This window comes from Chiloscyllium punctatum, chromosome 24 (assembly GCF_047496795.1).
Source record: "Chiloscyllium punctatum isolate Juve2018m chromosome 24, sChiPun1.3, whole genome shotgun sequence".
Lineage (NCBI taxonomy): Eukaryota > Metazoa > Chordata > Chondrichthyes > Orectolobiformes > Hemiscylliidae > Chiloscyllium > Chiloscyllium punctatum.
This window is the reverse complement of record NC_092762.1, coordinates 25,347,969-25,418,423: the sequence shown is the minus strand read 5'-3', so window position 1 is coordinate 25,418,423 and position 70,455 is coordinate 25,347,969.

Genomic DNA, 70,455 nt, shown 5'->3' with positions numbered 1-70,455 from the left:
CCCTCTATCTCCCCACACTCTGTGCCCCTCTCTCTGTAGCCCTTTCTCAGTCACCCCCTCTCTCTGTCCCCCACACTCTGTCCCCCTCTATCTCCCCACACTCTGTGCCCCTCTCTCTGTAGCCCTTTCTCAGTCACCCCCTCTCTCTGTCCCCCACTCTCTGTCCCCCTCTATCTCCCCACACTCTGTGCCCCTCTCTCTGTAGCCCTTTCTCAGTCACCCCCTCTCTCTGTCCCCCACTCTCTGTCCCCCTCTATCTCCCCACACTCTGTGCCCCTCTCTCTGTAGCCCTTTCTCAGTCACCCCCTCTCTCTGTCCCCCACTCTCTGTCCCCCTCTATCTCCCCACACTCTGTGCCCCTCTCTCTGTAGCCCTTTCTCAGTCACCCCCTCTCTCTGTCCCCCTCTGTCTGTCCCTAATCTCTCTGTCCCTCTCTATCTCCCCACTCTCTGTCCCCCTCTCTCTCTGTACCCCAGTCTATCTGCCCCCTCTGTCTCTGTCCACCTCTCTCTGTCTTCCTCTCTCTCCCTCGCTCTCTGACCCCTCTCTCTGTCGCCATTTCTCTGCCCCCTCACTCACTGCCCCCCTCTCTGTCCGCCTCTCTCTGTACACCTCTCTGTGACCCCACTCTCTCCCACCCGCCTCTCTCTGTACCCCCTCACAGCACCCCCCCTCTGCCGCCCCTCTCTCTGTCCCACTCTCTCTGCCCCCCTCTGTGTTTCCCCTCTCTCTGAATCCCTCTATCTCCCCCACTCTCTGTCCCGCTCTCTCTCTGTCCGCCCCTCTCTCTGTCTTCCTCTCTCTCTGAACCCTCTCTCCCACGCGCCTCTCTCAGATCCCCTCTCTCTCCAACCCGCCTCTCTCTCTGTCCCCCTCTCTCTGCTCCCTCTCTCGGCCGATATCTCTGCCCCAGTCTTTATCTGTCTACCTCTTTCTCTCTCCCCCTCTTTCTCTGCCCCTCTCTTTCTCTGCCCCCTCTTTCTCTGCCGCCCTCTCTCTCTGACCCCCTCTCTCTCTGACCCCCCCTCCCTCTGTCCCCCTCTCTCTCTGTCCCCCTTCTCTCTGAACCCCCTCTCTCTGTCCCCCTCTCTCTCTGACCCCCTATCTCTCTGACCACCTCTCTCTCTGTCCCTCATCTCTCTGACCCCCGTCTCTCTGACCACCTCTCTCTTTGTCCCTCATTTCTCTGTCCCCCCTCTCTCTGTCCCCGTCTGTCTCTATACCCACCTCTCTCTGCCCCCTCTCTCTGTCGCCCTCTCTCTGCCCCCTCACTCTCTGCCCCTCGCTCTCTCTGTACTCTCCTTCTCCTCCCCTGCAGCCCCTCTGTCACTCACTCCATCTCCCCTCCCTCTGTCCCCCTCTCTCCGTACCCCTCTCACAGTCCTACTTTCTCTGACCCCTTCTCTCTGTGCACCCTTATCTGACCCCCTCTTTGTCACTTCCTATTCTGCCCCTCCCCTCTGTCTCCCCTCTGTCCCACCTCTCGCTGTTCCTCCTCTCTTTCTGACCCCCTCTCTGTGCCTCCTCTCTCTGTCCTCTCCCTCCCGTCCCCCGTGCCCCCCTCTGTCCCCCATTCTCTGCATCCCCCCATTCTCTGACCCACTTCTCTCTGACTTCTTCTCTCTCCCCCACTGTGTAACCCTCTCTCTGTCCCCCACACTCTGTCCCCCTCTAGCTCCCCACTCTCTGTGCCCCTCTCTCTGTAGCCCTCTCTCTGTCCCCCTCTCTCTCTGTCCACCTCTCTCTGTCGCCCTCTCTCTCCCCCGCTCTCTGACCCCTCTCTCTGTCGCCATTTCTCTGCCACCTCACTCTCTGCCCCCCCGGTCCACTCTCTCTCTGCCCCCTCTCCCACTGCCCCCCTCTCTGTCCGCCTCTCTCTGTCCGCCCCTCTCTCTGCCCCCACTCACTCACACCCGCCTCTCTCTGTACCCCCTCACAGCACCCCCCTCTGCCGCCCCTCACTCTGCCCCACTCTCTCTGCCCCCCCTCTGTGTTCCCCCTCTCTATGACTCCCTTCTATCTCCCCCACTCTCTGTCCCCCTCTCTCTCTGTCCCCCTCTCTCTCTGACCCCTCTCTCCTACCCGCCTCTCTCGGACCCCCTCTCTCTCCAACCCGCCTCTCTCTCTGTCCCCCTCTCTCTGTCCCCTCACTCTCTGCCCCCTCTCTCTGCCCCCTCTCTCGCCCCCCTATCTCTGTTCCCCTCTTTATCTGTCTCCCTCTTTCTCTGTCCCCCGCTTTCTCTGTCCCACTCTTTCTCTGCCCCCTCTTTCTCTGCCACCCTCTCTCTCAGACCCCCTCTCTCTGTGACGCCCCTCTCTCTGTCCCCCTCTATCGCTGCCCTTCTCTCTCTGCCCCCTCTCTCTGTCCCCCTCTTTCTCTGACCCCTTCTTTCTCTGCCCCCCTCTCTCCCTGCCCACCTCTCTCTCTGTCCCGCCCTTTCTCTGTCCCCCTCTCTCTGTCCCTCCTCTCTCTGTCCCCCTCTCTATCCCATTCGCCTCTCCATATCTCTCTCTCTCCCACCCGCCTCTCTCTGTCCCTCCCTCTCTCTGTCCCCCTCGCTCTGTCGCCCTCTCTCTGCCCACTCTCTGTCACCTCTCACTGTGTCCCCGTCTCTCTGACCCACTCTCTCTGTTTTCACACTCTCTTTGTCCCTGTGCTCTCTCTGTCCCCCTCTCTCTGTTCCCGTCTGTCTCTATACCCCAATCTCTCTGCCCCCTCTCTCTGCCGACCTCTCTCTGCGCCCCTCACTGTCTGCCCCTCCCTCTCTGTCCACTCTCTCTGCTCCCTCTCTCTCTGTCCACTCTCTCTCTGTCCACTCTCTCTCTGTCCCCCTCTCTCAGTCTCCCTCAATATGTCCCCCCTCTCTCAGTCCCCCCTCTCTCTGTCCCGCTGTCTCTCTGTCCCCCTCTCTATCTGTCCCCCTCCCTCTCTGTCCTCCTCTCTCTCTTTCCCCCCTCTCTCTGTCACCCTCTCTCTGTCCCTCCTCTCTCTGTCCCCCTCTCTATCCCACCCGCCTCTCCATATCTCTCTATCTCCCACCCGTCTCTCTCTGTCCCTCCCTCTCTCTGTCCCACTCTCTCTGTCGCCCTCTCTCTGCCCACTCTCTGTCACCTCTCACTATGTCCCCGTCTCTCTGACCCACTCACTCTGTTCCCAAACTCTCTTTGTCCCTGTGCTCACCCTGTCCCGATCCCTTTGTGTCCCCCCCTCTATCCCTCCTCTCTCTGTACTCTCCTTCTCCTTCTCCCCTGCAGCCCCTCTGTCACCGACTCACTCCATTCCCCCTCTCTCTGTCCTCTCTCTCTCTCAACCTCCCTCTGTCCCCCTCTCTCTGTACTCCTTTCTCTGTACCTCTCTCTCTGACCCCTTCTCTCTGTGCCCCTTCTCTGACCCCCTCTTCGTCCCTTCCTATTCTGCCCCTCCCCTCTGTCTCCCCTCTGTCCCACCTCTCGCTGTTCCTCCTCACTTTCTGCCCCCTCTCTGTGACTCCTCTCTCTGTCTTCTCCCTCCTGTCCCCCCGCCCCCCTCTGTCCCCCATTCTCTGCATCCCCATTCTCTGACCATCCTCTCTCTGACCCCTTCTCTCTCCCCCACTCTGTAACCCTCTCTCTGTCCCCCACTCTCTGTCCCCCTCTATCTCCCCACTCTCTGTGCCCCTCTCTCTGTAGCCCTCTCTCAGTCCCCACCTCTCTCTGTCCCCCTCTCTCTGTCCCCCCTCTCTCTGTCCCCCTCTATCTCCCCACTCTCTGTGCCCCACTCTCTGTAGCCCTCTCTCTGTCCCCCTCTCTCTCTTTACCCCTGTCTCTCTGCCCCCTCTGTCTGTGTCCACGTCTGTCTGTCTTCCTCTCTCTCCCTTCGCTCTCTGTCCCCTCTCTCTGTCGCCATTTCTCTGCCCCCTCACTCACTTCCCCCCTCTCTGTCCGCCTCTCTCTGTACCTCTCTCTCTCTGCCCCCACTCTCTCCCACCCGCCTCTCTCTGTACCCCCTCACAGCACCACCCCCTTCTGCCCCTCTCTCTGTCCCACTCTCTCTTCCCCCCCTCTGTGTTTCCCCTCTATCTGAATCCCTCTATCTCCCCCACTCTCTGTCCCCCTCTCTCTCTGTCCCCCCCTCTCTCTGTCCCCCACTCTCTCTGTCCCCGTCTGTCTCCATACCCAACTCTCTCTGCCCAACTCTCTCTGCCCCCTCTCTCTGCCCCCTCCCTTTCTGCCCCTCGCTCTCTCTGTACTCTCCTTCTCCTTCTCCCCTGCAGCCCCTCTGTCACCGACTCACTCCATCTCCCCTCTCTCTGTCCCCCTCTCTCTGTCAACCTCCCTCTGTCCCACCTCTCTCTGTACCCCTCTCTCTGTGCCCCCTTCTCTGACCCCCTTTTTGTCCCTTCCTATTCTGCCCCTCCCCTCTGTCTCCCCTCTGTCCCACCTCTCGCTGTTCCTCCTCTCTTTCTGAACCCCTCTCTGTGCCTCCTCTCTCTGTCCTCTCCCTCCCGTCCCCCCTTTCCCATCTGTCCCCCATTCTGTGCATCCCCCCATTCTCTGACCCTCTTCTCTCTGACTCCCTCTCTCTCCCACATTCTGTAACCCTCTCTCTGTCCATCACACTATGTCCGCCTCTATCTCCCCACTCTCTGTGCCCCTCTCTCTGTAGCCCTCTCTCTGTCCTCCTCTCTCTCTGTCCACCTCTCTCTGTTGCCCTCTCTCTCCCCCGCTCTCTGACCCCTCTCTCTGTCGCCATTTCTCTGCCCCCTCACTCTCTGCCCCCCCCCCGGTCCACTCTCTCTCTGCCCCCTCTCTCACTGCACCCCCCTGCCGCCCCTCTCTCTGCCCCACTCTCTCTGCCCCCCCTCTCTGTTCCCCCTCTCTATGACTCCCTCTATCTCCCCCACTGTCTGTCCCCCCTCTCTCTCTGTCCCCCTCTCTCTCTGACCCCTCTCTTTCTCTGCCCCCTCTTTCTCTGCCAGCCTCTCTCTCCGACCCCCTCTCTCTCCAACCCGCCTCTCTCTCTGTCCCCCTCTCCCTGTCCCCTCTCTCTCTGCCCCGTCTCTCTGCCCCCTCTCTCGGCCCCCTATCTCTGTTCCCCTCTTTATCTGTCTCCCTCTTTCTCTGTCCCCCTCTTTCTCTGTCCCTCTCTTTCTCTGCCCCCTCTTTCTCTGCCAGCCTCTCTCTCTGACCCCCTCTCTCTCTGACGCCCCTCTCTCTGCCCCCTCTCCCTCTGTCCCCCTTCTCTCAGACCCCCCTCTCTCTGTCCCCCACTCTCTCTGACCCCCTATCTCTCTGACCTTCTCTCTCTCTGTCCCTCTCTCTCTGTCCCCCCTCTCTCTGTCACCCTCTCTCTGTCCCTCCTCTCTCTGTCCCCCTCTCTATCCCATTCGCCTCTCCATATCTCTCTCTCCCACCCGCCTCTCTCTGTCCCTCCCTCTCTCTGTCCCCCTCGCTCTGTCGCCCTCTCTCTGCCCACTCTCTTTCACCTCTCTCTATGTCCCCGTCTTTCTGACCCACTCTCTCTGTTCTCATACTCTCTTTGTCCCTGTGCTCACTCTGTCCCGATCCCTTTGTGTCCCCCCCTCTATCCCTCCTCTCTCTGTACTCTCCTTCTCCTTCTCCCCTCCAGCCCCTCTGTCACCGACTCACTCCATCTTCTCTCTCTCTGTCCAGCTCTCTCTGTCCCCCACCCTCTTTCCCCCTCTCTCTGTACCCCTCTCTCTGTCCCTCTCTCTCTGACCCCTTCTCTCTGTCCCCCTCTCTCTGTCCCCCTCCCTCTGTCCCCCTCTCTCTGTACCGCTCTCTCTGTCCCTCTCTCCCTGACCCCTTCTCTCTGTCCGGCTCTCTCTGTGTCCTCCCCTCTCTCTGTCCCGCTCTCTCTCTTTCCCCCTCTCTCTCTGTCGCCCTCTCTCTCTGTCCCCCTCTATCACCCCCACACACTGTTTCCCCTCTCTCTGTCCCCCTCTATCGCTGCCCTTCTCTCTCTGCCCCCTCTCTCTGTCCCCCTCTTTCTCTGTCACCCTCTTTCTCTGACCCCCTCTCTCCCTGCCCACCTCTCTCTCTGTCCCGCCCTCTCTCTGTCCCCCTCTCTCTGTCCCCCTCTCACTGTCGCACTTTCTCTGCCCTCCTCTCTCTCTCTGTCCTCCTCTCTCTCTGTCCCCCCTCTGTCGCCAACTCTCTGCCCACCTCTCTCACTGGTCCCTCTCTCTTTGACACCCTCACTCGCGTCCCCCTCTATGTCGCCCTCTCTCTGCCTCCCTCTCTCTTTCCCCTATCTCTCTGCCCCCTGTCTCTCTGTCCCCTCTTTCTCTGTCACCCTCTCTCTCTGCCCCCCTCTCTCTCTGCCCCGCCCTCTCTGTGTCCCCCTCTCTCTGTCCCCCTTTCTCTGTCGCCCTCTCTCTGCCTCCCCTATCTCTGTCCTCCTCTTTCTCTGTCCCCCTCTCTCTGTCCCCCTCTCTCTCTGCTCCCTCTCTCTTTCCCCTCTCTTTATGCTCCCCTCTCTCTCTGTCCCCCTCTCTCTGTCCCACTGTCTCTCTACCACTCTCTATCCCCCTCTCTCTGTCCCCCTCTATATCCCCCTGTCTCTGTGTCCCTCTCTCTGTCGCCCTCTCTCTGCCCCCCTCTCCCTTCCACCCGCCTCTCTCTTCCCCCCTCTCTATGTCCCCCTCTCTTTCTGTTCCCCTCTCTCTGTCCCCCCTCTCTGTCTGCCTCTCTCTCTGTCCCCCTCTATCTCCCCCACACTCTGTCCACCCTCTCTCTTTCCCCACTCTTTCTGTCCCCCTCTCTCTGTCCCCCTCTCTCTCTGTCCCCCTCTCTCTCTGCTGCCCACTCGCTGTCCCCCTCTCTCTCTGTCCCCCACTCTCTCTGCCCTCTCTCTCAGACTCCCTCTCTCTCTCCCCCACTCTGAACCCCTCTCTCTGCCCCCTCTCTCTGTCCCCCACTCTCTATCCCCCTCTCTCTTTCCCCCTCTATATCCCAGGGTCTCTGTCTCCCTCTCTGACCCCGTCTCTCTGCGGCCTCACTCTGTCCCCCTCTGTCTGCCTCCATCTCTCTCTGCCCCTCTCTCTCTGTCCCCCCTCTCTCTGCCCCCTTCTCTCTCTGTCCCCTTCTCTCTGTCGACCTCTCTCTGCCCCCCTCACTCTGTCCCCCTCTGTCTGCCCCCATCTCTCTCTGCCCCTCTCTGTCTGCCCAACTCTCTCTGCCTCACTCTCTCTCTGTCCCACTCTCTCTCTGCCTCTCTCTCTGCCCCCTCTCTCTCTGTTCTCCTCTGTCTCTGTCCCCCTCTCTCTTTGTCCCCCTCTCTCACTGTTCCCCCGCTCTCTCTGTCGCCATCTCTCTGTCCCCTCTCTCACTGCCCCACTCTCTGTCTGTCCCCCTCTCTCTCTGTCCCCCTCTCTCTCTGTCCCCCTGTCTCTCTGATCCCGTCTCTCTCTCTCTCTGACCCCCTCTATCTCCCCCTCTCTCTGCCCCCCCCCCGTCCCCCCTCTCTGTCCCCACACTCTCTCTGTCCCCCTCTCTCTCTGTCCCCTTCTCTCTCTGTCTCCCTCTTTCTCTGACACCCCCTCTCTCTCTGTCCCCCCTCTCTCTTTCCCCCCTCTCTGTCCCCCCCTCTCTCTGCCCCTCTCTGCCTATGCCCCTCTCTTTCTGCCCCCATCACTCGGTCCCCCACTCCCTGTCCCCCACTTTCTGTCCCCCTCTCTCTGTCCCCCTCTTTTTTGTCCCCCACTCTCTGTCCCACAATCTCCCCCACTCTCTGTACCCTTCTCTCTGTCCCCTTCTCTCTGACCCCCTCCATCGCACCCACTGTCTGTGCCCCTCTCTCTGCCCCCCTCCCTTTGACCACCTCTATCTCCCCATCTCTCTGTCCCCCTCTCACCCTCCCCCTCTCTCTCCCACCCGCCTCTCTATCCCCCCCCTTTGTCCCCCTCTCTCTCTGTCCCCTTCGCTCTCAGTCTGTCTCGCTCTGTTCACCCTATCTCTGTCCCCGTCTCTCCCACCCGCCTCTCTCTCTCTGTCCCCCTCTCTCTGTACCCCATCTCTGTCGCCCTGTCTCTGCTCCGACTCTCTCTGCCTCTCTCTCTGACCCCCTCTCTCTCACTGTCCCCCACTCTCTCAATCCCCCACTCTCTGTCTCCCTCTCTTTGACCCCCCTCTCTACCCCACTCTGTACCGCTCTCTCTGTCCCCCACTCTCTTTCCCCCTCTCTCTGTCCCTCTCTATATCCCCCTTCTCTGTCCCCCTATTTCTGACCCCCACTATCTCCCCCAATCTCTATGCGCCTCTCTCTGTCACCCTGTCTCTGACCCAATCTCCCTTCAACCTGCCTCTCTCTCTTCCCCCTCTCTCTGCCCCCTCTCTCTTTGTCCCCCACTCTCTCTGTCCCCTTCTCTCTGTTTCCCACTCTCTGTCCCCCGTCTCTATCCCCCTCTCTCTCTGTCCCCCTCTCTCTCTGTCCTCCTCTCTCTCTGTTCCCCTCTGTCCCCTCCAACCTCTGTCGCCCTCCCACTGCCCCTTCTCTCTCTGTCCCCCTCTATCTCTGTCCCCTTCTATCTCCGTCCCCCTCTGTCTCTGACTCCCTCTCTTGACCCAACTCTCTACCGCTCTCTCTGTCCTCCTCTCTCTGTCCCCCTTTCTCTCTGCCCCCCGCTCTCTCTGCTGCCCTCTCTCTCTGTCCCCTACTCTCTCTGTCCCGATAACACTCTGTCCCCCTCTGTCTGCCCCCATGTCTCTCTGCCCCTCTCTCTGTCCCCCCTCTCTGTCCTCCCCTCTCTCTTGCCCTCTCTCTGCCCCCTCTCTCTCTGTTCTCCTCTGTCTCTGTAACCCTATCTCTGACGCCTCTTTCTGTCCCCCTCTTTCTTTGCCCCCCTCTCTCACTGTTCCCCCCTCTATCTTTCGCCATCTCTCTTTCCCCTCTCTCACTGTCCCCTCTCTCTCTGTCACCCTCTGTCTGCCCCCCTTTCTCTGTCCCCTCTATCCCTCACCCGCTCTCTGTATCCCCGTCACCATCTCTCTACTCCATCTGTCTCTGACCCCCTCTCTCTCTGTCCCCCACCCTTTCCACCCCCCACTCTCTCCACCCCCCCACTCTCTGTCCCAGTCCCTCTGTTCCCCTCTTTTTCCTCCTGCCTCTGTACCCCTCTCTCTGACCCCATCTATGTCCCCCATTCTCTGTGTCACTCTCTCTGTTCCACTCTCTCTGCTACCTCTCTCCCTTCCACCCGTCTCTCTCGTCCCCACTCTCTCTGTCCCCCCCTCTCTCTGTCCTCCTCTCTCTCTGACTATCTCTCTCTCTCTGACCCCCACTCTCTCTGTCCCTCTCTCTCTGTCCCCCTCTCTCTGTGTCTTCCACTCTCTGTCCCCCTCTCTCTCTGACTCCCTCTCTTACGCCCCACTCTCTACCCCTCTCTCGGTCCCTCACTCTCTGTCCCCCTCTATATCCCCCACTCTCTGTGCCTCTCTCTCTGTCTCCCCGTCCCCCTCTCTCTCTGTCCCCCTCTCTCTCTGACCCCCTTCTCTCTGCCCCCTCTCTCCTACCCCTTCTCTCTCTGTCCCTCTCTCTCTGTCGCCCTCTCTCTTGTCTTCCTCTCTCTGTCCCCCCCCTTCTCTCTGACTCCCTCTCTTACCCCCCACTCTGTACCCCTCTCTCGGTCCCTCACTCTCTGTCCCCCTCTCTCTGTCCCCCTCTATATCCCCCACTCTCTTTGCCTCTCTCTCTGTCTCCCCCTGTCCCCCTCTCTCTCTGCCCCCTCTCTCTCTGGTCCCTCTCTCTCTGTCCCCCTCTCACTGTCCCCCTCTCTGTCTGAACCACCCCCTCGCTGCCCCCTCTATATCCCCCTCTCTCTGTCCCCTGTCTCTGACCCCATCTATCTCCATCACTCTCTGTGCCCCTCTCTCTGTCTCCCTCTCTCTGCCCTTTCTCTCTTTCCCCTCTCTCTCTGGTCCTCTCACTCAGGCCCCTCTCTGTCTGCCCCCATCTCTCTCTCTCTGTCCCCCCCTCTCTCTCCCCCTCTATATACCCCTCTCTCTATCACCCTTTCTCTGACCCCCACTATCTCCCCCATTCTCTGTGCCACTCTCTCTGACCCCCTCTCCCTTCCACCCGCCTCTCTCTCTTTCCCCCCTCTCTCTGTCTCCCTCTCTCTGTCCCCCTCTCTCTCTGTCCCCCTCTATCTCTCCCACACTCTGTACCCCTTCTCTCTCTCCCCTTCTCTCTGTCCCCACTCTGTCTGCCCCATGTTTCTCTGCCCCTTCTCTCTCTGTCCCCCTCTCTCTCTGTCCCCATCTCTCTGTCCCCCTCTATCTCTGTCCTCCTCTCTCTGTCTCCCTCTCTCTGACTCCCTCTCTTTCCCCCACTCTGTACCCCTCTCTCTGTCCCGCACTCTGTGTCCCCCTCTCTCTCTGCCCGACTCACTCTGTCCCCCTCTGTCTGCTCCTATGTCTCTCTGTCTCCCTCTCACTGCCCCCTCTCTGTCTGACCCCCTCTCTCGCCATCCCCTTCTATATCCCCTTCTCTCATTCCCCTCTCTCTGACCCCATCGATCTCCACCACTCTCTGTGCCCTCTCTCTGTCGCTCTCTCTGCTCCCCTCTCTCTCTCCCCTCTCTCTCTGCCCCCCTCTCTCTATGCTCCCCTCATTCCGTCCCCCTCTGTCTGCCCCCATCTCTCTCTGTCTCCCTCTCTCTCTGTCCCCCCTCTCTCAGTCCCCCTATCTCTGACCCCCTCTAACTCCCCCTCTTGGGGTCCCGCTCTCTCTGACCCTCTCTGTCTCCCTCACTCTCTGTGCCCATCTCTCTGTCCCCCTCCCACTGACCGACTACACCTCCCCCTCTTTTTGTCCCCCTCTCTCTGTCCCCCTCTATCTCCCCCTCTCTCTATATCCCTCTCTCTGTCCCCCCCTCTCTGTCCCACGTCCCCCCCTTTCTCTGTCCCCCCCTCTCTGTCCCCCCTTTCTCTGTCCCCTTCTGTCTGACACCCTCTATCTCCCCCTGTCTCTGTCCCCCTCTCACTGTCCCACTCTCTCTCACACCCGCCTCTCTATCCCTCCTTTTGTCCCCCTCTCTCTCTGTCCCTCTCTCTCTGTCCGGCTCTCTCTGTTCGCCCTATCTCTGTCCCCCTCTCTCTCCCACCCGCCTCTCTCTGTCCCCCTCTCTCTCTGTCGCCCTATCTCTGCCCCCCTCTCTGTCGCCCTGTCTCTGCTCCGACTCTCTCTGCCACTCTCTCTGACCTCCTATCTCTCTGTCCTCCACTCTCACCATCCCCCACTCTCTGTCTCCCTCTCTCTGTTCCCCTCTATACCCCCCTCTCTGTGTCCCCATTTCTCTGACCCCCGCTAACTCCCTCAGTCTCTCTGCCCCTCTCTCTGTCGCCCTCTCTCTGACCCCCTTTCCCTTCCACCTGCCTCTCTCTCTTTCCCCCTCTCTCTGTCCCCCCTCTCTCTGACCCCCTCTCCCTTCCACCTGCCTCTCTCTCTTTCCCCCCTCTCTCTGTCCCCCCTCTCTCTGAACCCCTATCTCTCTGACCCCTCTCTCTCTGTCCTCCACTCTCTGTCCCACACTCTCTGACTCACTCTCTTCCCCCCCTCTGTACCCCTCTCTCTGTCCCCCACTCTCTGTCCCCCTCTATATCCCCCACTCTCTGTGCCCCTCTCTCTGCCACCCTCTCTCTGCCCCCCGTCTCTCTCTGCCCTGCTCACTCTGTCCCCCGCTGTCTGTCCCTATGTCTCTCTGCTCCTCTCTCTCTGTCCCCATTTCTCTCTCTGCCCCCTTCTCTCTCTGTCCCCCTCTCACTGTCCCCCTCTCTGTCTGACCCCCTCTCTCGCGGTCCCCCTCTATATTCCCCTCTCTCTGACCCCCTCTCTCGCGGTCCCCCTCTATATTCCCCTCTCTCTGTCACCTCTCTGACCCCATCTATCTCCAGTACTCTCTGTGCCCCTCTGTCTGTCGCCCTCTCTCTGCCCCCCTCTCTCTCTGCTCCCCTCATTCTGTCACCCTCTGTCTGCCCCATCTCTTTGTCCCCCCTCTCTCTGTCCCACCCTCTCTCTCTGTCTCCCCCCTCTCCCTGTCCCCCCTCTCTCTCGGGCCCCCTTTCACTGACCCCCTCTACCTCCCCCTCTTTCTGTCCCTTCTCTCTCACCCTCTCTATCTCCCTCACTCTCTGTGCCCCTCTCTCTGTCTCCCTCCCTCTGACCGACTATACCTCCCCCTCTTTTTGTCCCCCTCTTTCTCTGTCCTCCTCCCCCTCTGTCCCCCTCTCTCTCTGGCCCCCTCTTTCACCCCCACACTCCGCCCCCCTCTCTCTGTCCCCCCTCTCTCTATCCCCCCGCTTTTTGTCCCCCTCTTTCTCTTTCACCCTCTCTCTCTGTCCCCCTCTCTCTCTTCCCCCCACTCTCTGTCCTCCACTCTCTGTTCCCCCTCTCTCTCTGTCCCTCTCTCTCTGTCGCCCTCTCTCTCTGTTCCCTCTCTCTGACTCCCTCTCTCTCCCCCACTCTGTACCCCTCTCTCTGCCTCCCACTCTCTGTCCCCTCTTTCTGTCCCCCTCTATAACACCCTCTCGCTGTCCCCCTTTCTGCCCCATACTCTCTCTTCCCCCTCACTCTGTCCCCCTCTCTCTCTGCCCGCTACTCTCTCTGTCGCCCTCTCTCTGCCCCCCCTCTCTCTTTCCACCTCTCTCTATCCCCCTCTCTCTGACGCCTCTTTCTGCCACCCTCTTTCACTCTTTCTAACTCTCTCTCTGTCACCCTCTCTCTGTCCCCCTCTCTCTCTGACCCCCTCTCTCTGACTCCCTCTCTTTCCCCCACTCTGTACCCCTCTCTCTGTCCCCTCTCTCTGACCCCATCTATCTCCACCACTCTCTGTGCCCCTCTCTCAGTCGCCCTCCCTCTGCCCCCCCCCCTGCTCCCCTTACTCTGTCACCCTCTGCCTGCCCCATCTCTCTGTCCCCCCTCTCTCTGTCCCACCCTCTCTCTGTTCCCCCTCTCTCTCTGCCCCCCTCTCTCTCTCTGTCCCCATTTCTCTGACCCCCTCTACCTCCCCCTCTTTCTGTCCCCCTCTCTCTCACCCTCTCTATCTCCCCCCACTCTCTGTGCCTCTCTCTCTGTCCCCCTCCCTCTGACCGACTCTACCTCCCCCTCTTTTTGTCCCCCTCTTTCTCTGTCCTCCTCTCTCTCTGTTCCCCTCTCTCTCTGGCCCCCTCTATCCCCCGCACACTCTATCCCCCCTCTCTCTGTCCCCCCTCTCTCTATCCCCCCTCTCTCTGTCCCCCTCTCTCTCTGCTCCCCACTCTCTGTCCTCTCTCTCTCTGTCCCTCTCGCTCTCTCGCCCTCTCTCTCTGTTCCCTCTCTCTGACTCTCTCTCTCCCCCCCAGTCTGTACCCCTCTCTCTGTCTCCCACTCTCTGTCCCCCCTTTCTGTCCCCCTGTATATCCCCCTCTCTCTGTCCCCCTTTCTGACCCCTTCTCTCTCTGACCCCCTCACTCAGTCCCCCTCTGTCTCCCCATCACTCTCTCCCCGTCTCTCTCGGTCCCCCTCTCTCTCTCTGCCCCCTTCTCTCAGTCGCCGTCTCTCTGCCCCCTTCTCTCTCTTTCCCCCTCTCACTGTCGCACTCTCTCTGCCCCCTCTCTCTGTCCACCTCTCTCTGTAACCCTCTCTCTGACGCCTCTTTCTACCACCCTCTTTCACTCTTTCCAACTCTCTCTCTGTCCCCCCTCTCTCTGTCCCACCCTCTCTCTTCCCCCTCTCTCTCTGCCCCCTCTCTCTCTCTGCCCCCTTCTCTCAGTCGCCGTCTCTCTGCCCCCTTCTCTCTCTTTCCCCCTCTCACTGTCGCACTCTCTCTGCCCCCTCTCTCTGTCCACCTCTCTCTGTCACCCTCTCTCTGTCGCCCTCCCACTGCCCCCCTGTCTCTCTGCTCCCTTCACTCTGTCACCCTCTGCCTGCCCCATCCCTCTGTCCCCCCTCTTTCTGTCCCACCCTCTCTCTGTCCCCCCTCTCTCTCTGTCCCCCCTCACTCTGTCCCCGCTCTCTCTCTGTCCCCCTTTCTCTGACCCCCTCTACCTCCCCCTCTTTCTGTCCCCCTCTGTCTCACCCTCTCTATCTCTCCCACTCTCTGTGCCACTCTCTCTGTCCCCCTCCCTCTGACCGACTATACCTCCTCCCGCTTTTTGTCCCCCTCTTTCTCTGTCCTCCTCTCTCTCTGTCCCCCTCTCTCTCTGGCCCCCTCGTTCCCCCCCCACACTCTGTCCCCCCTCTCTCTGCTCCCCCTCTCTCTATCCCCCCACACTCTGTCCCCTCTCTCTCTGTTCCTCTCTCTCTGTCGCCCTCTCTCTCTGTTCCCTCTCTCTGACTCCCTCTCTTTGCCCCACTCTGTACCCCTCTCTCTGTCTCCCACTCTCTGTCCCCTCTTTCTGTCCCCCTCTATATCCCCCTCTCTCTGTCCCCTTTCTGACCCCTTCTCTCCCTGACCCCTCACTCTGTCCCTCTCTGTCTGCCCCCACCTCTCTCTGCCCCTCTCTCTCTCTGTCCCCCTCTCTCTCTGGCACCATCTCTCTCTGTCCTCCTCTCTCTGTCGCCCTCTCTCTGTCCCCCTCGCTCTGACTCCCTCTCTTTACCCCACTCTGTACCCCTCTCCCTGTCCCCCTCTCTCTCTGCACCCCCACTCTGTCCACCTCTTTCTCTGACCCCCTCTCTCTCCGTCCGTCCCCCCTCTCTGTCCCCCTCTCTCTGTCTTCCTCTCTCTGTCCCCTCACTCTGACTCCCTCTCTTTCCCCCACTATGTACCCCACTCTCTGTCCCCCACTCTCTGTCCCCCTCCCTCTGTCACCCTCTCTCTGCCCCCTCTCTCTCTGCCCGACTCACTCTGTCCCCCTCTGTCTGCCCCTATGCCTCTCTGCCCCTCTCTCACTATCCCCTTCTCTCTCTGCCCCCTTCTCCCTCCGTCACCCTCTCACTGTCCCTCTCTCTGTCTGACCCCCTCTATATCCCCTTTCTCTGTCCCCTCTCTCTGACCCCATCTATCCCCACCACTCTCTGTGCCCCCTCTCTGTCGCCCTCTCTCTGCCCCATCTCTCTTTCCCCTCTCTCTCTGCCCCTCTCTCTCTGCTCCCCTCACTCTGCCCGCCTCTGTCTGCCCCCATCTCTCTCTGTCTCCCTCTCTCTCTGTCCCCCCCCTCTCTCCCACAATCTCTCTGTCCCCCCTCTCTCTTTCCCCCCCTCTCTCTGTTCCTCTTTCTCTGACCACATCTAACTACCCCTTTTTCTGTCCCTCTCTCTCTGACCCTCTCCCTCTGACCAAAAATACCTCGCCCTCTTTTTGTCCCCAACTTTTTGTCCCCCTCTCCCTGTCCCTCTCTATCTCCCCCCTCCCTCTCTGTACCCCCTCTCTCTGTACCCCCTCTCTCTGTCCCCCTCTCTCTGTCGCCCTCTTTCCCCCACCGGCCTCTCTGTCGGACCTCCTCTCTCCCACCCGCCTCTCTCTCTGTCACCCTCTCTCTGTCGCCATCTCTCTGCCCCCCATCTCACTGTCCCCCTCTCTCTCTGACCCCCTCTCTCGCTCTCTCCCTCTATATCACCCTCTCTCTGTCCCCCCCTCTCTGACACCCTCTATCTACCCCATTCACTGTGCCCCTCTCTCTCTGTCGCCCTCTCTCTGTCCCCCTCTCTCTCTGACCCCCTCTCTCTGACTCCCTCTCTTTCCCCCACTCTGTACCCCTCTCTCTGTCCCCTCTCTCTGACCCCATCTATCTCCACCACTCTCTGTGCCCCTCTCTCAGTCGCCCTCCCTCTGCCCCCCCCCTCTGCTCCCCTTACTCTGTCACCCTCTGTCTGCCCCATCTCTCTGTCCCCCCTCTCTCTGTCCCACCCTCTCTCTGTTCCCCCTCTCTCTCTGCCCCCCTCTCTCTCTCTGCCCCCTTCTCTCAGTCGCCGTCTCTCTGCCCCCTTCTCTCTCTTTCCCCCTCTCACTGTCGCACTCTCTCTGTCCCCTCTCTCTGTCCACCTCTCTCTGTAACCCTCTCTCTGACGCCTCTTTCTACCACCCTCTTTCACTCTTTCCAACTCTCTCTCTGTCACCCTCTCTCTGTCGCCCTCCCACTGCCCCCCTGTCTCTCTGCTCCCTTCACTCTGTCACCCTCTGCCTGCCCCATCCCTCTGTCCCCCCTCTTTCTGTCCCACCCTCTCTCTGTCCCCCCTCTCTCTCTGTCCCCCCTCACTCTGTCCCCGCTCTCTCTCTGTCCCCCTTTCTCTGACCCCCTCTACCTCCCCCTCTTTCTGTCCCCCTCTGTCTCACCCTCTCTATCTCTCCCACTCTCTGTGCCACTCTCTCTGTCCCCCTCCCTCTGACCGACTATACCTCCTCCCGCTTTTTGTCCCCCTCTTTCTCTGTCCTCCTCTCTCTCTGTCCCCCTCTCTCTCTGGCCCCCTCGTTCCCCCCCCCACACTCTGTCCCCCCTCTCTCTGCTCCCCGTCTCTCTATCCCCCCACACTCTGTCCCCTCTCTCTCTGTTCCTCTCTCTCTGTCGCCCTCTCTCTCTGTTCCCTCTCTCTGACTCCCTCTCTTTGCCCCACTCTGTACCCCTCTCTCTGTCTCCCACTCTCTGTCCCCTCTTTCTGTCCCCCTCTATATCCCCCTCTCTCTGTCCCCTTTCTGACCCCTTCTCTCCCTGACCCCTCACTCTGTCCCTCTCTGTCTGCCCCCACCTCTCTCTGCCCCTCTCTCTCTCTGTCCCCCTCTCTCTCTGGCACCATCTCTCTCTGTCCTCCTCTCTCTGTCGCCCTCTCTCTGTCCCCCTCGCTCTGACTCCCTCTCTTTACCCCACTCTGTACCCCTCTCCCTGTCCCCCTCTCTCTCTGCACCCCCTCTCTGTCCACCTCTTTCTCTGACCCCCTCTCTCTCCGTCCGTCCCCCCTCTCTGCCCCCCTCTCTCTGTCTTCCTCTCTCTGTCCCCTCACTCTGACTCCCTCTCTTTCCCCCACTATGTACCCCACTCTCTGTCACCCACTCTCTGTCCCCCTCCCTCTGTCACCCTCTCTCTGCCCCCTCTCTCTCTGCCCGACTCACTCTGTCCCCCTCTGTCTGCCCCTATGTCTCTCTGCCCCTCTCTCACTATCCCCTTCTCTCTCTGCCCCCTTCTCCCTCCGTCACCCTCTCACTGTCCCTCTCTCTGTCTGACCCCCTCTATATCCCCTTTCTCTGTCCCCTCTCTCTGACCCCATCTATCCCCACCACTCTCTGTGCCCCCTCTCTGTCGCCCTCTCTCTGCCCCATCTCTCTTTCCCCTCTCTCTCTGCCCCTCTCTCTCTGCTCCCCTCACTCTGCCCGCCTCTGTCTGCCCCCATCTCTCTCTGTCTCCCTCTCTCTCTGTCCCCCCCTCTCTCTCCCACAATCTCTCTGTCCCCCCTCTCTCTTTCCCCCCTTTCTCTGTCCCCCTCTCTCTCTGTTCCTCTTTCTCTGACCTCATCTAACTACCCCTTTTTCTGTCCCTCTCTCTCTGACCCTCTCCCTCTGACCAAAAATACCTCGCCCTCTTTTTGTCCCCAACTTTTTGTCCCCCTCTCCCTGTCCCTCTCTATCTCCCCCCTCCCTCTCTGTACCCCCTCTCTCTGTACCCCCTCTCTCTTTCCCCCTCTCTCTGTCGCCCTCTTTCCCCCACCGGCCTCTCTGTCGGACCTCCTCTCTCCCACCCGCCTCTCTCTCTGTCCCCCTCTCTCTGTCGCCCTCTCTCTCTGCCCCCTCTGTCTGTCTACGTCTCTCTGTCCCCTCTATCTCTCACCCGCTCTCTGCCCCCCCCCCCCTCTGTCGCCGTCTCTCTGCTCCGTCTCTCTCTGCTCCTCTCTCTGAACCCCTTTCTCTCTGTCCCCACTCTCTACATCCCCTCCTCTCTGTCCCCCTCTCTCTGACATCCTCTCTCTGTCCCCCTCTCTCTCTGCCCCCTCTCTCGCTTTCCCACTCTCTCTATCGCCCTCTCTCTGCCCCCTCTTTGTGCCCTCTCTCTGTGTCCCCGTCTCTCTGCCCCCCTCTCTGTCGCCCTCTCTTTGCCCCCTCTCTGTCACCTCTCTTTGTGTCCCCGTCTCTCTGTCCCCACTCTCTCTGTTTCCTCTCTCTCTGTCCCCATGCTCTCTCTGTCCCCATCTCTTTCTGCCCCCCTCTCTATCCCTCCTCTCTCCGTCCACTCCCTCTACATCCATCCCCCTCTCTTGTCCCATCTCTCTATCCCCCTCTCACTCTGTCTCCCTTTGACTACCTCTATCTCCCGCTCTCTCTGTCCCCCTCTCACTGTCCCCCTCTCTCTGTGCCCCTCTCACTGTCCTCCTCTCTCTGTCCCTCTCTCTCTCTGTCCCCCTCGATCTCCCCCAAGCACTATCGACCCTGGCTCTGTCCCCCTCTCTCTGTCCCCCCTCTCTCTCTGTCCCTCCTCTCTCTGTCCCTCTCTCTCTCTGTCCCTCTCTCTCTCTCAGTCCATCTCTCTCTGTCCCCCTCTCTCTCTGACACCCGCTCTCTCTGACTCACTCTCTATCTGTCCCTCTTTCTCTGACCCTTCTCTCTGTCCTCCTCTCTCTGTCCCCCTCTCTCTGACTCCCGCTCTTTACCACACTCTGTACCCCTCTCTCTGTCCCCCTCTCTCTGTTCCCCCTCTCTCTGTCCCCCCTCTTCCCCTCTCTCTCTGTCTTTCTCTCTCTGCCCCCCGCTCTCTCTGCCGCGCCTCTCTCTGCCCCCTCCCTCTCTGTCACGCTCACTCTCTGTCAACCTTTTTCTGTCGCCATCTCTCTGTCCCCCCCTCTCTCTGTCTCCCCCTCTCTGTCCCCCTCTCTCGCTGAACCCCTCTCTCTCTGACCCCCTTCTCTCTCTGCCCGCTCTCTCTCTGTCCTCCTCTCTCTTTCCCCCTCTCTCTGACTCGCTCTGTTTCCCCCACTCTGTATCCCTCTCTCTGTCCCCCACCCTCTGTCCACCACTCTCTGTCCCCCTCTCTCTGTCCCCCTCTATATCCCCCTCGCTTTGTCCCCCTCTCTCTGACAAACTCTATATCCGCAACTCTCTGTGCCCCTCTCTCTGTCGCCCTCTTTCTGCCACCCTCTCTCTCTGCCCCCATGTCTGTCTGCCCCTCTCTCTCTGTCGCCCTCTCTCTCTGTCCCCTCTCTCGGACCCGATCTATCTTCCCCACTGTCTGTCCCCCTCTCTCTGTAGCCCTCTCTCTGACCCCCACTCTCTCCCACCCGCTTCTCTCTGTACCCCCTCACTGCCCCCACTCTCTGACCCCCCTCTCTGACTCCTCTCTCTCTGTCCTCCTCTCTCTTTCCCCCTCTCTCTGACTCGCTCTGTTTCCCCCACTCTGTATCCCTCTCTCTGTCCCCCACCCTCTGTCCACCACTCTCTGTCCCCCTCTCTCTGTCCCCCTCTATATCCCCCTCGCTTTGTCCCCCTCTCTCTGACAAACTCTATATCCGCAACTCTCTGTGCCCCTCTCTCTGTCGCCCTCTTTCTGCCACCCTCTCTCTCTGACCCCATGTCTGCCTGCCCCTCTCTCTCTGTCGCCCTCTCTCTCTGTCCCCTCTCTCTGACCCCATCTATCTTCCCGACTGTCTGTCCCCCTCTCTCTGTGGCCCTCTCTCTGACCCCCACTCTCTCCCACCCGCCTCTCTCTGTACCCCCTCACTGCCCCCACTCTCTGACCAACTCTCTCTGACCCCTCTCTCCGGCCCCTCTCTCTGTCCCCGTCTCACTGACTCCCTCTATCTCCCCCACTCTCTGTCCCCTCTCTCTCTGTCCCCTCTCTCTCTGTCCTTCTCTCTCTGCCACCTGTCTCTCTGTCCTCCTCTCTCTCTGTCCCTCTCTCTCTGACGCCTCTCTCTGACCCCTCTCTCCGGCCCCTCCCTCTGTCCCCCCCTCACTGACTCTCTCTATCTCCCCCACTCTCTGTCCCCTCTCTCTCTGTCACCCCTCTCTCTGTCCATCTCTCTCTGCCCCCTGTCTCTCTGTCCTCCTCTCTCCTTGTCCCTCTCTCTCTGACGCCTATCTCTGTCCCCCCCCCCCTCTGTCGCCATCTGTCTGCCCCCTCTCTCACTGTCCCCCTCTCTCTCTGACCCCCTCTCTCGCTGTCCCCCTCTATATCCCCCTCTCCATGTCCCTTCTCTCTGAACCCCTCGAGCTCCCACTCTCTCGTTCCCCTCTCTCTCTGCCCACTCTCTCTCTGCATCCCCCCTCTCTCTGCCCGTCTCACTCTGTCCCCCTCTGTCTGCCCCCATCTCTCTCTGCCCCCCCTCTCTCTGTCCCCCCTTCTCTGTCCTCCTCTCGCTCTGCGTCCCCTCTCTCTGACCCCATCCATCTCCCCCACTGTCTGACCCCCTCTCTCTGTAGCCCTCTCTCTGACCCCCACTCTCTCCCACCCGCCTTTCTCTGTACCCCCTCACTGTCCCCACTCTCTGACCCCCTCCCTCTGTCCCCCTCTCACTGGCCCCTGTCTCTGTCCCCCTCTCACTGACTCCCTCTATCTCCCCCACTCTCTGACCCCTCTCTCTCTGTCCCCTCTCTCTATCCCCTCTCTCTCTGTCACCCCTCTCTCTGTCCATCCCTCTCTCTGTCCCCCCTCTCTCTGTCCCCCTCTCTATCTGTCCCCCATCTCCATGTCTCCCTCTCTCTCTGTTCCCCTGTCTCTGTCCCCCTCTCTCTCTGACACCCTCCCTCTGTTAGCCCCTCTCTCTCTGTCCCTCTCTCTCTCTTTCCCCCTCTTTCTGTCCTCCTCTCCCTGTCTCCCTCTCTCTGTCGCCATCTCTCTGTCCCCCCCTCTCTGTCTCCCCCTCTCTCTGTCCCCCGCCCTCTCTGACCCCCTCTCTCTCTGACCCCCTCTCTCTCTGCCCCCTCTCTCTCTGTCCTCCACTCTCTTTCCCCCTCTCGCTGACTCCCTCTCTTTCCCCCTCTATATACCCCTCGCTCTGTCCCCCTCTCTCTGACAAACTCTATCACACCCACTCTCTGTGCCCCTCTCTCTGTCGCCCTCTTTCTGCCCCCCTCTCTCTGTCCCCCTCTATATACCCCTCGCTCTGTCGCCCCTCTCTCTGACAAACTCTATCACACCCACTCTCTGTGCCCCTCTCTCTGTCGCCCTCTTTCTGCCCCCCTCTCTCTCTGCCCCCATGTTTCTCTACTCCTCTCTCTCTGTCGCCCTATCTCTGCCCCCCTCTCTCCCATTCCTCCTCTGTCTCTGTCTCCCTCTCTCTGACGCCACTCTCTGTCCACCTCTCTCTCTCTGCCCCCCTCTCTGCCTGTCCCCCTCTCTCTCTCTCTGTCGCCATCTCTCTGCCCCCTCTCTCAATCTCTCCCTCCCACTCTCACCTCCTCATTCTCTGTCCCCCTCTATATCCCCCTCTCTCTGTCCCCTCTCTCTGACCCCCTCGATCTCTCCCACTCTCTGTGCCCCTGTCTCTGTCGCCCTCTCTGCTCCCCCTCTCTCTTTCCCCTCTCTCTCTGCCCCCTCTCTCTCTGTGTCCCTCACTATCCCCCTCTGTCTGCCCCCATCTCTCTGTGTCACCCCTCTCTCTGTCCCCCCCCCGACCCCCCTCTCTCTGTCCCTCCCCTCTCTGTCCCCCTCTCTCTCTGTGTCCCCTCTCTCTGACCCTATCTATCTCGCCCACTGTCTGTCCCCCTTCCCTGTAGCCCTCTCTCTGACCCCCACTCTCTCCCACCCGCCTCTCTCTCTGTCCCCCTCTCTCTGACCCCATCTATCTCCCCAACTGTCTGTCCCCCTCTCTCTGTAGCCCTCTCTCTAACCCCCATTCTCTCCCACCCGCCACTCTCTGTACCCCCTCACTGCCCCCACTCTCTGTCCCCCCTCTCTCTGTCCCCCTCTCTCTCTGGCCTTTCTCTCTGTCCCCCTCTCACTGACTCCCTCTATCTCCCCCACTCCCTGTCCCCCCTCACTCTCTGTCCCCTCTCTCGCTGTCACCCCTCTCTCTGTCCACCCCTCTCTCTGTCCATCCCCTCTCTATGTCCCCCTCTCTCTCTGCACCCCCCTCTCTGTTTGCCCCCTTTCTCTGTCCCCTCCTCTCTTGCCCTCTCTCTGCTCCCTCTCTGTTGCCCTCTCTCTGCCACCTCTCTGTCACCGTCTCTCTGTCCCTTCTCCTCTCTTACGCACTCTGTCTGCCCCTCTCTCTGTCCTCCCCGTCCCACTCTCTCTGTCCTGCATCTCTCTTACCCCTCTCTGTCCCCTGTCTCTCTGTCCACCCTCTCTCTCCCCTCTCTCTATCCGCCCTCTCTGTACCCCTCTCTCTCTGTCCACCCTCTCTCTGTTCCCCCTCTGTCTGACCCCAACTATCTCCCCCACTGTCTGTCCCCTTTCTCTCTGTCCCATCTATCTCTGTCCCCCCACTCTCTGACCCCATCTATCTCACCCACTTTCTGTCCCCTCTCTCTGTCCTCCTCTCTCTCTGTCCCCTCTCTCTGTCCCCCCTCTCTCTGTTCCCCCCTAGTCCCACTCTATCTGTCCTGCCTCCCTCTGACCCCTCTCTGTCGCCGTATCTCTGTACCCCCTCTCCCTGTCCCCCTCTCTCTCTGTCCCCCTCTCTCTCTGTCCCCCCTGTCTCTCTCTGTCCCCCACTCTCTGTCGCCCTCTCTCTGCCCCCTCTCTGTCACCTCTCTCTGTGTCCCCGTCTCTCTGTCCCCATTCTCTCTGTTTCCTCTCTCTCTGTCCCCATGCTCTCTCTGTCCTCATCTCTTTCTGTCCCCCTCTCTATCCCTCCTCTCTCCGTCCACTCCCTCTCCGTCCATCCCTCTCTCTCTGCCCCCTCTCTCTATCGCTCTCTCTCTATCCCTCTCTCTGACCTTCTCTCTCTGACCGTCTCTCTCTGACCCATTCTCTGTCCCCCTCTCTTTCTGTCACCTCCTCCCTCTGTCCCCCCTCTCTGTCGCACTCTTTCTGCCCCATCTCTGTCACCACTCTCTGTCCCCACCTCTCTGTCCCCGTGCTCTCTCTGTCCCCAACTCTTAATGTCTCCCCTCTGTCCCTCCTCTCTCTGTCCTCTCCCTCTCCGTCCCCCGACCCCCGTCCCCCATTCTCTCCATCCCCCCACTCTCTGTCCCCTACTCTCTGTCCCCCACTCTCTAACCCCCTCTGTCTGACCCCCTCCTCTCTGCCACCCTCTCTTTCCCCCACTCTGTACGCATCTCTCTGTCCCACACTCGCTGTCCCCACTCTCTGTCCCCACTCCATCTGACCTTCTCTCTCTGTCCCACTCTCTCTGTCTCCCTCTATCTCCCCCTCTCTCTGTCCCCCTCTCTCTGTCCCCCTTTCTCTGTTTCACTCTCTGTCTCCCTCAATCTCCCCCTCTCTCTGTCCCCCTCTCTCGTCCCCCTTTCTCTGTCCCACTCTCTCTGTCCACCCCCTCTCTGTCCCCTGTCTCTGACGCCCTCTGAACCCCTCTCTCTGTCCCCCCCCGTCCCACTCTCTCTGTCCTGCCTCTCTCTGACCCCTCTCTGTCCCCCTGTCTCTCTGTCCCCCTCTCACTGTCCCCTCTCTCTGTCCCACCTCTATCTGTCCACCCTCTCTGTCCCCTCGCTCGATCCGCCCTCTCTGTCCCCCCACTATTTGTCCACCCTCTCTGTCGCCCTCTCTCAGTCGCCCTCTCTCTGTCCACCCTCTCTCTGTCCCCCTCTGCCTGACCCCAACTATCTCCCCCACTGTCTTCCCCTTTCTCCTTCTCCCATCTATCTCTGTCCCCCCTCTCTCTGACCCCATCTATCTCACACACTGTCTGTCCCCTCTCTCTGTCTCTCTCTATCTCTGTCCCCTCTCTCTGTCCCCCCTGTCTCTGTCCCCCTTGTCTCTGTCCCCGCGCTCTCTGTCCCCCCAAGTCCCACTCTATCTGTCCTGCCTCTCTCTGACCCCTCTCTGTTATCGTATCTCTGTATCCCCTCTCTATGTCCCCCTCTCTCTCTGTCCCCCCCTCTCTCTGTCCCCCCTCTCTGTCCACCTCTCTCTCTGTCCCCTCTCTCTCTGTCCCCCCTCTCTCTATCTCCCTCTCTCTGTGTCCCCGTCTCTCTGTCCCCACACTCTCTGTTTCCTTTCTCTCTCAGTCCCCATACTCTCTCTGTCCCCATCTCTTTCTGTCCCCCCTCTCTATCCCTCCTCTCTCCCACCACTCCCTCTCCGTCCATCCCTCTCTCTCTGTCCCCTATCTCTATCCCCCTCTCTCTGTCCCCCACTCTCTGTCACCCCCTCCCTCTGTCCCCCTCTCTCTGTCGCACTCTTTCTGCCCCATCTCTGTCACCTCTCTCTCTGTCCCCGTGCTCTCTCTGTCCCCATATCTTACTGCCACCCCTCTGTCCCTCCTCTCTCTGTCCTCTCCCTCTCCGTCCCACCGCCCGTCCCCGGCCCCCACTCTCTCCATCCCCCCACTCTCTATCCCCCACTCTCTGTCCCCATCTCTCTGACCCGCTCTCTCTGCCAACCTCTCTTTCCCCCACTCTGCACCCCTCTCTCTGTCCTCCACTCACTGTCCCCACTCTCTGTCCCCACTCCCTCTGACTACCTCTCTCTGTCCCCCTCTCTCTGTCCCCCTCTATCTCCCCCTCTCTCGGTCCCCTCTCTCTGTCTCCCCTCTCTGTCCCTCTCTCTCTGTCCACCTCGCTTTGTAGCTCTCTCTCTGCCCCCTCTCTCCCCCACTCTGTACCCCTCTCTCTGTCCCGCACTCTCTGTTTCCTTTCTCTCTCAGTCCCCATACTCTCTCTGTCCCCATCTCTTTCTGTCCCCCCTCTCTATCCCTCCTCTCTCCGTCCACTCCCTCTCCGTCCATCCCTCTCTCTCTGTCCCCTATCTCTATCCCCCTCTCTCTGTCCCCCACTCTCTGTCACCCCCTCCCTCTGTCCCCCTCTCTCTGTCGCACTCTTTCTGCCCCATCTCTGTCACCTCTCTCTCTGTCCCCGTGCTCTCTCTGTCCCCATATCTTACTGCCACCCCTCTGTCCCTCCTCTCTCTGTCCTCTCCCTCTCCGTCCCACCGCCCGTCCCCGGCCCCCACTCTCTCCATCCCCCCACTCTCTATCCCCCACTCTCTGTCCCCATCTCTCTGACCCGCTCTCTCTGCCAACCTCTCTTTCCCCCACTCTGCACCCCTCTCTCTGTCCCCCACTCACTGTCCCCACTCTCTGTCCCCACTCCCTCTGACTACCTCTCTCTGTCCCCCTCTCTCTGTCCCCCTCTATCTCCCCCTCTCTCGGTCCCCTCTCTCTGTCTCCCCTCTCTGTCCCTCTCTCTCTGTCCACCTCGCTTTGTAGCTCTCTCTCTGCCCCCTCTCTCCCCCACTCTGTACCCCTCTCTCTGTCCCGCACTCTCTGTCCCCCCTCCCTCTGACTCCCTCTCTGTCCTTCTCTCTCTGTCCCACTCTCTCTGTCCCCCTCTCTCTGTCGCCCTCTCCCTGTCCTCTCTCTCTTTATCCTCCTCTCTCTGTCCCCCTCTCTCTGTACCACTCTCTCTGCCCCCCTCTTTCTGTACGTCCCCGTCCCCGTCTCTCTGTCCCGTCTCTCTGTCCCCCGTCTCTCTGTCCCCCACTCTCTCTGTCCCCTCTTTCTGTCTCCCCTCTCTCTGAGCCCCTCTCTCTCTCTGCCCCCTCTCTGTCGCCCTCCCTCTGCGCCCTCCCTCTATGTCTGCCTCTCTCTCTCTCTGTTCCCCCACTCTCTGTCCCCCTCTCTCTCCCACCCCGCTCTCTCTACCCTGCTCTCTGCCCCTCTCTCTCTGCCGCCCTCTCCCTGTCCTCTCTCTCTTTACCCCCCCTCTCTCTGTCCCACTCTCTCTGTCCCCCTCTCTCTGTCCCCCCTCTGTCCCCCCTCTCTCTGTCCACCTCTATCTGCCCAACTCTCTGCCCCCCCCTCTCTGTCCACCTCTATCTGCCCAACTCTCTGCCCCCCTCTCTCTCTGTCCCCCGCTCTCTCTATCCCTCTCTCTCTGTCCTCCTCTCTCTGACCACCTCTATCTCCCCCACTCTCTCTCCTCTCTCTCTGTCACCCTCTCTCTGCCCTGCTCTCTCTGTCCCCCCTCTCTGTCCCACCTCTATCTGTCCCCTCTCTCTGCCCCCTCTCTCTGCCCCCTCTATGTCACCGTCTCTCTGCCCCCCTCTCTCTGTCCCCCTCTCTTTCTTTCCCACTCTCTCTCTGTCCCGCTCTCTCTCTGACCCCGTCTATCTCCCTCACTCGCTGTCCCTTCTCTTTGCCCCCTCTCTCTGCCCCCTCTCTGGCACAGTCTCTCTGCCCCCTCTCTCTGTCCTCCTCTCTCTCTCTGACCACCTCTCTCTGACCCCCTCTCTCTGTCCCCCTCTCTCTGTCCCTCCTGTCTCTGTCCGCCTCTCTCTCCCACCCGTCTCTCTCTTTCCCCTCTCTCTACCTACCCGCCTCTCTCTGTCCCTCCCTCTCTCTGTCCCCGCCTCTCTGTCACCCTCTCTCTGCCCCCACTCTGTCACCTCTCTCTGTGTCCCCGTCTCTCCGTCCCCACTCTCTCTGTTCCTTCTCTCTCTGTCCCCATGCTCTCTCTGTCCCCATCTCTTTCTGTCCCCTCTCTCTGTCCCTCCTCTCTCTCTGTCCACTCCCTCTCCGTCCATCCCCCTCTCTCGGTCACCCTCTCTCTGTCCCCCTCTCTCTGACCCTCTCTCTCTGGCCCCCTCTCTCTGACCCCCTCTCTGTACCCCTCTCTCTGTCCCCCACTCTCTGTCCTCCCTCCCTCTGTCCCCCGCTCTGTGTCGCACTCTTTCTGTTCCCCCCTCTGTCCCACCTCGCTCTGTCCTCTCCCTCTCCGTCCACCCCGCCTCCCGTCCCCCACTCTCTCCATTCCCCCAATCTCTGTCCCCGACTCTCTGTACACCTCTATCTGTCCCCCACTCTCTGACCGTATTCTCTGTCCCCACCCTCTCTGTCCCCCTTTCTCTGTCCCCCATCTCTGTCCCCCTCTCTCTGTCCCCCTCTCTTTGTCCCCGTCTCTCTGTAGCCCTCTCTCTCCCCCTCTCTCTCCCCCACTTTGTACCCCTCTCTCTGTCCCACACTCACTTCCCCCTCCCTCTGACCCCCTCTATCTCCCCCTCTCTCTGTCCCCCTCACTCTGTCACTCTCTCTCTGTCCCCCTCTGTCTGCCCCTCTCTCTGTCACCTGCTCTCTGTGTCCCACCTCTCTCTGTCCCCCGTCTCTCTGTTCCACCCGTTCGTGTCTCTCTGTCCCCGTCTCTCTGTCCCCCCTCCCTCTGTCCTCTCTCTCTGTCCCCCTCTCCCTGATACTCTCTCTCTGTGCTCTCTCTCTCTGTCCCCCTCTCTCTGCCCTCTCTCTCTGTCCACTTCTCTCTGCCCCTCTCTCTCTGTCCCACTCTCTCTGCCCCCCTCTCTGTCACCATCTCTCTGTCCCCCTCCCTCTGTCCCCTCTCTCTGTTCCCCCTCTCTCTGTCCCCTCTCTCTGTCCCATCTGTCTGTCTCCTCACTTTGACCCCCTCTCTCTGTCCCCCTCTCTGTCCCCCTTCTCTCTGTCCCCCTTCTCTCTGTTCCCTCTCTTTGTCCCCCCTCTCTCTGTCCCTAATCTCTCTGTTGCCCTCTCTCTGCCCCCATCTCTGTCCCCCATCTCCGTCACTCCCCTCTCTCTGTCCCCTCTCTCTGTCCCCCCTCTCTCTGTCCCCCTCTCTCTGTCCCCTCTCTCTTTCCCCCTTCTCTCTGTCCCCTCTCTCTGTTCCCTCTCTTTGTCCCCCCTCTCTCTGTCCCCACTCTCTCTGTTCCCCCCTCTCTGCCCCCCATCTCTGTCCCCCATCTCCGTCACTCCCCTCTCTCTCTTCCTCTCTCTCTGTCCCCCCCTCTCTCTGTCCCCCCTCTCTCTGTCCACTCTCTCTGTCCCCCCTCTCTCTGTCCCCCTCTCTCTGTCCCCCTCTCTCTGTCCCCCTCTCTCTGTTCCCCCTCTCTCTGTCCCCTCTCTCTGTCCCCTCTCTCTGTTCCCTCTCTTTGTCCCCCCTCTCTCTGTCCCCCCTCTCTCTGTCCCCTCTCTCTGTCCCCCTCTCTCTGTCCCCCTCTCTCTGTCCCACTTCTCTCAGTCCCCCTCTGTCTGCCCCCTCTCCTCTGTCCCACTCTCTTTCACCCTCTCTCTCTGTCCCCCTCTCTCTGCCCCCTCTCTGTCCCCCTTTCTCTGTGGGCCTCTTTCTGCCCCCTCTCTGCCCCCCTCTCTGTCCCCCTCCCTCTGTCCCCCTCTCTCTATCTCCTCTCTCTCTGTCCCTCTCTCTCTCTCTCTCTCTCTGACCCCCCTCTCTGTTAACCTTCTCTATGCCCCCTCTCTCTATTCCTCCTCTCTCTTTGCCCCCTCTCTCTCTGCCCCCACTCTTTCTGCCCTCTCTCTGCCACCGTCTCTCTGTCCTCCCTCCCTCAGTCCCCCTCTCTCTGTTCCCCTTCTCTCTCCCCTGCTCTCTGTCCCCACTCTCTCTGTCGCCCTCTCTCTGCCCCTCTCTGCAACCGTCTCTCTGTCCCCCCTCCCTCTGTCCTCTCTCTCTGTCCCCCTCTCCCTGATACTCTCTCTCTGTGCCCCCTCTCTCTGTCCCCCCTCTCTCTGCCCCCTCTCTCTGTCCACTTCTCTCTGCCCCCCTCTCTCTGTCCCCCTCTCTCTGCCCCCATCTCTGTCCCCCATCTCCATCACTCCCCTCTCTCTGTCCCCTCTCTCTGTCCCCCCTCTCACTGTCCCACTCTCTCTGTCCCCTCTCTCTGTCCCCCCTCTCTCTGTCCCCCTCTCTCTGTCCCCACCTCTCTCTGTCCCACTTCTCTCTGTTCCCCTCTTTCTCCCCCACTCTCTCTCCCCTCTCTCTCTCTCCCCTCTCTCTTTGTCCCCCTTCTCTCTATTCCCCACCCCCTCTCTGGGCCCTCCAGTCTCTGTCCCCCACCTCTCTGACCTCCTCTCTCTGACACCCTCTCTTTCCCCCACTCTGTACCCCTCTCTGTGTCCCCCTCTCTCTGTTCCCCCTCTCTCTGTCCCCTCTCTCTGTCCCGTCTCTCTGTCCCCTTACTTTGACCCCCTCTCTCGGTCCCCCTCTCTGCCCCCCTTCTCTCTGTCCCCCTTCTCTCAGTCCCACTTCTCTCTGTCCCCCTCTCTCTGTTCCCCCTCTCTCTGTCCCCTCTCTCTGTCCCCTCTCTCTGTTCCCTCTCTTTGTCCCCCCTCTCTCTGTCCCCACTCTCTCTGTTCCCCTCCTCTCTGCCCCCATCTCTGTCCCCCATCTCCGTCACTCCCCTCTCTCTGTCCCCTCTCTCTGTCCCCCCTCTCACTGTCCCACTCTCTCTGTCCCCTCTCTCTGTCCCCCCTCTCTCTGTCCCCCTCTCTCTGTCCCCACCTCTCTCTGTCCCACTTCTCTCTGTTCCCCTCTTTCTCCCCCACTCTCTCTCCCCGCTCTCTCTCTCCCCTCTCTCTCTGTCCCCCTTCTCTCTATTCCCCACCCCCTCTCTGGGCCCTCCAGTCTCTGTCCCCCACCTCTCTGACCTTCTCTCTCTGACACCCTCTCTTTCCCCCACTCTGTACCCCTCTCTGTGTCCCCCTCTCTCTGTCCCACTCTCTCTGTTCCCCTCTATCTACCCCTCTCTCTATCCCCTCTCTCTGACTCCCTTTCCCTGTCCCCACTCTCTGTGTCCCCCCTCTCCCTGTCACCTCTCTCTCTGTCCCCTCTCAATCTGTCCTCCTCTCTCTGCCCCGCTCTATCTGCCCCACTCTCTGCCCCCCTCTCTGTTCCACACTCTCTGTCCTCTCTCTCTGTCACCCTCTCTCTGCCCTCCTCTCTCTGTCCCCCCTCTATGTTTCCATCCTCTCTGTCCCTTCTCTTTCTGTCCCTCTTTCCCTGATCCCCTCTATCTCCCCCTCTCCCTGTCCCCCCTCTCCCTGTCCTTCCTCTCTCTGTCCCCCCTCTCTCTGTGCCCCCTCTCTCTGTGCCCCCTCTCTCTACCCCCTCTCTGTCCCCACTCGATCTCTCCACTTCTCTCTGTCCACCCTCTCTCTCACCCATCTCTCTGTTCCCCCATTCTCTGTCCCCTCTCTCTGTCACCCTCTCTCTGCCCCCGCTCTGTCGCCCTCACTCTGCCCCCCCACTCTCTGTCCCCCTCTCTCTGTCACCCTCTCTCTGCCCCCTCTCTGTCACCCTCTCTCGGTCACCCTCTCTCTGCCCCCATTCTGTCGCCCTCTCTCTGCCCCCTCTCAGTCACCGTCTCTCTGTCCCCCTCTCTCTCTCTGTACCCCCTCTATCTGTTCCCCCTCTTCTGTCCCCCTCTCTGTTCTGCCTCTATCTGTCCATCCTCTCTGCCCCCCCTGTCTCTGACCCCCCTCCTCTCTCTGTCCACATCTCCCTCTGTCCCTCTCTCCCTCTGTCCCCCTCTCTTTATGTCCCCCCTCTCTCTGTCCGCCTCTCTCTGTCCCCTCCTCTCTCTCTCCCTGTTCCCCTCTCTCTCTGTCCCCCTCTCTCTATAGCCCTCTCTCTGCCCCCTCTCTCTCTCTCTGTCCCCCTCTCTGTCCCCCTCTCTCTCTGTTCCCCTCTTTCTCCCCCACTCTCTCTCCCCTCTCTCTCTCTCCCCTCTCTCTCTGTCCCCCTTCTCTCTATTCCCCACCCCCTCTCTGGGCCCTCCAGTCTCTGTCCCCCACCTCTCTGACCTCCTCTCTCTGACACCCTCTCTTTCCCCCACTCTGTACCCCTCTCTGTGTCCCCCTCTCTCTGTCCCACTCTCTCTGTTCCCCTCTATCTACCCCTCTCTCTATCCCCTCTCTCTGACTCCCTTTCCCTGTCCCCACTCTCTCTGCCCCCCTCTCTCTGTCCCCCTCTCTCTCTCCCCCTCTCTCTCCCCCACTCTGTACCCCTCTATCTGTCCCCCACTCTCTGTCACCCCTCCATCGCCCCATCTCTCTGTCCCCCTCTGTCTGCCCCCTCTGTCACCTTCTCTCTGTCCCCCCTCCCTCTGTCCCCCTCTCTCTGATCGCGCTCTCTCTGTCCCTGCTCTCTCTCTCTCTCCCTCTCTCTCTGTCCCCTTCTCTCTGTCCCCTTGTATCTGTCCCCTTACCTCTGTCCCCCTTCTCTTTGTCCCCCTCTCTCTGTCCCCTTCTCTCTGTCGCACTTCACTCTGTCCCCCTGTCACTGCCCCCCTCTGTCACCATCTCTCTGTCCCCTCTCTCTCTGTCCCCCTCTCTCTGCCCCCTCTCTCTGTCGCCCTCTCTCTGTCGCCCTGTCTCTGACCCCCACTCTCTGTACCCCTCTGTCTGTCACCCTCTTTTTAACTCCTCTCTCGGTCCCCCTCTCTCTCTCTCAACCGCCTCTCTCAACTCCACCTCTTTATCCCCCTCTCTCTATTCCCCCTCTCTCTGACCCCCTCTCTCTCCCACCCGCCTCTCCCTGACCCCCTCGCTCCCACCCGCGTCTCTCTCTCTGTCCCCCTCTCTCTCTATCCCCGTCTCTCTCTGCCCCCTCTCTCTGTCCCGCTCTCTCTGTTTCCCCTTTCTCTGTCCTCCTCTCTCTGACCCCCTCTCTCTCGTCACCCTCTCTCTCTCTCCCTCTCTCTGTCGTCCTCTCTCTCTGTCCACCTCTCTCTCTGTCCCCTTCTCTCTTTGTACCCCTCTCTTCCTGACCCACTCTCTCTTTGTCCCCCTTTCTCTCCCCCTCTCTCTGTCCCCTCCTCTCTCTGTCGCACCCCTCTCTCTGTCCGCCTCTCTCTGTAACCCTCTCTCTCTGTCCCCTTCTCTCTCTCTGTCCCACTCTCTCTCTGTCCCCCACTCTCTGTCCCCAATCTCTGTCCCCACTCCCTCTGACCATCTCTCTCTGTCGCCCTCTCTCTGTCACCCCTCTCTCTCCCCCGCTCTCTCACCAATCTCTCAGTTCACCCATTCTCTGTCCCCCTCTCTCTGTCACCCTCTCTCTGCCCCCTCTCTGTCGCCCTCTCCGTACCCCCCTCTCTCTACCTCACTCTCTCTGTCACCCTCTCTCTGCCCCCTCTCTTTCGCCTTCTCTCTGCCCCCGTCTCTCTCTCTCCCCCTCCCTCAGTCCACCTCTCTCTCTCCCCCACTCTCTCTGTCCCCCTCTCTGTGTCGCGCTCTCTCTGCCCCCTCTCTGTCACCGTCTCTCAGTCACCCTCTCTCTCTCTCTCTGTCCCCCCTCTATCTGTTCCCCCTCTCTCTGGCCCCCTCTCTGTTCTGCCTCTATCTGTCCATCCTCTCTGCCCCCCTCTCTCTGACCCCACTCCTCTCTCTGTCCCCCTCTCCCTCTGTCCCCCTCTCCCTCTGTTCCCCTCTCTCTCTGTTCCCCTCTCTCTGACCCCCTCTTTCTCCCCCACTCTCTCTCCCCTCTCTCTCTCTCCACTCTCTCTCTGTCCCCCACCTCCCTGTCCCCCCTGTCTCTGTCCCCTCTCTCTCTGTCCCCCTCTCTCTGACCCCCTCTCTCTGACACCCACTGTTTCCCCCACTCTGTACCACTCTCTCTGTCCGCCTCTCTCTGTCCCACTCTCTCTGTCCCCCTCTATCTCCCCCTCCCTCTGTCCCCTCTCTCTTTCCCCCTTTCTCATTCCCCCCTCTCTTTACCCCCCTCTCTCTGTCTGCTCTCTCTGTCCCCCTCTCTCTGTAGTCCTCTCTCTCACCCTCTCTCTCCCCCACTCTGTACCCCTCTCTCTGTCCCCCACTCTCTGTCGCCCCTCCATCTCCACCTCTCTCTGTCCCCCTCTGTCTGTCGCCCTCTATGTGTCCCCAGCTCTAAGTTCCACCTCTGTCTGTCGCCCTCTCTCTCCCACACGCCTCTCTCTGACCCCCACTCTTCCAACCGCCACTCTCTCTGTCCTCTCTCTCTCTGTCCCCCCCTATCTGCCCCCTCTCTCTGTCCCCCTTTCTCTGTCCCCCCTCTCTGTCCCCCTCTCTCTGCCCCCTCTCTGTCACCATCTCTCTGTCCCCCCTCCCTCTGTCCCCCTCTCTCTCTGTCCCTTTCTCTCTCTCTGTCCCCCTCTCTCTCTGTCCCTCTCTCTCTGTCCCCCTCTCTGTCTCTGTTCCCTCTCTCTGTCCATCTCTCTCTGTCCACCTTCTCTCTGTCCCCCTTCTCTCTGTCCCCTTCTCACTGTCCCCTTCTCTCTGTCCCCTTGTATCTGTCCCCTTCTCTCTGTCCCCCTTCTCTCTACCCCCCTTCTCTCTGTCCCACTTCTCTCTGTCCCCCTCTCACTGCCCCCCTCTCTGTCGCTATCTCTCTGTCCCCTCTCTCGCTGTCCCACTCTCTCTGCCCCCTCCCTCTGTCCCGCTCTCTCTTTCACCCTCTCTCTCTGTCACCCAAACTCTCTGCCCCCGTCCCCTTCTCTCTGTCGCCCTCTTTCTACCCCGTCTCTGTCACCGTCTCTCTGTTCCCCCTCCCTCTCTCCCCCTCTCTCTATCCCCCCTCTCTCTGTCTCCCTCTCTCTGTCCACCTCTCTCTGTTCCCCCTCTCTCTGTTCCCCCTCTCTCTACACCCTCTCTCTCTCTGCCCCCTCTCTCTGCCCCCTCTCTCTCTGTCCCAACTCTCTCTGCCCCCTTCTCTCCACCCCCCTCTCTCTCTTCCCCTATCTCTGTCCCCCTCTCTCTGAACCCCTCTCTCTCCCGCACTGTGTCCCTCTCTCTGATCCCCACTCTCTGTCCGCTCGCACTCTGTCCCCCCTCTCTCTGTCCCCCCTCTCTCTGTCCCCCTCTCTCTTCTGTCCCTCTCTGTCTGTCCCCACTCTCTCTGACCACGTCTATCTCCCCCACTCTCTGTCCTCTATCTCTGTCACCCTCTCTCTGCCCTCCTCTCTCTGTCCCCCCTCTCTGTCCTCTCTCTGTCACCCCTCTCTGTCCCGCCTCTATCTGTCCCCTCTCTCTCTGCCCCCCTCTATCTCCCCCACTCTCTGTGCACTGCTCTCTGTCGCCCTCTCTCTGCCTCCCTCTCCCTCCCACCCCCTCTTTCTTTCCCCCACTCTCTGTTCCCCCTTCTCTCTACCCCCCTCTCTCTTCCCCCTGTCTCTGACCCTCTCACTCTGTCCCCTCTCTCTCTGTCCCCCTCTATTTCCCCCATTCTCTGTGCCCCTCTCTCTGTGCCCCTCTCTCTGCCCTCCTCTCTCTGTCCGCCCCTCTCTCTGTCCCCCTCTCTCTCTGTCGCCCTCTTTCTCTGTCTCTCTCTTTGTCCCTCTCTCTCTGACACCCTCTTTCTCCCCCTCTCTCTGTCCCCCTCTCTCTGTCGCCCTGTCTCTGACCCCTACTCTCTCCCACCGCCCTCTCTCTCTCCCCCGATCTCTGCCCCTTGTCTCTGTCGCCCTCTCTCTGTCCCCCTCCCTCTGTCCCCTCTCTCTCTCCTGGTCTCAGCACCCACTCTCTGTCACCCTCTCTCTGCCCCTCTCTCTCTGTCCCCCTCTCTCTCTGTCCCCCTCTCTCTCCATCCACCCACTCTGTGACCCCCTCTCTCACCCCACTCTGTGCCACTCTCTCTGTCCCCCACTCTTTGTCTCCCTCTCTCTCTCCGCCTCAATCTCCCCCTCTCTCTGTCCCCATCTCACTGTCCCCCTCTATCTCCCCCTCTCTCTGTCCCCCTCTCTCTGACCCCCTCTATCTCCCCCACTCTCTGTACCCCTCCATCTGTTGCCCTCTCTCTGCCTCCCTCTCCCTGCCACCCGCCTCTCTCTTTCCACCCTCTCTGTTCCCCCCTCACTCTGTTCCCCCCTCACTCTGTCCCACTCTCTCTGCCCCCATCTCACTCTGCCCCCTCTCTCTCTGTCCCCCTCTATCTCCCCCACTCTCTGTGCCCCTCTCTCTGTGCCCCTCTCTCTGTGCCCCTCTCTCTGACCCCCTCTACCTCCCACTTTTTCTGTCGCCCTCTCTCTGCCCCCTCTCCATCCCACCCGCCTCTCTCTTTCCACCTCTCACTGTTCCCCCCTCTCTCTGTCCTCCTCTCTCTGTCACCCTCTCTCTGTCCCCCTCTCTCTCTGATCTTCTCACTCTGTCCCACTCTCTCTGCCCCCATCTCTATCTGCCCCTCTCTCTGTCCCCTCTCTCTCTGTCCACCTCTATCTCCCCCACTCTCTGTGCTCCTCTCTCTGTGCCCCACTCTCTGTCCATCTCTCTCTGACCCCCTCTACCTCGCGCTCTTTCTGTCCCCCTCTCGCTGACTCGCACTATCTCCCCCACTCTCTGTGCCCCTCCCTCTGTCGCCCTCCCTCTGACCCCCTCTAACTTCCCTTCTCTCTGTCCCCATCTCTCTCTGAGCCCTCTACCTCCCCCTCTTTTTGTGTCCCTCTCTCTGAACCCCTCTCTCTCCCGCACTGTATCCCTCTCTCTGAACCCCACTCTCTGTCCGCTCGCTCTCTGTCCCCCTCTCTCTGTCCCCCCTCTCTCTGTCCCTCTCTCTATCTGTCCCTCTCTGTCTGTCCCCCCTCTCTCTGACCACGTCTATCTCCCCCACTCTCTGTCCACTATCTCTGTCACCCTCTCTCTGCCCACTCTCTCTGTCCACCCTCTCTGTCCTCTCTCTGTCACCCCTCTCTGTCCCGCCTCTATCTGTCCCCTCTCTCTCTGTCCCTCTCTATCTCCCCAACTCACTGTCCCCTCTCACTGTCCCCCTCACTCTCACCCCCTCTCTCTGCCCTTCTCTCTCTGCCCCCCTCGCTCTGCCCCCCTCTCTCTGTCCCTCTCTCTCTGTCCCCCTCTCTCTGCCCCCTCTCTGTCACCATCTCTCTGTCCCCCCTCCCTCTGTCCCCCTCCCTCTGTCCCCCTGCTCTCTGTCCCCCCTCTCTCTGTCCCCCCTCTCTCTGTCGCCGTCGCTATGGCCCCCCTCCCTCTCTCCCCCTCTCTCTGTACCCCCTCGCTCTGTCACCCCTCTCTCTCTCCCCCCTCTCTCTCTCCCCCTTTCTCTGCCCCCACTTTCTCTGTCCCCATCTCTCTGTCGTCCTCTCTCTGCCCCCTCTGTGTCGCCCTCGCTCTGCCCCCTGTCTATCACCGTCTCTCTGTCCCTCTCTCTCTGTCACCCCTCTCTGTCCCGCCTCTATCTGTCCCCTCTCTGTCTGTCCCCCTCTCTCTCCCCCACTCACTGTCCCCATTCACTGCCCCCTGTCTCTCACTCCCTCCATCTGTCCCACTCTCTCTTCCCACCTCTCTCTGCCCCCCTCTCTCTGTACCCCCTCTCTCTGTCACCCCTCTCTCTCTCCCCTTCTCTCTCTCCCCCTTTTTTCTGTCCCCACTTTCTCTGTCCCCATCTCTCTGCCGCCCTCTCTCTGCCCACTTTCTGTCGCCCTCTCTCTCTGCCCCCTGTCTGTCACCGTCTCTCTGTCCCTCTCTCTCTGTCCTCCCTCCCTCTGTACTCCTCGCTCTGCCCTCCTCTCTCTGTCGCCGTCTCTCTGCCCCCTCTCTGTCACCGTCTCTCAGTCCCCCTCTCTCACTCGGTTCCCCCCTCTATCTGTTGCCCCTCTCTCTGTCCCCCCTCTCTGTTCTACCATGATCTGTCCACCCTCGTTGTCCCCCCTCTCTCTGACCCCCCTCCTCTCTCTGTCCCCCCTCTCTCTCTCTTTCCCCCTCTCTCTCTGTTCCCCTCTCTCTCTGTGCCCCTCTCTCTCTGTCCCTTTCTCCCTCTGTTCCCCTCTCTCTCTGTTCCCCTCTCTCTGACCCCCTCTTTCTCCCCCACTCTGTCCCTTCTCTCTACCCTCTCTCTCTGTACCCCCTCTCTCTGTCCCCCTATCTCTGCCCCTCTCTCTGTCCCCCCTCTCTCTGCCCCCTTTCTCTGCCCCCTCTCTCTCTGCCCCTCTCACTCTCAGTCTCCCACTCTCTCTGTCCCCCCACCGTCGCCCTCTCTCTCTGACGCCCCTCTCTCTCTGTCCCCTCTCTCTACGTCCCCTCTCTCTATGTCCTCTTCTATCTTCCCCCTCTCTCTGTCCCCTCTCTTTCTCTGATCCCTTTCTCATTATGTCCTCCCCTATTTCTCTCTCTCCCCTCCCCCCATCACCTTATCTCTCTCTTCCCTCTCTCTCTCCCTCTGTCTCTCCCTGCTTCTTCGTTCTCTCTCCATCTTCTCTCATTCTCAATACGCCTACCTTGGTCTCTCTCTCCCCACCTCCCCCCGTTTCTCTCTGACTGAATCTCTCTCCCTCCTGTCCCGCCCTTCCTCTCTCTCTGACGCACTCTGTCTCCCTGGTCCTTCCCTCTCCCTCTGACCCAGAGACTCGGGGTTGGTGGTGAGGCTGCCTGTGGGGGGTGGGGGTGTGGCTGAGATGATCGAGAGATATGGGAAGTGGGAGGTGGGGAAAATGGGGTAGAGACGAAATTGCAGGAGTGAGATAGAGACGGCAGGAGATAGAGAGAGTGTGAGGGTGAGGTGGAGAGAGAAGAATGGAGGCAGGTGCAGAAACTCATGTTGGGGGTGTGAGAGAGAGAGGGGGAGAGTGAGGCAGAAAGAATAGTGGAGGCAGGTGGAGAAACCGGGGTTGAGGGCTGTCTGAGAGGGGACCAGAGAGAGTGAAAGGGAGAGGTGGTGAGAAAGAGACAGTATGTAGAAAGAGAGAGAGAGAGGGAGAGAATTGAGGAGGAAAAGTGTGGGTGAGGAAATGGGGAGGCCAGGTTGGAGTGGGGGGGACAGAGGGAGTTAAGCCCAGCTCCTGAGCTCAGGGCACGGTGCCCTCCCCTTCCCTGAGGACCCTGACTTGGGGCTGAGTCTGTCTCTCTCCAGTTCAGCTTCTCCAACACAAAGACACACAACAACATCGGTCACTCTGCTGCTCGGCACGCTTTAATCAACATTTTTATTGTTTACAAATGGAAGTGATGGATACAGTCAGTGGGATGGTGCCTTTTCTCACTGGCCCCTGAGTTGTGAGAAACATTGAAATGATTCCCTGTAACCCCCCTGTGGGATAAGGATGGACAAACCAGCGCTACCCTCAGTCTGTTACCATAGCGACAGGCTGCTCCATCACTGAAACGCTGAACTGAAATGAGAAAATCCCGGATGGGTGATTAATGAGGGAATTTGATGGATGGATGAATTTGGGTGAAGGGATATTTCAGCACATTCTTGAGCTGCTGCCTGAACTTAGTCTGGGTCACGGCATAAATCACGGTGTTTGTGCAACAACTGAGGAGCTGCAGCATGAAGCCCAATTCCAGCACAAAGAGATGGAGAAACACAGACTGATACCCAAAACGAAACATCCGGGCCCATATAGAAAACAGCATTAACGTTGACCATAACAGGATGAAATTGGCCGAGATCACAAACAGTAAAATGATGGATTTTTTTCGGTTTCTCATTTCAGTGTCAGACTGAGCGTCCCCATTGGTGTGAGCGCGGAGTCTCCTGCGGGCTCTGCTGGTCACTAAAATGTGTCTGATGGTGAGAACATTGAGCAGCAGAATCAGGAGAAATGGGACACACGGGTTTAGAATGTGGTGGAGGAACTCGATTGTCATCCAGACACTGGAGAATAGAACAGTGTTTATTACATCACAAAACCAGGGGACGTTCCACAGCCAATACCGAGCCGTGAGCATAAAATACCAGGAAATGTTCTTTAAACAGCTCAGCACAGTCACTGCTCCCAGAACCACAGCCGCCGTTTTCTCACTGCAATACTTACTTTTCAGCTTCTGGCAACAAATGGCCACAAACCGATCAAAGGTGAAAGTGACGGTGAACCAGACAGAGCAGTCAGTGGCTGCATAAAGCAGGACGGCGTGGATATTACACACGGGGACGGAGTCCTTCAGGAAAAGAAACTGTTCCTCATAAACAATGGGAATTTGTCTCAGGATCACGTCGAGGATAATGACCAGGAGATCCGCCGCTGACATGGCCCCCAGGTAACGTCTGACGCATGGAGACAATCCACAATCTTTATAAAGCAGGACGTAGATGGTCACTACGTTAACTGTGAGGATTGAAAACAAACTCATTATCCATCAGCCTGAAGGCAAAGGGACCCGTTTGATCGGGGACCCAGTGAGATTTTCAAATGTGTCCCTGTATTCAGGGATTTATTAAAATAATTGGAACTGGAATAACAAATGGGAAGGTCGGAATTCCTGACAAAAATGTGACATAAACCACAAGAAACCCTCCCTCCCCAAACACACAGAGACACATCCATAAGGACCGATGGTTTCTCGAACATTCCCACACACTCGATCATTCGAGAGCATACACAGGTCACTCCTTCCCAGTTCCTAATACGGAGGGTGGGAACGTTGCTGTCCTGAAGGATTCTCTCCCAGTTTCCTGAAGACAAACGGAGTTTGGGAATTCCTGTATTTTGGTCTAATTTGTGGTCGATCCTGTGTCGTGGAGAAATGTAAACGCAGGGAAAACGTTTTCACCCCTTTAACTGCCCGAGGGGCCTTCGGAACAGTGTCTCCTTCTCCCTGGAACGGGATCTCTTCCCTCGGGATCTTATCATTTGTTGAATTCACTGACGTCCGGCCGTTCACAAACAATGTCATGGACAGAACGTTCCGGGAAATGTCAGTAATAGAATGTCAGGAACAGAACGTTCCGGGGAATGTCAGTTATAGAATGTAAGGGAGAGAACGTTCCAGGGAATGTCAGTTATAGAATGTTGAAGACAGAACGTTCTGGGGAACCCCTTGACCTGCCCATCACCTTTACCCCCCCTACCCACCCCACCAACATGATGTATTGTGCCTGGACACACTGTGACATTAATGGGGTGAGCGACGGTGGGTCCAATCACAGGAATGGGAACTAAAGACATTGCCAGATCAGCTGAAATGGTTAGATATACCACATTCTCAATCCACCTCACAGAACCAGCCCAGACACCACACACCCAGAGGAGATATCTGTTCACCGTGGAACACGGTGTAGACCAGGCCAGTGTACTGCCCAGTACACTGTCCAGATTCATCCATTGCACTGGTCAATACAATCCGGCAATTGGTCCAGAGTGGAACACTGTGCAGACCACAGCAGTGCATTGATCTATAAACACGGGCTGGATATCTGTCCAGCACCGGGAGCTGTGCAGACCACAGCAGGAGCAGTTACCCTCCCAGAATATAGAGCTGTGTACACCACCCCAGTGCATTCGTCTGTAAACCAGGAGCAGTTATCCTACCAGCATGTAGGACTGTGTACAACACCCCAGTACATTGATCTGTAAACCAGGAGCAGTTACCTTCCCAGCATGTAGGACTGTGTACACCACCGCAGTACATTGATCTGTAACCCAGGAGCAGTTACACTCCCAGCATGTAGGACTGTGTACACAACCGCAGTACATTGATCTGTAACCCAGGAGCAGTTACCCTCCCAGCATGTAGGACTGTGTACACCACCCCAGTGCATTGATCTGTAACCCAGGAGCAGTTACCCTCCCAGCATGTAGAACTGTGTACCCCACCCCAGTGCAATGTTCAGTAACACTGTATTAGATCCCTGCCCAGTGTGGAGAAACTTGCAGCCCGGGCTGGAAGTGACAGGATGTACAGCTCCCACCCATTTACAGCTCCATATATCCATTGTTGCCCTGACAAGGGGGTGCTGTGGGTGTGAACATCACTGCCAGAGAGAGATGGCGGTGGAATCAGTTTAAATATCACCACGTGGAAGGGTTTTGGGGTATAGCCAGAGAGGGGAAGACTGAGAGACAGTGTCACGGAAGGATGTATTCCCAGGTTTCAGAATGCTGAAATGTAGACACTTCGATAACATCCTGTAACAAGATCCTGCCTTCCCAGGAAAGATGGGAAAAAGGGATATTAGTGCGAGGTCAGATGATGGAGAGTTTTGGATGAGCATTTGTTCTACAGCTTTGTAAATGGAGTCGTCATGGCTGGAGGTACACCCCATCACCCAGATGCCCCTGGATATTCCGTGATCCCTGACACTGATGTCATCATTAAAAGCCCAATGGGTACATGATTGAGGTCGGGAACAATTTATCCCGAGCATGGCAGATAAGGGGCTATTACACCACGGTTTGTCAACAGGGGCACGGAGGGCCTGGTGGATGGGCTAGTACAGATGGGGACCATTCTTTTCCCCGAGGGGGCGACACCACCAGACCTACCGAGCATGGTCTGAGCTCCCCACCCAGCTCAGTGCAGTATCTGTGGTCTGAAGAAATGCCCAGCAATACAGGACAAGCATCAATAACCTTCCCCACTCTGTCAGGATAAGGGTCACCGTATTCTCTCTGCTCCCTCACACTCACTGTATATCTGTTATAGCACCGACCCCGAACAAGGCTCATGGTCCACCACTCTCACTGCCTCATGCTGCACCTTCTCTCTCTGTCTCTGTCTCTCTGTCTCTCTCTCTCTCCCTCTCTCTTCCCCCCTTCCTCCACTTCACCCCCACACCAATAACACTGCATGGGCACAACACTGAGGACTGACTCCCTCCGGACACCTCACCATGACCCCCTCCCCACCTACACTAACACTAACAGCAGGACCACCCACTCCCACCCTCACTCCAAACCTCCCCTTCTCCCATTCCAGGAGAAACAGCCTGGAATCGGACAGAAAGTGCCTATCCGGATGCTGGAGTGCCGGATATCCGTTCCCTCACCCCCTCCCCCCTCCATGTGGGGAGGACCCTGGTAGGAGCCGGAGAGGACGGAGACGCCTCGTGTGGAGATTCTGCAACATTAACGTCCCACCGACCGAATAAGGAGCGATGTTCAGTGAAGGGCAATTCTCACTTTAAACCCACTGATAGCTCCGTTTCCCCCCGGCACAACTTAGAAGCTGTGGCCCTGATGCCATCTCCCTTTTGTGTTGAGCTGGTACAAATGGAATCCCCACGGTCTCGGTGGACAGGAGGGTGGGCTCACACCACATCGCCACCTCCACCTCCCAGGAAGGGAGCACGGACACTCCCTGCTCCACCTCCCCCTGAAAACAGCTCAGATACTGAAACTAATCTCTGATAGTTACTGCTCTCCCCACCTGTCCTGATATCTTCAACAATCTGTGTTCATATACACCCAGCGCTCTCTGCACCTGCAACTCCTTTATAATGGCACAGTCTGTTTTAAACTGTCTTTCATTGTCTTTCCGACCAAAGTGTATCACCTCAAACTGCTCTGCATTGATCCCCATCTGCCATAAACATGAACACGACATCAACGTGTCACTGTCGTGTTCGAGTTCCACACTCTTCTCCATAGACATCAGAGTTCTTCCAGGTTCGGTACTATCTACAAATATTGAGATTGTTATAGTGTCACAGTCCCCATGAAACAACTGAAATCCTGCCCCAAATGCACGAGTGTGAGCAAGTGAAATACTGATATATTCCTATGGACCGGGTCGAATAATGACATGCTGTCAATGGAGCAACAAAAGTCCTGTCACACACCAGACAGAGCGAATGAAATATTGACAAACCACAGAGCAAGAGAAATCCGGATAGTTCCCATTTATCGATATTCATCAGGGTATAATGTGATGGAGTTGAAAGTGTGTACTGTACCTTTAAGAGAGGGTGAATGCTGTTCTGAACTTAGAGCTTACAAGCACCTGTGATATGAGAGGGTGGCAGAGCCTGAAACAGTATATTGCTGTAGAGCTGGAGTCGGGTAATAAGCAGTTAAGAGACAGAGGGTCCCAGAGTTTTGCATAGTTGATGTAAAATGTTCACTTTCAGAGTGAAAAAATAAATTGATGTTTTTATTTAAACAGTGGAATTTGGCGGATATGTCCCTCATATTTTAACAGTTTACGAGGCGAATTGAGCATTTCGTTATGTTTAGTTTAAATTACCAGATAAGTTTCACACCGTGTCCTAACCTTTCCCGTGTGTGTATCTGTGTGTCTCTGTGTGGGGGAAGGTCTGGCAGTCTCAGTGGTGCTTAAAGTGATGCAATGCCACCGTCTGCTGGCCTTCACACGCCACTACACAGGCATTGGGAGAGGATGAAAACCAACAGGGATTCATTCAGAGAAGGGGAGGGTGAGGGCAGCTGCTCAGAGCACCATCACAACCGATGTCTTATCCATGGACTGATCTAAATGTCCTTTAAACGTTGTAACGGTCCCCGCTTTCACCACTTGCTCTGCAAGTTCATTCCACACGCAAGCCAGATTCTGTCTAAAAGAATTACCTCTCCTGACTTTTGTAAATCTTTTTTCCTCGCACCTTAAAATATCCCTCAGTTTTGAATCCCCAACTCTAGGGAAAAGACATCAGCCCTTCAGCTTATCTGTACCCCTCATTATTTTATAAACCTCTGCAAAGTTACTCCTCCATCTCATACTCTCCAGTGAAAATGTCCCAGTCTATTCAGCCTCTCCTTATAGCTCAATCCCTCCATTTCCAGCAACATCCAGGTTAAACTCTTCTGAACCCTCTCCAGCTTAATAATATCAAGGTCAATAATATCAAAGTGAATAGTCAATGTATTGTATAAGGGTAGTTGAGACCAAAACTAGAGGACATAGTTGTAAAATAAGAGGGGAAACATTTAAAAGTGACCTAAGGGCAGCTTTTTCATGCAGAGGGTGGTGTACCGATGGAATACGAGGGCAGGATGTCCAGACTGGACACAGTATTCCAGGAGAGGTCTCACCAATGTCCTGTACAACCACAACATGACATCCCAATTCTGATACTCAACGGTCTGACCATTGAAGACAAGTGTGCAAAACACCTTCTTAACCACATTATTTAAATGAGATACAACTTTTAAAGAATTATACATGATGGCCGATGTCTCTGTTCTACAACACTGCCAAAGGCCCTACGTTTAATTGCATAAGACCTACTCTTGTTTGTTTTACCAAATCCAATACCTCCCATTAATCCAAACTAAACTCCATTTGCCACGCCTCGGCCAGTGAGTGATATTACCACCTCCTCACCTTCCCCGTTTAATTTTAAAATGCCCACCCCTCTCCAGGAGGCCTGCACACTCCGGCCTTGATTTTCGCAAAGACCCTGAGCTTGGTTTGCCTTGTGTGGTTAGGGGGAGGAGAGATAGATTGCAGAGACAGTCAGTGGGGAGGAGAGGCTGGACAGTAATCAGCGGCGTGGTATCATTTCATGGTTTTAGGCAGAGGGCAGACACACGTGAGAGTTGGGTAATACTGATTGGTGGTTTGGGCCCAGAAATTACGGTCTTTCTCTGTCTCTGGTGATCAGTAATAAATATCAATTCGAGACCGTTCAGTGTGCAGAGTGTGTCTGCAGGATTTCTTTCCCTAATATTGCAGACTACAGATAATGGCGATTTAAGATGTTCATAGTTAATTTCGATCTTGCACTTGTTTAACAAAACAAAATGTTTTGTGTAGTTCAGTAATAGTAACCTGATTATAATAAATCCACACCGAGCTGAACGCTGCCCCTTAAAATGTGATCCAAAATCTGGATATGGCAGTGTAGTGGGTAGTGTCTCCGACTCTGAGCCATGGCTCTGGGTTTGATTTCAATTCCTGAAATTGTTTGGTGGTGTTCCTCAGCTCTGAACCAGAAGGTTTGGATTCATATCCTGCCTGTTGCAAAGGTATGTCACAGCATGTCATAACAGTCTGATGAACAAACACAGAGAAGAATACTGTTACAGCTTTCTGGGTATTGCCGAGTGGTGCTCGTGTCCCTACCTCAGGGCACAAAGGTCTAGGTGTAAATCCCACAGAAGTATCTCCTAATATATCTGAACAAACTGATTAAACTGGTTTTAGAATTGTGACTTGATAGAGAAAGAACAGGCGCCGGTGTTGTATTTCAGCATTTAGGCCTGGGATTATTGAAAGTACAGCCATTCGTTTTGATTGAAGTCACATTTCGCAGCATAAAAGGTTTATAAAATCAGAACGATCATGGATAGGGTTTGTAGTCAAGGTTTTTCTCCAGGTTAGGGTCGCCCAAAACTAGAGGACATTGGTGGAAAGTGAGAGAGGTAAGATATTGAAGACGCCTAAGGCGCACCTTTTCACACAGAGGGTGGTGTGTGTATGGAATGAGCTGCCAGAGGAACTGGTGGAGGCAGGTACAACTACAGCATGTAAAAGGCATCTGGATGCTGACAGACCTGCTGAGCTTTTCCAGCAATTTCTGTATTTGTTGAAACAAAACATTCATTTTAACACAGGTATATGTGTTAGCTGTCTGGATACAGAATTGGCTGGCCAACAGAAGACAGCGAGTGGTAGTGGAAGGAAAATATTCTGCCTGGAAGTCAGTGGTGAGTGGTGTTCTAAAAGGCTCTGTCCTTGGGCCTCTCTTGTTTGTAATTTTTATTAATGACTTGAATGATGAGATTGAAGGATGGGTCAGCAAGTTTCCAGACGACACAAAGGTTGGAGGTGTCCTTGACAGTATAGAGGGCTGTTATAGGCTCCAGTGGGACATTGACAGGATGCAGAGATGGGCTGAGAGGTGGCAGATGGAGTTCAACCTGGATAAATGTGAGGTGATGCAGTTTGGAAGGTCGAATTTGAAAGCTGAGTACAGGATTAAGGATAGGATTCTTGGCAGTGTGAAGGAACAGAGAGATCTTGCTGTGCAGGTGGTTAGATCCCTTAAAATGGCACCCAAGTGGACAGGGTTGTTAAGAAAGCACATGGTGTTTTGGCTTTCATGAACAGGGAGATTGAGTTTAAGAGTCGTGAGATCTTGTTGCAGCTCTATAAAACTTTGGTTAGAGCGCACTTGGAATACTGCGTGCAGTTCTGGTCACCCTATTATAGGAAAGATGTGGATGCTTTGGAGAGGGTTCAGAGGAGGTTTACCAGGATGCTGCCTGGACTGGAGGGCTTATCTTATGAAGAGAGGTTGACTGAGATCGGACATTTTTCTTTGGAGAAAAGGAGGAAAAGTGGGGACCTAAATGAGGAATACAAGATAATGAGAGGTATAGATAGAGTCGATAGCCAAAGACTATTTCCCAGGGCAGAAATGGCTAACATGAGGGGTCATAGTTTTAAACTGGTTGGAGGAAAGTATAGAGGGGATGTCAGAGGCGGGTTCTTTTCACAGAGTTGTGAGAGCATGGAATGCGTTGCTAGCACGAGTTGTGGAGGCAGGGTCATTGGGGACATTGAAGAGACTCCTCAACATGCATATGGTCACAGACATTTGAGGGTGCATACATGAGGATCAATGGTCGGCACAAGATCGTGGGCTGAAGGGGCTGTTCTGTGTTGGACTGTTCTATATTCTATGTTCTATGTATTCTGAATACATTAAACATTTTATTTTTTAATGGCGCAGGGACATATAAGCATATCTTCAAATTGACCAAGACCATTTTCTGCTAAGGATATGGCTCTGTGTATGACAGCAGCAATGATGCACCTACATGGAACAGGGAATGTGATGGAGACATAGTTTGGACAATGTACAAGGAGATCTCACATGATCCAGTTTGGGAGAGGATGACATTATTGTGTGATTTAGCTCAGAGAAGGAGAAAATGTCATCTGCCCGAGAAGAAACGGCCCATTGCACTCTTTCTCCTTCATTGTTCCTCATCACAGTAACGTGTACGAGCTAAAACAAAGCTCTACTGTTATTGTTAACATTCTTATTTTTATAGAATCCCTGCAGTGTGGAAACAAGCCCTTCGGCCCAACAAGTCCACACTGAACCTCCAAAGAGTAACCTTCCCATGCCCTTACAGTTACCACTGACTAGTGTACCTAAAGTAGAAATCGCTGAACACTATGGACTATTTGACCAATCTACTTGAATTATACAGCTTTGGGCTGTGGGAGGAAACGGGAGCACCCATCAGAAGCTCACGCAGACAAGGGGAGAAGATGCAAACGCCACGCAGATAGACGCCCGAGGCTGGAATTGATCTCATGCGCCTGATGCTGTGATGGACCAGTGCGAACTACTGAGCCACTGTGCTAACCTGGAACCTCCTGCCAGCCTAATGCAAAGGGAATTCAGCCAAATCCAACTCTCCCAGGATAAAATCCCTTTGTTAGCAGCTGTGTGAGTAGAATATCTTCAGAAGCAGAATAACATTTTGGACAATCTCTCAATTTTCCCTTTTGTTATTAGTTACACTATTATTTGGACAAGGATATTTCAACGTGAAATTGCAGAGATTTCGTTTATTGTTTGTGTGTGTGTGTGTGTGTGTCTGTGTGTGTGTGTGTGTGTGTGTGTGTGTGTGTATCAGTGTTTTTAGAATGGGAAATATCGATTCTTTATTTGCAATACCCAAACAGTTTGCCATTCATCATTCCATCATAGTTGGAGTAACATTGTTCTGGATCATAAACGTGTTGTTTTAGCAGATTAAAGAAACTAGCCTGACTTATTCCTAAATCTGATCCTGAACCAGTCTGAGACCGATATCATCGGCCACATCACCGACCTGGTTACATTTAACATTTGTTGTGAGCAGTGGAGAAGTGGGACTAGAAAAGGAAACAGTGACCCAAAAAGCTGGGGAACTATAGACCGGTGAGCCTGATGTTGGTGGTGGGTGAGTTGTTGGAGGGGATTCTGAGGGATAGCATTTACATACATTTGGGAAGCCAAGGGCTGATTGGGGTAGACAACGTGGCTTTCAGCATGGAAAAACATGTCTCATTAATTTGGTTGAGTTTTATGAAGAGGTGACAAAGAAGATTGATGAAGGCAGTTTGGTAGATATTGTCTATATGGACTTCAGCAAGATGTTCATAACATTCTAATTGGTAGACAGATTAGTAATATTCGGTCACATGTGATACAGGGGAAGCTGGTCACAATTGGCTTGAAGGAAGATGGGTATTTTTCAGACTGGAGGCTTGTGAGCAGCAGCGTGCTGTAAGAATCATTACTGAGTTCACAAAACATTTAATCATTTATGTAAATGATTTAGATGTGGATATTGGACCCATAGTTAGTAAGTTTACAGACGACATCAGAAAGGTGGTGTAGTAGATTATCTCAGAGTACAACGAGACCACAATTAGATGGGACAAAGGGGCAAGGAGTGACAGGTTAAGTTTAATTTAGATAAATACGAGGTTTTGCAGTTTTGGAAGGTAAATCAGGGCAGAAATTATACACTTAATGGTAAGAGTCTGGAGAGTGTTGTGAAACAAATGGACATAGGGCTGCACGTGCATTGGTCCTTGAAAGTGAACTCGAATGCAGACAGTGCGGTACAGAACACATTTTACAAATTTGCCTTAATCAGTCAGAGCATTGAATATTGGAGTTGTGGTGGTATGTTGTATCTGTAGAGGATGTTGGTGAGGCCACTTTAAGAATACTGTGTACAACTCGGTTGTCTGCAGAAAAGATTTACACAGATGTCCCAGGACTGGAAGTTTGAGCTTTAGGGAGAGGTTGATTAGTTTGAGATGTTTCTCCCTGGAGTATCAGAGACTGAAGGGTGACATTATCGAGGTTTATAAAATCATCAGGGACATGGATATACTGAACAGCCACGCTCTGCTCCCCAGGGTAGGGGAGCCCAGAACACGAGAGCATAGGTTGGTGGGGAGAGGACGAATGATTTAGAAGGGACCTGAAGGTAAATGTTTCACACAGAGAGTGGTGTGTGTACAGAAAGTGCTGTCAGAGGAAGTGGTGATGGCGGTTACAATCGCACATTCAAAAAGTATCTGAAAGAGGAGGGATATTGGCCAAATGCTGGCAAATGGGACGAGATCAGATTTGATATCTGATCGGAGTGAACAGATTGGACTAACGGGTCTGTTTCTATTCTGCATGACTCTGATTCTATAAGAGGGATGACAAAAAAATTCTGAAAGGACCTTTCAAATCAGAATCCTCTTCACTGGAAGTTTATCATGTCTTTACATTAATGTTTACATTAATTGAAACTTGCATTCGTGAAATATTTGACAGAGAACTGAGTCATGGATAATGGGACGCAGACAGGAAATTAGGGCTAAGACCACAACCTGATCAGCCACAATCTTAGTGCCTGGTGGAGAAGGTTCAACGTATCTAATGACTCACTCCTATCCCTCAGTCCCATGTTCCTGTGTTCCATTCAGGCCATTAAAACTGTTAGGCAGGAGCATTTAGAGGCTACTTACTTCTATAACCTGGTTCACGGAAACAGAGGAGATCATTCGGCCATTCAAGACTGTCCCACACGCTTTGAGGTGATTTCAGAAATGCAATTGGAAAACCCAGGCACGGATATGAAAGAGGCCCCTCATCTCTCTTTACAGAGCTTCCCCTCTCTGAAACTTGTGCTTCATTTGTTGGTCATGTTTCGACTCAGAGTCACTGAAAACAGCCCCCATACCTCACCCAGCGATGGCTCACAAAATCCTCTGGTCTCCCTGACTGCAACATTCAATAACAGAACATTCATGAAAATAACACCCACTAACTTTCCAGAACAGAATGGGAGAACATCAGAAACAGGGGCATATCGTTCTCTCCCCAAACCTGCCTTGCCCTTCACTAAGATCATGGCTGATCTGCTCTTGGCCTCAAATCCTCTTTCATACCCAATTCATCATCGCCCTCAACTCTCTGACAGGTCAATATCCATCTACAAAACTTCAAATACTTTCAGTCATTTGGGTCCCCGAACTCTCTTGAGAAGAGAAATCCTGACATTCAATGCCACCTGTTTGAAGAAAACTCTTGCTGCTCCTATACCATGGCCTATTGATATGAACAAAAGAGGTTGACACAAGGGGTCAGGTAAAAATGACTGGCCCTGATATCAAGGCTTCTGTTGACTTCTGTTGGCATCAAGGAGCTTAACAAATATGGACTTAATGGGAATCAGAAAAAACTCTCCAGTGTTTGGAGTCAAAAGTGGCACAAAGGAAGATGTTCACCATCTCAGTCCTGCATCAACTCTGTGGGAGATCCTCAGGGTAGCTTCCTCTTCACAAACATCTTCAGCTGCTTCATCAATGTCTTCCCACCTGTGCGAGATAAGTGGCTGTCCAGCCCCATCTACGGCACTTTTATTTCCCTTCCCAGGAACAAAGACACGGAGTGAGTTTGGTTAGCTGCTTTTTGATGGTCTGCTTCATTCTTTCGACCTTGCCCGAGGAGGAGGGATGCCAGGGGGTGTGTAAATCCCAGTCAATCCCCATTGCTTGCACTACAATCTGGAGGACGGTCGAGGTGAAGTGGCTCCCCTGGTCAGAGTCAATAGCGCGGGGTAGCCCAAATCGTGGGATGATTCGCTCGAGTAGAATCTTGCTAACCTGAGTTGCCGTTGCCGTGGTAGTGGGGAAAGCTTCCACCCATCCTGTCAGGTGATCTACCACTACTAATAGGTACTTCAGGCGACCTATGGGGGGGAGCTCAGTGTAATCTACCAGGACATACTCAAACGGCCTATAGGCCGGACTCCTACCCCCTTGTCTTGCATGCTGCCGCAGCCCACTTTTGTTAATCTTTCGACACGTTATGCAATCTCCTGTGACCTGCTTGGCTACCGTGTACAGACCAGGGTGAGCATATCGGCGCAGGAAGGCATCACACAGTGCCTGGGCGCCCCAGTGACCCCCTTGGTGTAAACGGGCAATAATGTCCCGCGTCAACGGTCGATTTAGTAGCTGGGGTAAGGTCCACTTGCCTTCCCTATCCTTTGTACCCCCCAGAGACGCGAGAAGAGTTTCTAATTTGTCAGTAAACGTGGGCACTTCGGTAATTTCGGATATCTGGGGAATCCTTACCAGGCAGTTTATTACTTCCTTCCCCATCCCAGCCAATTTTGCCTGTTCATCTGCCAATTGATTCCCCAGGGTCTCTATTTTATCGTCTTTCTGGTGTCCTTTCACATGTACTACAGCAATCTCCTGTGGCAGCAACAAATCCTCCAAGATCATGGCTCTAGTTCCTCGTGGACCAACTCCTTTCCTCTACTATTTACCATTCCCCTTTCTTTCCAGATCTTCCCAAAGGTGTGTACTACCCCAAAGGCATACTTAGAGTCAGTGTAGATTGTCCTGGCTATTCCCTCTAAATTCCTCAGGGCCCGGTGCAAGGCGTACAATTCGCACGTTTGTGCGGACCAGGCATTCGGTAGCCGTCCACTTTCCACTAATTCCCAACCAGTCTCACTAATGACTGCATAACCGTTGTGTCTCTTCCCATCTATCACTCGAGAGGACCCGTCAATGTACCACCGCCTTCCTGCATGTAAGGGGGTATCCCTCAGATCTTCCCTCACTTTACTCTGGTACTCTATTATGTCTGAACAGCAGTGTTCCAGTTCCTCCTCCCCTTCCCCTTTCCAAAGAAAGTCCGCCGGGTTCTGGCAGCCCCCGACTTCTATTCGGAGGTCTTCTCGGTCTAACAATATGGCTTCATATTTCAGAATTCTCGAGTCAGTCAGCCACCTCCCGGCCTTCTGATTCAGGATAGTTCTAACCTGGTGGGGAGTGGTGACTGTCAAGGGGGCCCCGAAAGTCAACTTCCTGCTTTTCTCTACCAGCTTTGCCGTGGCTGCCACCGCTTGGACACGCTCCGGCCACCCTCGGGAGACTGGATCCAGAATTTTTGACAGGAAAGCCACGGGCTTCCTTTCTCCTCCCCCCCCCCCCCCCCCCCCCCCAATCCTGGGTCAATACTCCAAGAGCGGTTCCCTTTCTGGAGTTCGCAAAGAGACGAAATGTCTTACTAAAATTCGGCAAGCTTAAAACAGGTGCGGCCATCAGTTTTCCTTTTAGGATTTCAATTAACTTTTTCTCCTCCTCCTCCCATTTTATTCTGTTGGGTGCCTCCTCAATGAGTTTTAGGTACAAGTCTTTAGTAAGGGGGGCATAGTCGTCTATCCATAACCGACAATAGCCTAAGAGTCCCAAGAACTTCCGCAACTCCCTCTTGGTCGTTGGGAGGCCTAGTTCGATTATTGCCCGCACTCTTTCCGGACTTATTCGTTTCTGTCCCTGGCTTATCAAGTGTCCCAGGTACTTAACCTCTTTCTCGACATATTGGAGCTTCTTCTGACTCACTCTTTACCCCTTCTCAGCTAGGTAATTTAACAGGGCATTAGACCCAAGTAGGACGTCGTCCTCCGTGGGTCCGGATAAAAGGAGATCGTCCACGTATTGTATAAGCTTAAGGGCCGGGGACAAGGTTAGTCCCTCCAATAATTGTTCCAGAATCTGCCCGAACAGAGTCGGGGACTCAGTGAATCCTTGGGGGAGCACGGTCCACTTGTACTGTTGTTTTCTGCCAGTATCAGGATCCTCCCATTTAAAAGCAAAAAGATCCCTACTGCCCTTGTCCAGGGGACACGCCCAGAAGGCATCCTTTAAGTCTATAACACTAAACCAGCCGTGGTCCGGGGGTATTCGCCCCAGAATAGTGTATGGGTTCGGTACCACAGGGTGCCGTACTTGGACAATTTTATTTACTTCCCTTATGTCTTGGACCATTCGGTAGCTCCCGTCCGACTTCCGGCCCGGCAGGATGGGGGAATTGTATCGTGACATACAGGGCTCTACCAATCCATCTTTTATTAGGTCTTCCATAACTGTCTTCAGGCCCTGCCTCCCTTCCCAAGAGATGGGGTATTGGCGCACACTGACGTCGGGGCTCTGAGGCTTCAATTTTACCTCCACAGGTCGAATTGCGAGTCCTCCCCGGTTCCCTTTGGCGACCCAAACCCTCGGGTCTATCTCTGTCAATCGGGACACACTCAGGTATGACATGGTAACGGCTAATTCTTCCTCTTCTCCCACTTCTATTCGCAATCCGAAACGGACTATCAAATCCGGTCCCAACAACCCATAGGGAAGATGGGGGAGGTGAAGGAGTTCCACCTGGAGCTCCTCCTCCTCCAGCCGCAAGGGTTGTGGTTCGCATATTTTCGCACTAAAAACCCCACCCTTTACTCCTGAAATGTTTAATGTTTTAGCTTGGAAGCCAACCCCCCTAGGATGGAGGGGAATTGAGGACCTGCCGGTGCGTGTGTCAACTAAGAAGGTAACATCTTGTCTAAATGGGCCCACCCGTAAATTTACCAGGGGTTATTAGTAGGCCCGTGTTCCGATCCTCCCCTGACTTCCCTAATCCATTTGTTCACACTCCATTTCATACATCCCTTCTCTTTCTCTTTTAAACTTTGGACAATCCCTTTTGAAGTGTCCCAGTTTCCCGCAATGGTAACATCCGGCCTTCTGAGGGTGCTCAATTCCATAAGATCCTCCTCTCTCACTTCTGCCCCGTCTCGCTTCTCTCCCTCTCCAACTTTTCTTCGACGTTCCTCTTTCCACCCCATAATCTCCCTCCCCCATTCCGGTGGACTTACAAGCTTCCCGTACGGCTGCCACCATCATTTTTGTCTTATGTTTCTCCCTTATTACATCCCTCTGAACGTACACCTTCTGTGCTTCCCGTAATAATTCTGCAACATCCTTTTCAGCCCAATCCTCCACTTTCTGTAATTTCTTCTGAATGTCAGGCCATGACTTAGTCACAAAGTGCACCTTAAGCATGCCCTTGCCTATTTCCCCATCGGGATCTAAACCTGAATACTTTCGCATGGACTCCCGCAAACGGTCTAAAAACTCACTCGGGGATTCATTCTTTTTCTGTCCAACTTCAAATGCTTTCGCTAAATTCCGCTGTTTGGGCACGCAGGTTTGGATCCCCCTGATTATAAGGCTTCTGAGGTCTGTCATATTGGCCCGTTCCCCCGCGTTGTTATGATCCCACCGGGGGTCCTCTAAGGGGTACTTCTGCTCTCCACGCTGAGGGCCGTCCTGATGCTCCCTATCCCAAATGGCCATTGCACTATTCCGGATCATAACAATTTCATCGTAATTAAATAGTATTCTCATCATGGCCTGCAGTTCAGCCCATGTGTATATACTGGGCCCCAGAAATTGGTCCAGTTGTATTCCAACACTGACGGGGTCGTCCAGTAGACGGGGTAGTTCATTACGGAGTTGCCGGATATCCCCAGAATTTAAAGGTTGTGCTACGAACCCGGTCCGTTCATTCCCAAATGGCACCTCTCGTAAGGGGTTCAGCTGTTCAATATTGTCACTCCTCCCAGCTCTCAATCCCTCTTCTCGACCTCTCCGCATCTCGAGTCGGACTGATTTCCTAGTGCCTGGGGTGAGTTCTGCGCCGCCTCCTGTGCCCCCCCCCCCCCCCCCCAGCAGTCCCTTCCTCACTGGTCGTAGCCTGCTGGGACTCGGAATTATCCATCGCAGGAGGGAGGTCCGCGCTGGACGCCTGGTCGTGCGCGGGTGGTATATACGGGGGCGGGGCAGACGGTGGCAACCCGTCGGTGAGGATGTCCCAAGACTTCTGGGGCTTCCTCGGGTCTGTTTGGGGAATCAGAGGATGGAGACGCGTGGGACTCTCGCCGTCGCCCGCCAACCAGGCGGCGGCGTATTTACTCTCCTCTGGGTCAAACGGTTGTTTTCTGTTAACATATACATTTAGGATTTGACACATGTTCTCTGGCAACTGCATTTGTTTAGCCACTTTCGGAAATGATATAAAAAAAGGCTCCCTCCATCATTCTCATCAAATTTAGATAATACCTGGATGTATTTAAACAGATCCCCATCAGACCTTTGGCTATATAGGGTTGCTCATCCTCACTATCCTCCTTATCCAGCCGACTGTCTGCCTTCATCTCCACCTTCTACGTCAACTTTCCTCTCTAATTACTAACTTTTGAAGTTGAAACTCTCTGCTTTTCTTCTCTCTTTTTTTTCTCTTTCTTCTTCATTTCCTTTTCTTTTATTTCTACTTTTCATAATAATTCAATCTGTTTCAATTCCTTTTCATGTTCAAGGTGCCTCATTTGAAATTGAATTCCAGCCATTTCCAAAGATTCTGATGGCGGTTCCACCAAATGTAATTGCTGAGCTATAGCTGTAATTACCTCTCATTTTCGCACAGACAAACGCAACTCCAGTTTCTCTGCCAATTCCTACAGCTTCCCTTCATTACCTTTTGTAAAACCCCTAACTTTACTTCTTCCACACCCAGAGAACTCTTAGTGACTGACATTGTCGTTATACTCAACACACTGTTTAAACCATCCGAATTCAACATCCAGAACCAAAGACACTAACAGCTACCATGTGGGACCTTTGAACCCAATAGCCTCCCAGTGCATACTCTCCAGTGTTTGCATGAGCTTGTTCTGGATTCTCTAGTTTCCTCCCACAATCCAAAAGTGTGCATGTCAGGTGAATTGGCCATGCTAAATTGTTTGTAGATTTCAGGGATGTGTGGGTTAGGTGCCTTAGTCGGGGTAAATGTGTAATAATAGGGTAGAGAAATGGGTCTGGGTAGGTTACTCCTTGGAGGGTAGGTGTGGACTTGTTGGGTCGAATGGCCTGTTTGCACACTGTAGGGATTGTAATTCTAAACCCATTTTGGTGTTATCGATTTAGAACCAGACAAGAGACCCCAGTTCGTTATAGACCAACCAGACTGAAGCAAACTAGTTTAAGGAGGTAATTTGGATACGAACATTTTCCTTATTTTAAAGGTAGATGTGAAGTGGGTGTTCCAGATGTGATGGTACTCGTCAAACCACTCACCATAAAGCAAAACACAATGTATTTAAACACTCTAATCATAATCCATACACAATGAAGAGGAATTTAGACTAACTTAACTATTGGAAACCTTAACAGAACAATGGACACAGTACCTTCTACGGCTTTTGCCCGAAACGTCGATTTCGCTGCTCGTTGGATGCTGCCTGAACTGCTGTGCTCTTCCAGCACCACTAATCCAGTATTTGCTTTCCAGCATCTGCAGTCATTGTTTTTACCTTCTACAAATGAACTGTTCCAATATACTACAATCACCTAATCACACCCCTTGGCAAAAAGGAACATTCAAACATGCATTCTTGCATACAGTTCTCCAATCCAGGAGGAAAGAGCATCAAGTGAGCTTCCAGAGAGAATAGCAGCTAGGGATAATTTACGAAAACTTACACCCGTTCTGGGACCCCAAGCACCTGGTGATTGTTATTGCTACAATGAAAAGAAACCTAGAAAGCCTGGTCTGTGCGAGCTGGCCATGGTTACCACTATTTATTAAAAACCCTAAAACCACCGTAAGTTATTTACTTGAGCCGTTTTCAGTAGGAAGTTTGGCCTTTAAGACCTCTTACTAAAAATAACCTTTTATTAAAAAAGTGACAGCATTGTCAGGCAATTTAGATGCCTGGTCCTTTACTCGGTGGTCTTCCTCGTGTTACTGATGGCAAGGTCACCTGAGAGGGACAGCCACAGGTACACACCAAGTTACAGGGATGTGTCTCATAATATCTGAAACACACCTGTCCATGGACCATCACATGGGACACACCGGGAAGTGAACAACAGCCTGACACACGCCATTTCATTATTTCTGAGCTACACAATGCCAGGATTCGATACACTAGGGAGACAAAACCCAAGGCCAGGGAAAGATACAAAGGGACAGAGAGATTCACATTAAAGACAGAAACAGGCAGTTAATTAACTGAAAAGATGTTGTGTAAATATGGGAAAAAAGGCAGGGCAGTGGCACTAACTGAGGAAGTGAGATCTTCCTGAGTAAAATTACAAGAATGAGAATATTGAATACAGGAATTGTCAGATCAGCTGAAATGGTTTGTTTCAGCAAATTCTGAATCTGCTTCACAGAGCACCACAAATAAACATAAACTGGGACAGGATGACAGCCCAGCATGGAGAGCGGTGCAGACCATGCTAGTGTGTTGCTCAGTAAACTGCACTATCTGCCCAGCATGAGAGTATTGCAAACTTCACTATCATATGCTAACTATCCTCGCATCAGATTACTGCCTACAATGGGAAGGTTGTGTGTGTGTGTGTGTGTGTGTGTGTGTGTGTGTGTGTGTGTGTGTGTGTGGTTGAATGCGAAACTCATTGTTTGAGAAGGAACGCACATGGAGGAAATTATTTTAAATAAGAACAACTGGCAGGCTTTTTATTATTCAACAGAGAGAACGAGGGAAGTTTCATGGACAGATGAATATAAAGTGCTTGAGAATGTTAAAGTAAAGTCATTGCCAGACACAACAGCAATATACATCCGCGTGCACATGAATGACAGATGGATGGGATTTTGGTGTGAGGTGGAATCAGATTTGCTTCAGCAGGTTTGAAGCCGGGAGTGTCTTCAGCAGATTATTGGCTTCATTTAGCCTGTACTTCATAGCTCAAGGTTCAAACAGCAGATGGAATAAACCAGTGAGATATATTCTGGAGTGGGGAGTATTTCAAGTTCGAAATAATCAGGGTATGGTGTCAAGAATCAGCTCATAGTCAAAGGGATCTCCCACAGTTGTGACGTGTCTGCTTCAGCTGCATATATTTGCCAAGGATGGGATGGAAACTGTGGAAGGAAGTGGAGTTTGTAACCAGAGCAGTAGACGGTGACCTCAATGCTCTTAACAGCAAAGGCAATGATACAATGCATTGTGGTTCTCCCCTGAAACTGAATAGATCAACATAGAGACCCGTGAGTAACACTGCCAGAACAGAGAGGGAGGCAGTAATTGAACACGTTCATTAATGTAGTTAGTAGTGGTCTGTAGAGTGAATATCTGGATTGAGAGATTTAACAGGAACAATAATCGTGACAAGATGTGTAGACTATATGAAATAACCATAATACAGTCATAACTGGTTTATAGAAAACAAAATCTGCACAGTGACACTTACCAGGAACACCAACGATAGCCAGGAAGGGATAATAAAAGTATTGAATAATGAGAAGAGCGTAATAGATCCGCGATGATAATAACCACCAATAAAATGCAGAAAGATACCAAACATAATCAGATAAGCTCTTGTATATTGTTGGAATATTCCTGTTTAATGTTCTCAGATTCTGATCCATTGTTTGAATATTCCAGTCTAATGTTCTCAAATTCTGATCCATTGTTGGCACATTCCAGTCTCATGTTCTCAGATTCTGATCTCTCCTCCCCCTCTCTCTGGATCTGCTGATCCCTGTCAGTGCTGTCGGTGATGCGCCCGCTCATGTTATGGGATAACACATTGAACGGAGCCCATTTTTCATTAAAAGATGGAAACCCTCCACTGATATAATTAGAATCCATGGAGATTGGCATTAATCGCACTTACTGAACAAATAGGCTCAGTTAACCTGTTCAACATATCACTGGTTTTGGATGGAATGGATGAGGGTTGCTGAGGAATGGATCATAAATCTTGAAATCTTTTAAATCTTTTTATTAACTTGCATATGAGAGTATTAACAGGACACTGCAGGCGTCTATATATGTTCCACTCTGTTTATGAAAGGAAGCAGTTATAAAATAACAGATCGGCTACATAAAGAAAATTCGGGTGATCAAGTTTCTCGATACTTGAGTATTTCAAGTTAGAAATGTTCAGGGCGTGGTGTCAAGAATCAGCTCATAGTCAAAGGGATCTCCCACAGTTGTGACTTGTCTGCTTCAGCTGCAGATATTGGCCAAGGATGGGATGGAAAGTTACCAAAGTAAAGTACTTATTGACCAGTGTGCGGCCACTCCTGGTTTTGATGCCCTGTTGTCAAATCATTTCATAACCTTGAGACAGAGCATTGAGACTGCTGCTCAGGAACAGGCCGAAGCAATTCTGTCCCTATGGACCTCTTACAGAGGGATAAGAGAAGGCCATTCAGTCCATATTAGCCTGTTGTTACTTAAAAAGGTGGAAAGCTGGAATATTTGCACATTTTACCGAAAGAATCATTCAAAACGAAGAGGTGCATCGCTGCAGCTGTATGAAGTGTTACTGAGAGGGCACCTGGAGTAAATAGTGTTGTTTGTGTTTCTGTAACTGAGAAAGGATGGACCTTCATCAGATACAGTTTAACGGCTGCTCGTAATCAACGGGTTGCTGTGTCAGTTAATGTCTCAGATCCGTTACACAGGGACAGGAGGAGGCCATGAAGCCTCTTGAGTCTATTTCAGAGGGACAAGAGGAAGTCATTCAGCCTTTCCAGTCTATTACAGAGGGACAAGAGGAGGTCATTCAGCCTCTCCAGTCTATTACAGAGGGACAGGAGGAGCCTATTCAGACTCTCGAGCCTGTTTCTGTGGGGTAGGAAGTGTTTATTTAACATTCAAGTCTGTTACGCATAAATATTAGTTTTAAATTAGTTCTGAAATAGGAAAGACCTAATGTAAACATTAAAGTTCTATCTTTGAACAAGGCCAATTTTGAAAGTGTTAGGCGAGCCCTGTGAAAGGCTGATTGGAATACCCTATTCACAGGTAAAGGGATGGTTGGAAAATGCAAGGCCATCAAAACGTGGTTTCAGAGAGTCCAGAGCCAACGTGTTCCCATTAGTGAGAGGGACCAGGCTGGTGGGTGCAGGAGTGCAGGAGTGCTGGATGGCTAGATATATTGATGCTCTGGTCAAGGTAAGGAAGGAGCCATATGTCAGGTAAACAGAGCTGAGATTAAGTGAATCCAGAGAGGAGTAGAAGGGCAATAAGTGTATAGTCAATGGGGAAATCAGGCCAGAAAAATGTGGACATGAGATTGCTTTAGAAATAGGGTTAACGAGGCATTGAAGCAACTCTACACAGCCTTCCATTGCAAAATATTAACTAGGGAGAGAATAGGGCACCTTAAAGATCAGTAAGGCTACGTATGTGTGGAACCATAGGAGATGGAAGAGATACTAAACAAGTATGTTTCCTCGTATTTAATGTAGAAGAGGTTACAAGAGTGAGAGAATGAAGAAATACATAGTGATATCTTGAAAAGTATCGATATTACAAGGAGATGTTGGACATTTTAAAACACATAAAGGTGAATAAAGCCCTGCGACCTGATCAGTTGTATCCCAGAATATTGTGGGAAGCTAGGAAAGAAATTGCTCAGCCTTTTGCTGATATATCTGTAACATTGAGTTCCACAGGTGAGGTGGCAAAAGACTGGAGGGTTGCTAACATAGTGTCATTATTTCAGAAATTAAGGATAACCCAGGTAACTATAGATCGGTGAATCTGACATCAATGGTGACTAAATTGTTGGAGGGGAATTTGAGGGAAACGATGTATATGCATTTGGAAAGACAAGGACTGAAGAGAGCTTTGTACATTGGAGATCACGTCTCACTGACTCGGTGGAATTTTTTGTGGAAGTGAAGATGATGATTGATGAAGGCATGACAGTGGATGTTGTCTTCATGGAATTCAGTAAGAAAACCAAAATATTCTACATGGTAGACTGGTTAGCAAGGTTAGACTGCCAGGGATCCAGGGAGAACTCGCCATTTAGGTCCAAACTTTTCTTGAATATCGGAGACAGGGTGTGACAGTTGGCATTGGTTCATTAAACTTGGAGACCTGTGACCAGTGGCGCTGCTCGCAAAGATCAATAGTGGGTCCACTGCCTTTTGGCACTGATAAAAATCATTTGCACTTGAGTATATGAAGTATGGTTAGTAAGTTTGTAGATCATTCCAAATTTGGTGGTGTAGTCGACAGTGAAGACTGATCTCTCACAATATAATGAGAACTTAATGAGCTGAGCTGAGGAGTGGCAGATGGAGTTTATTTTAGACAAATGTGAGGTGTTGCATTTTGGCAAGAAAAATCAGGGCCAGACATATAGTTAGGTTAATGTCGAAAGCTGCCAATCAAGAAGAACTCGATAGAAATTATAAAATCCCTACAGTGAGGTGACAGGGTATTCGGCAAATCGAGGCCACACCGTCCCTCTAAACAGTATCCCACTGGACAAACCCCTACCCTATCCCTCTCAGCCTGCATTTCCCATGGCTCATGCACCTCGCCCTCACATCGAAGCGTACGATGCTCAATTTAGGATGGCCAACCAACCCTTATCTGTATATCGTTATACTGTCGGAGGAAAACAGAGCATCCGGAGGAAACTTCCACAGACACGGGGAGAATGTGAAAACTCCACACAGTCAGTCATTCGAGGATGGAATTAAACCCAGATCGCTACCCTGTGAGGCACCTGGTGGTGCAGGTTCTCCGTTTCTTGAAAGTGCTGTCACAAGTAGACAGTGCAGTGAAGAAGGCACTTGGTGATCTTCCCTTTATTGGTGCGTGCTTTGAGTCTATACGTTTGCATGACATGTTGCATCTGTACAGGACATTGATTTGGCCACTTTTGTAATATTGCCTTTAATTCTGGTCACCCTGCTGTCGGAAAGATGTTGTCAAACTTGAAAAGGTGCAGAACAGATTTTAAAGAATGTTGCAGGTGTTGGAGGGTTGGAGTTACAGGGAGAGTTTGAAAAGGCTGGGAGTATTTTCAAGTTTTGAGGCTGAGGGTAGACCTTAAAGAAGTTTATAAAATGAGGACGGGCATAGAAAAAGTAAACAGTCAATGTATTTTCCCAGGATAGACAATTCCAAATATAGATTATAAAGGCTTAAGGTGAGAGGAGAAAGATTTAAAAAGGGACGTGAGGGACAACATTTTCACACAGAGTCTGCTGCGTGTATGGATTGAACAGCCAAAAGAGGTGGTGGAGGCAGGCACAGTTACACCTTCTAAAAGGCATTTGGATGGATACATGCATGGGAATTGTTTAGAGAGAGATGGGCCAAGTGCTGGCAAGGGAGACGAGATTAATTTAGGATATTTGGTTGGTATAGATGACCAGAACGAAGAATCTTTTTTCCATGCTATACATCTCTGAGAGCCTATTGACTCTTGAGTGTTCAACATGGGGGCAGGAGGAGGCTATGCAGCTTCTGAAGTCTATCAGTCAGCTTGTTTGCTCAATTACTGAGAGTCAAATACAAAAATAAATCATTCAGGTTTTGATGGTGTTTTACAGAAACAGGAGAAAGGCTTTTAGTCAAGAAAAGCTGTAAAGAATGTGAATAAGCCATTCAGTCCTTCACCTCCATTCCACAGGAGCAGCAGGTGAGCACAGAGCTATTGGAGCCTGTTAATCTGTAGCAGGAGGAGGACATCTACTTTCACAAAACTTCGATTAGGAGGCAGTCACTCAACTGCTGAAGACTGGGACACAAGAACAGGAGCCAGTTGTTCTACTGCTCGTGACTGGGACACAAGATCAGGAGGGAGTCATTCAACTGCTCGAGACTGGGACACAGGATCAGGAGGGAGTCACTCAACTGCTCGAGACTGGGACACAGGAACAGGAGGGAGTCACTCAACCGCTCGAGACTGGGACACAGGAACAGGAGGCAAACATTCAACTGCTCGAAACTGGGACACAGGGAAATCTAGAGGCGAGTGAGGCCCGAGGATCCTGTTACGCAGGAACAGGAGGAGGGGACTCACTCCCCACCAGTATGGGACACTGGGAGAGAAGGGGAGTTTGCTTGGAACAAACACAAATATTTGAATAAGTCGCATTCGTGGTCCACACAATCCTGCCCCAACATTCACTGAGACCACGGCTGATCTGATTTTGATTCCCTCATTCCATTTTACGGAGACTGTCCTCTCTGCAGCCTCTGCTCCATTTGTTGGTCATGTTGCACACCCATATCCTGTAACAACAGTTACCATGACTCATCCAGAGGTTCGAGTCTAACCGGATGAGTCTGGATTTCAAGGGTCCAATCACGAGAATGAAAACAGAAAATAAGGGTATAGCCAGATGTTTAGTTCTCTCACATTCGCAATCCAACTCACATAACCAGCCCGTCCATTATACTTTCAGGATGGAGCACTGTGTAGATATGGCTAGCGTACTGCAGAATACAACCCAGCAATGTCCAGAATGGAACTCTGTGCAGCCCACACCAATGCTGGATCTATAATCATGGGCTAAATATCCAGTGTCGGGAGTAGTGCAGAACGCTCTGGTTCATTCATATATAAACCCAGGCTGTTGTATTGTTCGGTAACACTGTGTTAGACCACTGCCCAGTGTGGGGAAACTTGAAGCCGATGTTGGAAGTGACAGGATATGCAGCTCCCATCCATTTACAGCTCCATATCTCCACTGTGCCTTGACAAGGGGTGTCATGGATGTGAAAATGTCTGCGATGTAGAGATGTAAATGGAAACAGTTTAAATACCAATAGTTCTGATTAAGGCGAGTATCACACCAGTATTTAAACCTGAATACCTGAGATCATATCCAATGTGGTTTCGTGAATGGTGCAAAGTAGTTAGAGGGGGATGGTAATGTTATAGTGGTTGCACTATAATTAACAATGTGAATTCAAGGAACAAATATGCAGGGGGACTGGGGAGACTTGCAGGAACAATAGGTTTGTTATAATGGGTGATTTCAATTTTCCTAACGTTGACTGGGGCTTCCAGATCGTTAAGAACTTAGATGGAACGTAATTTGTTAAGTGTGTTCAGCGAATTTTCCACAAGCAATATATAGAGCATCGTACTCGGGAAGGGACAAACTCGACCTACAGTTGGGAAATAGGGCAGGAGAGGTGAAGGAGATAAAGTGGGGGATCATTTTGGGAAAAGTGACTCGAGTTGTATTAATTTTAAAATAGGTATGGTAGGGACAAAATTGGTCCACAGATTCAAGTTCTAAATTGGGGCAAGGCGTATTTTGTTCGAGTTAGACAGGAGATTGCAGGGGATGATTGTAGTAGTTTGTTTCCAGGTAAAAGGATCTCGTGCAAGTGGGAGGGCTTTAAAAGTGAGATAGCTCGAGTTCAAGGTTTCCATTTTCCTGTGAGGGTGAAGGTTATGTGAGACTGGAAGAGAGATCTCTGGATGGCAAGGGATATTAAGGCTTTGACCAGAAAAAAGGAGGCGTGGCTCATGTTCAGGCAGCTCGTATCAAGGGAATCCCTGGAGGTACACAGGGGATAGAGGAGTTTACTGAAGAAGGATCTCAGCATGGCCATAAGGGGGTATGAGGTAGTCTTGGCTGAGAAGACTAGAGTGAATCCAAATTGAGTATAGTAAAGATAAAGAACAACTAGAGAGAGAATAGGATGCTTTAAAATCCAAAACCGGCATGCATGCGTAAAACCTCAAGAGATGGGTGAAGTACTCAATTTCCCCTCTGTGTTTATCATGAAGAAAGACATGAAGACCTGTGATTTTTGGGAGGTTAGTTGTCATATCTTGGTACTGTCCATATCACAGCTGAGTTGCTGTTGGACCTATTAGAATGCACAAAGTCAGACAAATCTCTTGGTCCGGACCAGATATATCTAAGAGCACTGTAAGAGGCGAGGGAAAAAGCTAAGGGACCAAGATTCCGGAAGACTGGGCGGCAGCAAATGTTGTGCCCTTATTCAAGAAGGGCTGCAAAGAAAAGCCTAGGAAATATAGACAGGTAAGCTTCACACCTGTTTTCGGTAACCCACTTGAGAAGGTTCTGAGAGATAAGATGTGCATGCATTTGGAAAGACAGAGTTTGACTTGGAGCAGTCAGCATGGCTTTGTGCGTGGCGGATCATGCCTTACAAATTTTGTTCGAGATTTTTGAGGAAGTGACCAGGAAGGTTGATGAGAGCAGGGTTGTACACATATTCTATGTGGATTTCAGTAAGGCTTTTGATGAGGTTTCACATAGTAGGCCGCTCTAGAAGGTTAGATCGCATGGAATCCAAGGTGAACTGGCAAATTAGACTGAGCTGCCAGTGGAAGTGGTTGAAGTGGGCACACTAACAACATTGAAAAGGCATTTGGACAAATACACAGATAGGAAAGGATTAGATGGATATAAAGCAAAGGCAGGGAAATGGCAGATTGGTAGATAAGGGGAAATTACACCATGGTTTGTTGACGGAGCACGGTGGGCGTATTGGACGGGTGAGTACGGAGGGGAAACATTCCCATCCCATAGGGTGCCACACCACCAGACCCACCGAGCATGGTCTGAGCTCACTACCGTGTTCAGTGCAGTATTTGAGGTCTGAAGAAATGTCCAGCAAGACAGGGCAAGCATCAATAACCTTCTCCGCTCTGTCAGGATAAGGGTCACCGTATTCTGTCTGCTCCCTCACAATCACTGTATATCTGCGATTGAAACTATTCCCGAACAAGGCTCATGGTCCCCCACTCTCACTACTGCATGCAAAACCTTCTCTCTCTCTCTCTCTCTCTCCTTTGCAATACCTCCCACACAGTCATAGAATATTCTGGTGAATGCCGATTATACAATGTTTCAGATAATATTCCAAATATTTCCCAGTTTCAGGAAAATGTTAGTGTCCAAGTGTGTAACACATAAGAGTCACTTGACTCACCTTAATGATATTAAACCAAAAACATCTTCTAAACACGTCTTGTTATAAATGCAATTTCGAGCAGAGAACATTTTTACCCTCAGGCGTGATCTTGACTGTTATCTGAACTGTACCACTTTCCTTGTTATGAATGTTTCTCTTGCCCTTTGTCTGTGACTGTTTCTGTCTGTAACAGTTACACAGTCTCACACTCAGTTGGCTGGACGGCCGGTTTGTGATGTCGAGGCAGGGCAACAGCGCAGGTTCAGTTCCTCACATTGACAGAGATTACCATGAAGGGGACACTCTCTCAGCCTCACCCCATCACCCGAGATGTGGTGATCCTCAGGATAAACCACCATGAGTGGGCTCTCTAATGAGAGTTCTTTCGGACTGTATTCTATCAATGTTAGCATTTTAATTTTAAAAAATATTTTAAAAGAGATTTTTAATATTATAATAAACCAATAACAACAAAACTCAAATATCTGAAAACAAATTACAACCAATTGCATGTACATACAAAACAAGCTAAAACACTACACAGACAGAAGAAAAACCAAAACTAAACAATAAATAATGAATAAATAATACAGTTCAGCATAACAAAAGGACAACTCTCGTTCATCAAGAGCATTAACTGATACACATTTTTATGTTCATAGCTCTTCCTCTCTGGGGGTGGGGGAGTTCAGACATCCAACACAACAGAATATTTTTCCTAGCACAGAAAGTACAGATTGTAAGGATATATATTTTTTCCCATATTCATCTGTGGAAAGTAACCTGGGCAGGCCCAGGAAAACAGAAACCAAGTCCATCTCATATTCAGTCCCCATTACCCACTCAATCACATCTGACACAGTGCTCCAAAATAGATGAAGTCTGCATCAGAACCACAAACAATGGGTAAGAGTGCCTGTAGTCATTTTGCATTTACGACATGCTGAAGATAATACCACTTTGAATTTTGAGAGACAGTTTGGCGTCAGATAGAACCTTCGAAGAATTTGCAACTGCATGGAATGGGTCCGATCACAGAGCAAAATCCTTTGAGCATTTTCACAAATATCCTCCCATGTCTCGGAAGTGTTCTGAACCCCCAACTCTCTAGCAGACAACACAAAGCTGCACAGTCTCGTCTGAGGGGACACTCTCCAACTAATGATAAAGGGTACTGACAGAGAGTGCATTCTAAGCAATAAGCTCCCTCTTCTCTCGATCGGATCTGTAAGAGTGTGGTAAAAGTGTGTTTTTTTTTCAATCGAATCTCTGATCTGGAAAAAATACAGAAGAGGTCTCCACTAGGTGGTCTATACGTACGAGTTATTTGATCAAATGACATCATTGTTTCGCCATCAAATAACACGTGTTGGCTCAGTGGTGAGTATTGCTGCCTCACAGCACCAGGGTCTCGGCTTTGGTTCCGGCCTTGGATGACTGGCTGTGTAGAGTTAACATATTCTCGCCGTGTCTGTGTGTGTTTCCTTCCACAGTACAAAAATGCCCATGTTAGATGAATTGGTCATTGATAAATCACCCAGAGTATTTAGGGATGTGTAGGTTTGGGCATTAGTCAGGGTAAATATAGGATGATAGGGGATTGGGTCTGGGTGGGTTTCCCTTTAAAAGGTCGAAGTGGACTTGCTGGGCCCAACGGCTTGAATCCACACTGTAGGGATTCTACTAATTCTAAATCACTCAAGCAAGGTACACCCCTTGCTGCCACAGTTTATACCTGGAATCCATTATCCCCGGATGAGAACCCAGTGTACCAATTACAGGGGTAAGAAACATGATTTTGGTTGTATTGCCCTCAATCTGACGCATTGTTACTCATGTTTTAACAGTCTTGATAATTATTGGGTTATGACAATACTCCATAAATGTTATCATTTTGCCTAAGAACAACCATGGGCCGCACTGTGGCACAGTGGTTAGCACTGCTGCCTCACAGCGCCAGACACGGGTTCAATTCCTGCCTCACTCGATTCACTGTGTGGAGTTTGCACATTCTCCCCGTGTCTGCATGGGTCTTCTCCGGGTGCTCCGGTTTCCTCTCACAGTCCAAAAAATATGCAGGTCAGGTGAATTGGCCATGCTAAATTGCCCGTAGTGTTCGGTGAAGGGGTGAATGTAGAGGAATGGGCCTGGGTGGGTGGCGGGTCGGTGTGGGCTTGTTGGGCTGAAAGGCCTGTTTCCACACTGTAATAATCTAGCAATAAGAGTTCACTTTGTCTGAGAGGGTTCAATATCTAACCGTATTGACGCCGTGCACTAATGTATGATAAAAAGAGCTTAATTGATAGCTTTTAATCTGGGAGATCTAAAACCACAATCTGGGGGAAGTTACAATTTGGTTAGGTGGATAAAGAATTGCTTATGGTGCCAAATAAAAGAGCTAAACCAGCCATTATGTCTCCTAAATATCTGTCTGGGAAACACCAAAGGAAGCATTCACATGGGGTATAGTAAATGAGGAGGGACATTCATTTTAATAAGAGCTATTCGACCTAGCCAGTATATTGGAAGTGCCTCCCGTCTTTGAAGGTCTTATTTAATTTCGTGAAACACATGGACATAGTTCACGTTAAATACATTATCAAAGACAGATGTAATGAATATACCGAAATAGAGAACCCCCCCACCCGCCCACCATGATCATTTAAAAGTAAACAAGGATTTGCCCTCATCAGATATTTCCCTAAGGCCTCCCATCGGCATGGCCTCCAACGTTGTAAAATAACCTTATAGCCTGAAAAGGCGACAAGCGAATTAATGCATTACATCACGGCTGAAATTGTGGGATTTGACAAAAATATAACATCCTCACTTTATCCAACATAATGTTATGTGGCATCTATCTCACTTCTGGACCAGGTATGTTGGGTTAACATTTCCAATTGTGCAGGAAACCACCGAATTTAAGATTGTTGCAGGGATGGGGAAGAGATCAACCCAAGTGTAGTATTTCTGTGGGTTAAAGAAGAAAATAATATCCCTACTTGTGAGGTAGATCTGCCTCCAGACATCTAGTCCTGCACACACATCCACTGATTGCTTACATTATAACGGGGATTTTGGGGACGGTTTGAACATTCTGCCCATCATCAGGTCCATAACACAGTTGAAATCTCCTTCTACAATAATGTGCCACGTTGCAAGATAACTTAATTTGGCCAATGCAATTACCAGGATTTTAAGAGGGTGCGCTGGGAGGGGGGGGGGGGGGGGGGGGGGGAGTGTTGGGGGGGGGGGGGCAATAAACATTCAAAAGACTGTATTATTTCCCATAGTTCAAGGCTTTATGGATTATGATCCTCCCGTGAGTGTCTAAAACAATCTAATAATTTAAATGGAAGATTCTTCCTGTCCAGTATGGCTTCTCCCCTGCTCCTTGTATGAAAAGATGAGAAATAAACCCGATCAAACCCGCCCTGCTTTAACGTCAAATATTCCTTGTCATCAAGATGCATCTCCTGCAATAGGACAACATTCACCCTCTCCTTTTTAAGACTAGAAAGTATATTTTTCCTCTTGACTGGCAGATGGCTCCCCTTAATGTTTCAGGTATGCCATTTAAGCACATCATTATCTATAACACACTGTAGCAACATTTCAACTCTCGAGTTTCACATCGAATTACACATCACTGATCATTACTGAAAAAAGACTCATAGAGCCTAAAAACTGTACAAACTAAAACTACTACACATAACCAGCTCTCAAAACTTTCCAAAACTAAACACATAAAAAATCCAAAGAACGAAACAAAGACCAAAGTGCCAATGACACTTGATAGGGTAATTTACTGACACACCACCCCTGCCCACCGGGGACGTTTACATATCACAAAACTTTATCTTCTGCCCATTACCAATATGGCATCCAGGGCAATTAACAACAAACATCCAGCTTGAACTGCCGGTGGGCACTGAGCAAATAAAGAGAAAATGAGTAGTCATACTAATGAAGAAGTTGGAAGTGACTACTCTACCCATCCCCGACTATAATTAAACACTGGTTACTCCCAGAAAAATCCAAGAAAATTTCTTGAAGAGAGAAACATGATTGTCTAACCATCTAACTTACTTTAAAATATCCAGAAAGTTTTCGCTTACTCTGGAGAGTCAGACAGGTTCACGGATCCATTCAAAGCAATACGGAGCACCGCTGGGAACCATAAGGAATACTAAATCCCGAGTTCCCTTACTCTTCTCTTGATATCATCAAAAGATTTCCTTTCTTGATTCAACGCTGCTGAAATGTCCTGAAAGATCATAATCCTGGAGCTCTCGTAAACCAAAACCATTGGATCATTCCCCTGTGTTCGGGAAGTTTCCATCAGTCTTTGTTTGTCCCCATAACTCTGTAATCACTCAAGGACAGGGCGAGGGCGCTGGTCTGAGGCTGACCTCCGCGCCATAACCCGATAAACTGTCTCACTCTTCACCCGTCACTCTTCAGCTTCGAAGTGAAGGAATCGCTGCAGCCAGTTCTCGAAAATCCTCACTGGCTGACCACCTGCCGTCTGATCCAGCAGACCGACGATGTGAACATTTTTCATCCTGCCCCTGTTCTCAACGTCGTGTTTCGTTAAGGTGCAGACCTGTTTTTGAAGGGCAAGTATCCGCTCCTTGAAGAAATCGGTTATAGTCTCTGCCACTGCAGCTCGGCGCTTAAAGTCATCCATTCTGTTTCCAAGGATTTCAAGTCATGTTTTTGGAGCACGGCTGATAATGGCTCTAGTATACTGCTGAACATTTCTTTAATCATGTCTTCAATCATTTCACAGAACTTGGTGAACTCAGTGACCAAGGTCTGGTGAGTAACTGGGTCTATGGAACGAGCAGAGTGGGTTGCAGCTACAGCCTCAGGCATACTCGATGCTTCTGACGGGTGCACCGTGTGTTTGGACTTACTCGATCCTTTCCCGTGTTTTGTCATTTCCACTTGACAAAACTGGATTAGTAAAGATTCTGTAGTTCTTTTATTGTTGAATTTTAAGTAATTGGCTGGGATGGAGTGGGTTAGAGTACCACTTTGCCCTTTCTGTGATGGAAAGCCCATCAAAGCAGACCTTCCGGATCGTGGCCACCTTGGATTCCCCCTTAAAATTTTATCAACATTTTAATTTCGTTTCGCATTTTATTCATGAATTTTCTGGAGCCGTGTCATTTGGTACCTTTGTGTACATTTCCCTCCACACCGCACGTAACTGCCAATCCCCGATAATCCTCGACTCCACTGTTATTTATGAAACATCTGTCTGTGCCTCGAAAATATTCAATATCTCTGCCTCCATTGGTCTGTGGGGAAGAGAGTTCGAAAGACCTACAATGCTGAAAGAACAAAACATAAACCTCAAGACCTGAGTTTGAGATTAGTTTTTCTTTGCCTCCTTATCTGAGAAAGGATATAATTACATTGGAAGCAGTTCGGAGATGTTTCACTTCATGGATTCCA